The sequence below is a fragment of the Triticum urartu genome, chromosome 6A, assembly GCF_056163025.1.
Source record: "Triticum urartu cultivar PI428250 chromosome 6A, HENAU_Tu73, whole genome shotgun sequence".
Classification (NCBI taxonomy): domain Eukaryota; kingdom Viridiplantae; phylum Streptophyta; class Magnoliopsida; order Poales; family Poaceae; genus Triticum; species Triticum urartu.
In genome coordinates this window covers 478,577,065-478,647,615 of record NC_141878.1, presented here as the reverse complement: position 1 = coordinate 478,647,615, position 70,551 = coordinate 478,577,065, and the positions used below count along the sequence as shown (strand labels likewise).

Here is a 70,551-nt window from a genome sequence, read left to right as displayed (position 1 = left end):
TCATACCCACGGATACTTGAGGTGACATTGGAGTATCTAGGTGACATTAGGGTTTTGGTTGATTTGTGTCTTAAGGTGTTATTCTAGTACGAACTCTAGGGCTGTTTGTGACACTTATAGGAATAGCCCAACAGATTGATTGGAAAGAATAACTTTGAGGTGGTTTCGTACCCTACCATAATCTCTTCGTTCGTTCTCCGCTATTAGTGACTTTGGAGTGACTCTTTGTTGCATGATCAGGGATAGTTATGTGATCCAATTATGTTAGTATTGTTGAGAGGACTTACACTAGCGAAAGTATGAACCCTAGGCCTTGTTTCAACGCATTGCAATATCGTTTACGCTCACTTTTATCATTAGTTACCTTGCTGTTTTTATAATTTCAGATTACGAATACCTTTCTCTACTATCCATATACCACTTGTTTCACCATCTCTTCGCCGAACTAGTGCACCTATACAATTTACCATTGTATTGGGTGTGTTGGGGACACAAGAGACTCTTTGTTATTTGGTTGCAGGGTTGCTTGAGAGAGACCATCTTCATCCTACACCTCCTACGGATTGATAAACCTTAGGTAATCCACTTGAGGGAAATTTGCTACTGTCCTACAAACCTCTGCACTTGGAGGCCCAACAACGTCTACAAGAAGAAGGTTTTGTAGTAGACATCAAGCCATACAGGAAGGACGCTTCGGTCGACGCCCCGAACGCAACGACCGGGGCTACGGCCGCGGAGGAGGACGCGGAGGCGGACGCTAGGACGACCGTGGCCCGCGCCAGGAGTGGCGTGACCGGCCTCGTGAGGACCGCGGGTAGGACCAACCTCGCGAGGGCGCCTGGAGGGACCCGCCTCATGAGGATCGCCCCCAGGGCAACGCCGGTCTTCCCCCGTTTGACGCCACCGAGAAGGAACGACGACCACCGCCAGGACGAGGGGGCTGGGGGCTTCCAGGGGCCGCGTGCGGTCGCTTGCATCTTGGGCGGTGCTCAGGCCCCAGCCTCTCAGCGCATCTTCAAACAGTTCGCTCGCAAGGTGAACGCGGCGCTCCCCAAGCTCGAGGCCACGCGCCCTCTCAGGTGGTCCCAATGCGCCATCACCTTCAACTCGGCCGATCAGCTCAAGTGCGCAGCCACCGCTGGCACACTCCCTACGACAACCTCCAAGTGCCCTATGAGCAGCTCCAGCCAACCAAGCCTTTCTCAGGGGTGACTGACGGTTCCACCACACCGATAGGGCAAGTCCTCCTGCCTGCCACCTTCGGGGAGCGCAAGAACTACCGCACCGAGCTCATTGACTTCGAAGTCGCGCACATCCGCCTGCCGTACAATGCCATCCTCGGGTATCCAGCCCTGGCCAAGTTCATGGCAGTCACTCACCACGTCTACAACGTTCTCAAGATGCCAGGAAGTGGGGGAATCATCACGGTCCCATGTGAAGAAAGGGATGCGGTGTGCTCCCTTGAGCGCGCCTTCCAAGCCGCAGCAATCGACAACCCTGACAGCAGAAGTGAAGGCCTCCGGAGACCATCCCCAAGAAGAAGCTGTCGCGCCGCACAGGACCCCAAGAAAATGGCGTCGTGTCAGGAGCCTCGTCAGGATCAGCGCCCGCTCCAGGGGTGCCTCCCTCCACCGCATAGGAAAACCCGCCCGGTGCCCTCCTTAGGAGGGACTCGGGGGCTCTCTCCTGGAGAGCCTCAAACCTTGCCAACCTCGCGAGGAAGGCGCTTGGGCACCACTTGGAAGCGTGCTTCCCAGCACTTTCCTCAGGAGAGCACAGGGCAAGGAGTGCTCACCACCCAGGAGTTCATCACCAAGACCACCCAAGAGCGACAAGATGCAAGAGCCATGCGTGGCGATAGCCGCTCACGGAGTGTGGCTCGCCATCCAGGCGAGGGTGTTGAGCTGCATGTCTGCATCGACATCCCCGGGCTCAACAGGGCCGCATCTCAGGAATGCTTCTGGCCATCATGTGCGGGCCGCTGTGAGGGTCCACCACACAGCTATGTTTGCATGCCCTTCGGCTTGCCGAGCGTGGCGTCGGCCTATCAGCGCAACGTGCGGCAAGTCCCGGCGGCTCAGGAGGCCGGGTCCCACGCTGTTCTGGAGGAGATGGGGACGGTCTTCAGGGAACCTCCTGAGCCCCCAGAGCCTCCCGAGGCTCAGGTTCTCGGTGGCTCATGAGGAACCATTCCTTTCAACGCGTGGCTTCAGCTGCACCAACTCTACTTCGTCTACAGAACCAGGTGACATCTTCCAAGTTCATTTAAGCTGGGAGCGCCCCTCGGGCTGCACTATTCCCAAGCCACACGGGTCCGTCCCTGTTTCATGTATCCCTTTTACTTATGTCTTTAGCTTACCTTGTTGGGGGCGCCCCTCGGGCCGCATCATCCCCATGCCGCTCGGGCCGGACCAAGTGGCATGTATCTTCCTGCATTTATCCAAGTCGATCTGCTCTTCATGCTTAACCTGCCAACTGCTATCACCTGCTCGATCATCGCCTCCCTCAGGGCCTCTACACAGGTATGGCGCTGGTGCATGGGTCTGTCCCTGCCATGACCGACAAATCTAAGTGGTCGAGCTCTGGCTCGCAGCACGCGCCGTGCACGTCACCTCACCAGGCCCTCGGTGCCTTCACCTCATTCGAACCAACCAGCGGCAGGCAGGCGGCAGTAACGGCAAACCATGCTTCTTCTTGTGCCTGACCACAGGGACCCTACAGGAAAGATAGCAGGCGGCACCGCGAGTCTCCTTTTCTCTCGTGCGATTCGCTTGCGCGTTAAAAGGGGGGCTCCTGAGCATCGCGACTCAGGAGCTCTTACTGGCTCTCTAGCCCTCACCCCCTGGCCTTGACCACGGCATCGCGACCAGGCATACCAGTGGCAGCTGAGCTCGCTCCAGGGCCGGGACCTGAGGACATAGAGCACTAAGAAGAGCTCGGGAGAAGGAAAACTCATACGGACCGGCCTAGCTATGTCGCGAAGGTTGGCGCGCAGCCCTAGCGCACCATGAGGAATCACCACGAAGTCAGCAAGATAAGTCTCGCCCTCGGATCAGCTAAATATTTGGGCCTAGTAGCCGCTCACACCATGCTGCAACCCCGTTGCGGCCAAGTCATCTTCCTTTCTTTCCTTACCATGGCCGCTTGGGCGCTAAGGGGGACCTCCTGAGCATCGCGCCTCAGGGGATCTTACTGGACCTCGGGCCACGCACCTCCTGGCCTTGACCATGGCAACGCGACCTGGCATACCAGCGACAGCTGTAGCCGCCTTGGGACCGGGACCTGTCAGCGTAGAGCAACAAGCTATCGCGAGGAAAGAAAGGGGGCGAGCCTTAAAGAGACACGCGTTCATCAAATCTTCATAACAAGGAAGATAAGTACAAAGGCATTACAGATCCTTACATGCCCCCATGGGGTGATTCATGATTCTTCGCAGGAAACAAAAGCTGATGCTAAGGGGGATCCTATCTACATCCTCCCATGGTGGACGCCATCATCAACAGTGGGCCACAGGAGGCCGGGGCCAACCCCATCCAGATCAGCGGCGGCCGGACGCCACAACCCTGCTTCAAGCACGTCGAGAGCTCGGGGGGACGTAGCTGTCGTCGCTCGTCTCCGGAGTCTCGTAGAGCTCAGGAGAACTTATAGACTCCCAAGGGCTGTTGTTGCTGTAGTGGACGCGAGCGAAGCGCGCATTAGCCTCGCGTTCTTCTCCGGGGCAGCACTCCAGGAGACGGCCCTCGGCGTAGAAGGCCTTGAAGAAAAGTGTGGAGGCGCCGTCGTACTCGAAGTGGATAGCGAGGGTGCCCCTCACACGACAGACCCGTGCGACCTCGCCCTAGCCGCGAGTCATGAAGATCTTGCCAGTGGAGACCGCTTCGATCTTCGCTCCGGTCGCTGGAGCACTGCAGTCGGCGTGCTGCAGCCAGAGCTTGAGAGGCCCCCTCAGCGGCATCACGTCGGAGAAGAACCGCGGGAAGCGGATCCAGGAGCTCGGAGGCATCGGCGCCCATAGCACCAACTCGCGCGAGGAGTCCGCGACATGGACGGCACACGTCGCCGTGGCACGGCGACCCCGGATGCAGCGTGGGCGACGCTGCTCGTCACTTCGTCCTCCCGAGCCCTTGGCTTGGGCGTACAAGGGTAGCGGGTACCCTGGAGGAGGCCGCTCGCACCAGGGCCTCGTCACCACCTGCATTGCCCCTTCATCACGGCAATGGATCGACCTCTTCTTCGGTAGGAGTGGCTCCGGGACATCCCGGGGGACTTTCCCCTTCTCTTCGGCGGAGAACCTTCTAATAGGCGCCATTGGAGCAAGCAATGAAGAAAAGAATAAGCGAGCAAGCGAGGAAAAGATGGGCAACGGGGGCTCCGCCCCCCCCCCTCCCCATTTATAGCAAGAGAAGGCCAACCGGCGTCTCCCACGATCGCAGCTAATGATGGTTTCCCTTGCATGTCGTTGGGACTTGTCAAGTCGTGCAGTCATCAAGACAGCATGGCGAAGCGGAGACGCCCACGTCCAATCAACTGCCACGCATCAACCAAGGCCGTAGGCTTTTGGGGCCCGCGGTGCTCCAAACTTGACCCTTGGCTTCGCCGCAAAGCCAAGCCCATGCGCACCTTGGGCCCGGGGGCTACTGTCGGCGTTCTGGCAACGGGGGTCCCCATACTTGCCTGCCTGTGGCCCGCGACGTGGCGGAGCCAGCAGGCCATACAGCCCATCTTCATCAACAAAGCATCCAAGACCCTCGTGAGGGTCCAAGCCTCGCAAGGCGGACGATGCAAGACCTCCTCCCGAGCGGCCTAGTCAGGCAGGCTCGCGAGGGGCGGAGATATCAAGGCGAGGCGAACCTCACGAGGCTCTCATGACGTGAGCCATGACGATCGACACCAGGCGGGCGCCAGCGCGCGTAGCTTCCTTGTTTCCTCTTTCGTGCAAAGGAGGCAAGCGCAGCCACGGAGTACCGAGGCATCAGGAAAAGGTTGCCATTTCGGTGCAACAAGACCAAGACCATGGACTGCAAGACGGAGGTCATCGTGGAGCCCAAGACGGTGTCACCCCAGAGCCTTTCACAAGCGAAGACCGCTTTTGTCAGGATAGCTTGTACTAGCTGTCCCCCTTCAAATTAGCCCGCCATTGTTGGCTCCCTTCCCGCTCGATATTTGAGAAGAGGACCAGGGCCTCTATAAATAGTACTAGCCACCACAGTGGATGGGGATGATCTCATCTTAGCTTGAGGGAACCTACACACCACAAGTTCATACGCACAAGAAAACCTCAACCTCAGGAGGTTGTTCTTCCCCTTGTATTGTTCATCATTAGCCCAAGAGGCAATCCAGTACCACCACACTGGAGTAGGGTATTACACCACAATGGTGGCCCGAACCAGTATAAACCCCGTGTCTTTCTATGCTGTGAGTTCGTCGAGTTCGTCCGCAAGATCTAGCGAGCTAGAGCGTAGATCGGTAGGAGGGAAAGACTTCGCACGCACCCAAGTGTTCGAACCTTAAGGGTAGCCGAAGCCCCACATCCGACATTTGGCGCCCCAGGTAGGGGTGTTCGGCGTTCTAGGAACGGGGGTCCCCAGACTTGCCTGCCTGCGGCCCGCGACGTGGCGGAGCCAGCAGGTCGTACGGCCCATCTTCATCAACAAAGCATCCAAGACCCTCGCGAGGGTCCAAGCCTCGCGAGTCAAACGATGCAAGACCTCCTCCCGAGCAGCCTAATCAAGCAGGCTCGCGAGTGGCGGAGATATCAAGGCGAGGCGAACCTCACGAGGCTCTCATGACGTGAGCCATGACGATTGACACCAGGAGGGCGCCAGCGCGCGCAGCATCCTTGTTTCCTCTTTGGTGCAAAAGAGGCAAGCGCAGCCGCGGAGTATCGAGGCATCAGGCAAAGGTTGCCATTTCGGTGCAACAAGACCAAGACCATGGACTGCAAGACGGAGGTCAAAATGTCGGATGTGGGGCTCCGGCTAACCCTTAAGGTTCGAACACTGGGGTGCGCGCGAAGTCTTTCCCTCCTACCGATCTACGCTCTAGCTCGTTGGATCTTGCGGACGAAATCGACGAACTCACAGCACAGAAAGTCACGGGGTTTATACTGGTTCGGGCCTCCGTTGTGGTGTAATACCCTACTCCAGTGTGGTGGTGGTGGATTGCCTCTTGGGATGATGATGAACAATACAAGGGGAAGAACAGCCTCCTGAGGTTCAGGTGTTCTTGTGCGTATGAACTTGTGGTGTGTAGGTTCCCTCAAGCTAAAATGAGATCATCCCCATCCACTGTGGTGGCTAGTCCTATTTATAGAGGCCCTGGTCCTCTTCCCAAATATCAAGCGGGAAGGGAGCCAACAATGGCGGGCTAATTTGAAGGGGGGCAGCTAGTACAAGCTATCCTGACAAAAGCGGTCTTCGCCTGTGAAAGGCTCTGGGGTGACGCCGTCTTGGGCTCCATGATGACCTCCGTCTTGCAGTCCATGGTCTTGGTCTTGTTGCACCAAAATGGCAACCTTTGCCTGATGCCTCGGTACTCCGCGGCTGCGCTTGCCTCCTTTGCACCAAAGAGGAAACAAGGACGCTGCGCGCGCTGGTGCCCGCCTGGTGTCGATCGTCATGGCTCACGTCACGAGAGCCTCGTGAGGTTCGCCTCGCCTTGATATCTCCGCCCCTCGCGAGCCTGTCTGACTAGGCCGCTCAGGAGGAGGTCTTGCATCGTCCGCCTGCGAGGGTCTTGGATGCTTTGTTGATGAAGATGGGTCATACAGCCTGTTGCTTGGCCACGCCGTGGGCCGCAGGCAGGCAGGTCTGGGACCCCCGTTCCCAGAACGCCGACAGTAGCCCCCGACCCCAAGGTGCGCTCGGGCTTGGCTTCGCGGCGAAGCCAAGGGTCAAGTTCGGAGCACCGCGGGCCCCAAAAGCCTGCAGCCTCGGCTGACGCATGGCGGTTGATTGGACGTGGGCGTCTCCGCTTCCCCACGCTGCCTTGAATCCGCCTAGTTAAGCGGCCCGCTTCTTGCTCAGTTATTCCGCCCTCTCTGCGCCCGGCTCTTCCAATCTCCCTGTTCCTTCGACGTCCTGCTCCGCCCTCTCAATCCAACTTGCGCCCCGCCCGCTTCACCGCCATGGCGCCAAAATAGGCCGGGAAGGGGAAGAAACCCTTGTCCTCGCCAACTGCGCCTCCATCCTTCGAGCCGACGCTCGACCGGCCTCGGGTGCTCAACGACGAGGCCATGAGCAAGGTGCGCCCCATGATCGCCTCCAACTTCAACGAGTGGGGAGAGACACCGGCCTAGCCTGCGTCTTGCTCTAGCATGGCTCGGGCAGTCACCGAGGTTCCGATCTTCATTGACGCCCTCTGGGCTAGCCTGTTTCCTCCCTTCTCCGCCTTCTTCAACGCGGTGCTCGAGCACTATCAGATCCACATGCTCCATCTCGACCCTTAATCTGTGACCCTTCTTGCCGTCTTTGCTTTTGTGTGTGAGGCCATGGTGGGCATCACCCCCTCCGTGGCACTCCTTCGCCACTTCTTCTCGCTGCATCTCACCGGTGCCCGGCAAAGCTCGGGGTGTGCGGGCTTCCAGGTCATGGCTGCGACAGCAGGCATGGGGATCGACTTCGAGCTCCCTTCATCCGCGAGCGAGTTCTGCACGCGATGGGTGTTTGTTGATGCCGGAGTGCTCAACCCTCTGCTCCAAGCTTCGGTGGGGTCTGACATTCCAAACTCCGGCTGGGGCCATCGAAGCTCACAAGCCCCTGCCTTGCCCCCGTCTGGGCTAGGCTGAGGTGGTTGAAGGACCTTGGCGTGACTGCGCCCACGGTGGTGAGGGAGTTCGTCAGGCGTCGAGTTGCTCTGCTTCAGCGCCATTCTCGCCCGATGTGGGACTTGCTCAGTAGACAGGACAATATGAGGGTGCAGGAGGAGGGGCTCCCTCTCGCTGCGCGGCAAATGGTGCTCACGGTCCTATCTGGTGTCCCTCTGCCGGACGAGATGCCCAAGAAAAGCTGCATGTTGTACCGCTGTGAGAACAAGGTCACCTTTGCCGCGAACATGCCTTCCTTTGATGAGTGGGGGCTGCGCCCAATTGGCTTGGTGGGGCCCCGTGAGAATCCCATCATCATGGTCCCCGTCTTCGCCGCCGGTGCCGAGCTCGCCCTAGGTGACGGTGCGGGGGAGCGAGCGGCGATGGTGGCTGGCTGCTCAGATGTTGAGGGGCACATGCCGAGCGGTGATCCGGGGGCTTCGTCCTCGGGAGCTTGCGACGCCCCTCTTGAGGCGTCGGTCGCTGATGAGATGCGGCATGCGGCTCCCGAGGCCGAGGCTCTAGGAGCCTCGGGAGGTCACAGCGAGAAAGAGCCGGGCTGTTCGCTGCAGCCGGGCTCCCCTGAAGCCATCCCTCTTGGTTCTTCTTCGGCTCCGCCGCGCTCCAGTCGTCACGTCCAGCGCTTCGGTCGCCTTTGTGTGGACTTCGAGGAGCTCCGCAAGAGGAAGGGATCCCCCAGCGGCAGCAACATCTTCGGGTCGTTGAAGCGACGGAAGTATGTCGCTATCGACGAGTAAGTACCTTATCTTGGTGATCTTCTATGTGCCGCCTTACTTTCCTGATGATTGTTCCCTCAGGTCCCCTTCTGCTAAGGCCGCGAAATCTCCAGAGAAGCAGCTCCCTCTCGTCCCATCGCACCGGCCAAGCTCCAGCGCTACAGGCTCGGACGCTACCCGTGGTGTGGGGTCAGCCAGAGGAGTTGGTCCGTCGTCAAGGCGCCCCGAACTTGTGCCTTCGTCGTCCTTTCTTCGCGTCCTTGCTCGGAGCACAGTAGGCGTGCCAATGGCTCCTCCCTTGGTCAAGGTTGGTAGCTGGCTAGCCTCAATCCTGAAGTCTTCTTTAAGCAGCGGGCCTTGTTCGGTTCGGGCCCCTCGCAAGGGTCAGCTAGCGCCTGGGGCCGCGCCAGCCCCCAGCCCCCAACCGGGAGGTGGTGCACCACTTGATGCTCCACCCGCAGCCCCCGAGGTGGAGGTCGAGGTGGGCCGAGCGTTCGAGCTCGAGCTCGAGCACAGCATGGTCTTCCATGAGCACTTCCAGGAGACGATGGGCGCGATGAACCGCCTTCGTGAAGAGCTTGCTGGTGTCGACTCGCGTCTTGAGGCTGAAGGTCTTCGGTTGGTGGAGGATCCGCGCAAGCTGCGAGTGGCCATCAACCTCGGTCGTTATCATCGCGACCTCGAGAACGCGAAGGCCGAGGCGTCCCTCAAGATTGCCAATGAGGCCCGCTCGCGAGCTTTGGAAGAAGCTCACGAGGCCGATCACCACCGCAAGGCTGCGGAGGAGCGCGCGTGGGAGCTCTAGGCCTGGAGCGCGTCCCTTGAGCAGCAGGTCGAGGCGCGCGGGGCCGCCCTTGCGTCGACCAGTGGCGGCCGAGCTCGCTCGAGGGCCAGGAACTGAGGACGTAGAGCACTAAGAAGAGCTCGGGAGAAGGAAAACTCGTACGGACCGGCCTAGCTATGTCGCGAAGGTTGGCGTGCAGCCCTAGCGCAACATCAGGAATCACCACGAAGTCAGCAAGATAAGTCTCGCCCTTGGATCGGCTAAATATTTGGGCCTAGTAGCCGCTCACACCATGCCGCAACCCCGTTGCGGCCAAGTCATCTTCCTTTATTTCCTTACCATGGTCGCTTGGGCACTAAGGGGGGCCTCCTGAGCATCGCGCCTCAGGGGCTCTTACTGGACCTCGGGCCATGCACCTCCTGGCCTTGACCACGGCATCGCGACCTGGCATACCAGCGACGGATGTAGCCGCCTTGGGACCGGGACCTATCAGCATAGAGCAACAAGCTATCGCGAGGAAAGAAAGGGGGGATCAAGCCTTAACGGGACACGCGTTCATCAAATCTTCATAACAAGGAAGATAAGTACAAAGGCATTACAGATCCTTACATGCCCCCATGGGGTGATTCATGATTCTTCGTAGGGAACAAAAGCTGATGCTAAGGGGGATCCTATCTACATCCTCCCATGGCGGACGCCATCATCAACAGTGGGCCACGGGAGGCCGGCGCCAACCCCATCCAGATCAGTGGTGGCGGCCGGACGCCGCAGCCCTGCTTCGAGCACGGCGAGAGCTCGGGGGGACGTAGCTATCGTCGCTCGTCTCCAGAGTCTCGTAGAGCTCAGGAGAACTGCTAGACTCCCAAGGCTGCTGCTGGAGTGGTCGCGAGCGGAGCGTGCATCAGCCTCGCGTTCTTCTCCAGATCAGCAATCCAGGCGACGGCCCTCGGCATCGAAGGCCTTGAAGAAAAGCGTGGAGGCGCCGTCGTACTCGAAGTGGATCGCGAGGGCGCCCCTCACACGACAGACCCATGCGACCTTGATACGTCTCCAACGTATCTATAATTTTTGATTGCTCCATGCTATATTATCTACTGTTTTGGACATTATTGGGCTTTATTATCCACTTTTATATTATTTTTGGGACTAACCTATTAACCGGAGGCCCAGCCCGGAATTCTTGTTTTTGCCTATTTTAGGGTTTCGAAGAAAAGGAATATCAAACGGAGTCCAAACGGAATGAAACCTTCGGGAACGTGATTTTCTCATCGAATACAACTCAGGAGACTTGGACCCTACGGCAAGCCACGTAACAGGAGGCCACGAGGTAGGGGGCGCACCTACCCCCCCCCCCAGGCGCGCCCTCCACACTCGTGGGGCCCCTGTTGCTGCACCGACGTACTTCTTCCTCCTATATATACCCACGTACCCTCAAACGATCAGATACAGAGCCAAAACCCTAATTCCACTGCCGTAACTTTCTGTATCCACGAGATCCCATCTTGGGGCTTGTTCTGGAGCTCCGCTGGAGGGGGCATCGGTCACGGAGGGCTTCTACATCAACACCATAGCCTCTCCGATGAAGTGTGAGTAGTTTACTTCAGACCTACGGGTCCATAGTTAGTAGCTAGATGGCTTCTTCTCTCTTTTTGGATCTCAATACAATGTTCTCCCCCTCTCTTGTGGAGATCTATTCGACGTAATCTTCTTTTTGCGGTGTGTTTGTTGAGACCGATGAATTGTGGGTTTATGATCAAGTCTATCTATGAATAATATTTGAATCTTCTCTGAATTCTTTTATGTATGATTGGTTATCTTTGCAAGTATCTTCGAATTATCAGTTTGGTTTGGCCTACTAGATTGATCTTTCTTGCAATGGGAGAAGTGCTTAGCTTTGGGTTCAATCTTGCAGTGTCCTTTCCCGGTGACAGTAAGGGCAGCAAGGCACGTATTGTATTGTTGCCATCGAGGATAACAAGATGGGGTTTTCTTCATATTGCATGAGTCTATCCCTCTACATGATGTCATCTTGCTTAAGGCGTTACTCTGTTGTTAACTTAATACTCTAGATGCATGCTGGATAGCGGTCGATGAGTGGAGTAATAGTAGTAGATGCAGGCAGGAGTCGGTCTACTTGTCTCGGACGTGATGCCTATATACATGATCATACCTAGATATTCTCATAACTATGCTCAATTCTGTTAATTGCTCAACAGTAATTTGTTCACCCACCGTAGAATACTTATGCTCTCGAGAGAAGCCACTAGTGAAACCTATGGCCCCTGGGTCTATCTTTATCATATCAATCTCCTACTACTTAGTTATTTACTTTTATATTTACTTTGCCTTTATTTTACTTTGCATCTTTATCATAAAAATACCAAAAATATTATCTTATCATATCTATCAGATCTCGCTCTCGTAAGTGGCCCTATAGGGAATGACAACCCCTATTTGCATTGGTTGCGAGGATTTATTTGTTTTCTGTAGGTGCGAGGGACTCGTGCATAGCCTCCTACTGGATTGATACCTTGGTTCTCAAAAACTGAGGGAAATACTTACGCTACTTTGTTGCATCATCCCTTCCTCTTCGGGGAAAACCAACGCAATGCTAAAAGAGGTAGCAAGAAGGATTTCTGGCGCCGTTGCCGGGAAGGTCTACGCAAAAGTCAACATACGAAGTACCCATCACATACCCTTATCTCCCGCACTACATTATTTGCCATTTGCCTCTCGTTTTCCTCTCCCCCCACTTCACCCTTGCCGTTTTATTTGCCCTCTCTCTCTCTATAACACCCCGGATATGACTTTCCCAATTTGTACTCCAACTCTTGCCGTTTTCGGCGTTTAGTTATTTTATTTTCTCGGCTTTGGGTTTTTTGTCTCTGTGTGTTGTTATCGTTGGCATGCATCTCATATCATGTCATCATGTGCATTGCATTTGCATACGTGTTCATCTCATGCATTCGAGCATTTTCCCCGTTGTCCGTTTTGCATTCCGGCGCTTCGTTCTCCTCCGGTGGTCATTTCTAGCTTTCTTTCGTTTGTGGGGATTAAACATTTCCGGATTGGACCGAGACTTGCCAAGCGGCCTTGGTTTACTACTGGTAGACCGCCTTTCAAGTTTCGTATCATTTGGACTTCGTTTGATACTCCAACGGTTAACCGAGGGACCGAAAAGGCCTCGTGTGTGTTGCAGCCCAACACCCCTCCAATTTGGCCCAAACCCACCAAAACCCTCTCCATCATCTAGAGCGTTCGATCACGATCGCGTGGCCAAAAACCGCACCTCATTTGGACACTCCTAGCTCCCTCTATGCCTATATAAAGACCCCTCCGAAATTCTCCTTCTCCTTCCCCCTGAAACCCTAGATCCATTCCATCCGCCGCCGCCGGACAAAAAAACCGCCGACGGACATGTCCAGTTCCACCCCGCCGCCACCACGTGTCACCACCTGATACGCCGCCACCCGGTGCCCACTTCGCCGCCGCGCGGGCCCGCCTGGGCCCGGGGAGAGCCCTCCCGGCCCACATCGTCGCGCCCCGCCGCCCGTTGCCGTCCGCCGCCCGCGCCTGCCTTCCCTGACGCCGGCAGGCCCCGTCGACGCCGCCGCCTCGCCCGGCCACTGCTCCGGCCGCCGCCACCGCGCCGCAGCGCGCCCCCGCCGGCGCCTCTCACCGCCGTCGTCGCCCTAGCGCCGCCCCGGCCCGGATCCGGCGAGATCCGGCTGGCCCCAGCTTCTCCTCCGTGCTCCGGCGAGCTCCGGCACCGACTCCGGCCATCTTCGTTTTGCGTGCTCCGGCGAGATCCGATCTGGATCTGGAAACCCTAGGGTTGACCCCTTGTTTTTTCCCAAGTCTGCAGTTTATATGCCCTTGTTCATCGCATCGTAACTCCGCATCCATAGCTCCGTTTTTGGCATATAGCATATCAAAATGTTCATCTCAGAGAGCACATCATTTCATTCCATTGCATCATTTTCATTTGAGTTCATCTTGATGCCCGAAATGCTGTTAGAAGAGTGCTACTTGAGTTAATTGTCAGATCTGCTACTCCATTTAGAGATTTGTCATTTTTTCCATGATTATTGTGTGCATGCTATGACCATGAGCTCTACATGTGTTTTGTTAAGGGTTTTACCATCTTTCCAGAGGTGCAACCCATGTATTTTTGTGATGTGTGTGGTGACTAGTACAAGCTTGCAAAGTGAGGCACTTGGTAATGCTGATTTCAGGGACTTAGCAATTCCACTAAGTCCTTGACCTGTTTATCTCATGTTTCCATATGTTCATGTTGTTTCCTAGTGATCCGTGGCTCTTTTGAGGATGATCAGTAAGGATGTTTTGTTAATATTGTAGTGCTCTATCCATCCATGTCTTTGTTTGCAATTATGGAGCAACCTAGCTTGAGTCAATCGAGCTCTACTTTTGCTACTTCGTGAATCTGGGCAGATTGTCTACTTGTTAGCGATTTTGCCGAGGATGTTGTAGTTGATCCGTGCATGCTATGCTATTGTTCTTGCCATGTCTAGCTTGAATTTTGTGTATTCTTGATGGTGTATGCTTAGATTATCATGACTTGCTCCGTAGTGAGTGCATCGAGCTCGTAAACATGCCTACTTGATATCTGTTTTAGCATGCTCCAGTTTTTCACTAAGTCTGAGAACTGATTATGTTTTTGCCATGTTCACATGCTTGCAATTGTATTTTTTTCCCCTTTTGGCTCAAGGTCACTAAAGGACTTTTGTTAATCTCTTTGAGTAGCTCGATGCCATGCTTTACTTTGCCATGTTCAGGTCCTGTAGCATGTAGTTTTGCTGCTCCGAAGAGTGCTATCTGATCTGAAATTCCAGACAAGTGTTAATTTCACTAAGTCTGAGATCTGTTTACCATATGCATTTTTGCCATGCTTGTTTGAACCTGTTAATGGATGAATTGGCCGTAGCTCTGTGCTAGACTTTTGTTAAGCATCATGAATGCATCCCTGCCATGTATTTTGTTGCCATGTTTGGGTGCTGTACCATGTTCATCTTGTTGCATTTAGATGGCGACTTGCTGTAAATCGCAGAACGTGGTCATATTTAAATTGCTTGCCATTTCCAAACCGTAACTCCGATTCCGACGTTCTTTATATGCTTTTCAAGCGATTTCATCTCATCTTTCCAGTGGCACACTTGGATTTCCAAGTTGAGGCCAGGTTCATGCATCCCTTGTCAAATCTTGCATATGCATCCCGCATCGCATCCCCCATAGCATACCATCCTTGCATCATATTGTCTGATCCTTGCACGTGGTTGATTGTATCCTTGTTGCTTGTTTGTCTTGTTTGGGTAGAGCCGGGAGACGAGTTCGCTAATGAAGAGCCCGTTGAGTTTGCTTTCGAGGATCCAGTCAACTCTGACAACTTTGCAGGCAAGACGATCATACCCTCGAAATCACTACTATCTTTGCTTTGGTAGATGCCCACTCTTTTGCTATGCCAATGCTACGATGCCTACCACTTGCTTTCAAGCCTCCCAAATTGCCATGTCAAACCTCTAACCCACCATGTCCTAGCAAACTGTTGATTGGCTATGTTACCGCTTTGCTCAGCCCCTTTTATAGCGTTGCTAATTGCAGGTGAAGATTGGAGACCGTTCCTTGTTAGAACATTCATTTACTTGTTGGGATATCATTATTTTATCTTGTTATCTTAATGCATCTATATACTTGGTAAAGGGTGGAAGGCTTGGCCTCTCTCCTAGTGTTTTGTTCCACTCTTGCCGCCCTAGTTTCCGTCATATCGGTGTTATGTTCCCGGATTTTGCGTTCCTTACGCGGTTGGGTTATAATGGGAACCCCTTGATAGTTCGCCTTGATTAAAGCTTTTCCAGCAATGCCCAACCTTGGTTTTACCTTTTGCCACCTAGCCTCTTTTCCCTTGGGTTTCTGGAGCCCGAGGGTCATCTTATTTTAGCCCCCCCTGGGCCAGTGCTCCTCTGAGTGTTGGTCCAAACTAGAGTCCTGTGCAGCGCCCCCTCGGGGAAACTCGAGGTTTGGTTTTAGTTGTATGGAGAGCTCATCTGAGTGTGCCCTGAGAACGAGATATGTGCAGCTCCTATCGGGATTTGTCGGCACATTCGGGCGGTGTTGCTGGTCTTGTTTTAACCTGTCGAAGTGTCTTGAAGAACCGAGGTACCGAGTCTGATCGGAACGTCTCGGGAGGAGGTCTATTCCTTCGTTGACCATGAGAGCTTGTCATGGGCTAAGTTGGGACTCCCCTGCAGGGATTTGAACTTTTGAAAGCCATGCCCGCGGTTATGGGCAGATGGGAATTTGTTAATGTCCGGTTGTAGATAACTTGAACCTTAATTTAATTAAAATGAATCAACTGAGTGTGTTACCGTGATGGCCTCTTCTCGGCGGAGTCCGGGAAGTGGACACGGTGTTGGAGTAATGTTTGCGCAGGTTGTCCTCTAGTTTCTCGCTCGCGCTTTGCCTTCTCTTCTCGCTCTCTTTTGCGAACAGGATAGCCACCATATATGCTAGTCGCTTGCTGCAGCTCCACATATATTTACCTTGCCTTACCTATAAGCTTAAATAGTCTTGATCACGAGGGTGCGAGATTGCTGAGTCCCTGTGGCTCACAGATTACTATTACACCAGATGCAGGGCCTGCTGATTCCGCTCCAGGTGACGCATTTGAGCTCAAGTGGGAGTTCGACGAGGACTCTCAATGATACTATGTTTCCTTTCCTGATGATCAGTAGTGGTGCCCAGTTGGGGGTCATCGGGGCCGTGTCGCATATTGGGTTATCTTTTATTTTGGCGCCGTAGTCGGGCCATGAGGCAAGAGGCCATGAAACACTTGATAACATATGTTCATGTTGAAGCAAGAGGCCGCTCAATTGAGGTGTGATGCTTCCAAGAAGCGAGTCAGAGATGCTGCTCCTTCTTCCTCTACTCAAGTGGCCAAGCAGCAGAAGTATTGGCTTCCTCCTCCTCCGTTCCGTCAGCCGTATCAGCAGAAGAGCAAAGGTGGCAGTGGATCTTCCACCCACCCAACCCTGGCTTTCAGAACAAGACTTCGTCTCAACCTCCAAGATCGAGTGCTCCGTACCACCGTCCGCTTTCAGAGGTCACGTGCAACAAGTGCCAACAGAAGGGTCACTATGCCAACAAGTGTTTCAACCAGAGGCGTCTTCCTCCTCCTCCTCCTGTCAGATCGGCAAGTACAGCTGTGGTCAAGCATAACCCCAAGTACGCCAAGGTCAATATGGTGAATGCAGCTCAGGCAGAGGATTCATCAGATGTCATCATGGGTAACCTTCCTGTTAACGATGTTCCCACAAAAGTTCTTTTTGACACGGGTGCATCGCATTGTTTCATCTCGAGACCGTTTTCATCTAAGCATGGGTGGTTTTCTCAAGTTATGCATAAGCCATTAGCAGTTGTCTCTCCGGGTAGATGTTTGCTCGCTAACTACGAGGTTCCGGATATTTCTATCTCGATGGGTCATTTCAAGTTTCTGGCTTCTCCAATGATCCTTGGTAACTCGGATATTGATCTTATTCTCGGGATGGATTGGCTTTCTAAGCACAAGGCACATCTTGATTGTGCAGCCAGGCAGATTCAATTGACTCATTCGTCTGAGGATGTAATTGTGTTTGCCGCTCATGATGATACCATCCGTCTGTTTTCTCTCAATGAGAAGGGTGAACTCGATGCCATCTCGCAAATTCCAGTCGTTTGCGAATATCAAGACGTCTTTCCAGAAGAGCTTCCAGGAATGCCTTCGCACCAGCCAGTTGAATTCGTTATTGATCTTGAGCCTGGCACGGAACCTGTGTGCAAGCGTCCTTACAAGCTCGGACCTGAAGAGTTGAAGGAGCTGAAGAAGCAACTCGATATTCAAGAGAGAATGGGTCTCATCCGGCCTAGTTCTTCTCCGTGGGGTTGTGGTGTTCTTTTTGTGAAGAAGAAGGATGGAACGGACCGACTTTGTGTTGACTACCGCCCATTGAACAAGAAGACCATAAAGAACAAATACCCACTTCCCAACATCAACGAGCTGTTCGAACAACTCAAAGGTGCCCAAGTATTCTCCAAACTTGATCTCCGTATGGGTTATCATCAGATTCGAATCCGTGAACAAGATATTCCCAAGACGGCTTTCAGGACAAGCTATGGTTCATATGAATACACTGTCATGTCTTTTGGCCTCGTCAACGCTCCTCCGATGTTCTCTCGCATGATGAACTTCATCTTCAACGCCTACACCAATGACTTTGTTTTGGTCTATCTCGACGACATTCTGGTTTTCTCGAAGAACAAGGAAGATCATGCCAAGCACTTGCGTTTGGTACTCGATAAGTTGAGGGAACATCAGTTCTACGCCAAGTTCTCCAAGTGCGAATTTTGGCTCGATGAGGTTCTTTATCTTGGTCATATCATCTCTGCCAAGGGCATTGCGATAAATCCTGAGAAGGTGTCTGCAATTGTGAATTGGGAACCTCCTCAGAACGTGAAGCAACTCCGTAGCTTCCTCGGTCTCGCAAGCTACTGTCGAAGATTCGTTGAAAACTTTTCTAAGATCGCGAAGCCTCTCTCAAATCTTCTCCAGAAGCACGTCAAGTACGTTTGGTCTCCGGAGTGTGACATTGCTTTCAACACTTTGAAAGAGAAATTGATAACTGCTCCAGTTCTGACTCCGCCTGATGAATCCAAACTGTATGAGGTCTTTTGTGATGCCTCTCTCCAAGGTCTTGGCGCAGTATTGATGCAAGAGAAGAAAGTTGTTGCTTATACCTCTCGCCAATTGAAGCCCAATGAGAAGAACTACCCCACTCATGATCTCGAGTTGGCGGCAGTTGTGCACGCTCTTTTGACTTGGAGATATCTCTTATTGGGAAGAAAAGTGGACATTTTCACTGATCACAAGAGTCTCAAGTACATCTTCACTCAGCCTAATCTCAACCTCAGGCAAACTCGATGGGTCGAAATGATTCAAGAGTATAATCCGAGTATCGAGTATACTCCAGGCAAGGCCAATGTGATTGCTGACGCATTGAGCAGAAAGGCTTACTGCAATAGTCTGATTCTCAAGCCTTATCAACCCAAGCTTCGTGAAGCTTTCCGCAAACTTAATCTGCAAGTTATTCCTCAAGGTTTCCTCGCCAACCTTCAAGTCTCTCCTACCTTGTAAGACCAGATTCGCCAAGCTCAGCTTCTTGATGCTATGGTGAAAAAGGTGAAGATTGGGGTTGCCAAGAGTCAACCCAAGTACAAGTGTTACCGCCTTGATAACAAGGACACTCTCTTCTTCGAGGATCGTATTGTTGTACCCAAAGGTGACCTCCGTAAAGTGATCATGAATGAGGCTCACAATTCTCTCCTCTCCATCCACCCTGGGAGCACGAAGATGTATCAGGACCTCAAGCAGGCTTATTGGTGGACTCGAATGAAGCGCGAGATTGCTCAATTCATGAATGAATGTGATGTCTGCAGAAGAGTGAAGGCAGAACACCAAAGGCCAGCTGGTCTCCTCCAACCTCTTGCCATTCCAGAATGGAAGTTTGACCACATTGAGATGAACTTTGTGATTGGGTTTCCAAAGTCCAAGCATGGCAATGATGCTATATTCGTTGTCATCGACAAACTAACCAAAGTGGCTCACTTTCTGCCTATCAAAGAGTCGATCACTGCAGCTCAATTGGCGGAACTCTATACCTCTCGGATTGTCTCTCTGCACGGTATTCCACAAGTGATCTCTTCAGACCGTGGCAGCATCTTTACCTCCAAGTTTTGGGATTCTTTTCAGAAGGCCATGGGCACCAACATCCGCTTCAGCACAGCTTTCCATCCTCAAACTAGCGGTCAAGTCGAGCGTGTCAATCAGATTCTTGAAGATATGCTCAGGGCTTGTGTGATCTCCTTCGGCATGAAGTGGGAGGATTGTCTTCCTTATGCTGAATTCTCCTACAACAACAGTTTTCAAGCAAGTTCGGGCAAGGCCCCATTTAAAATTCTGTATGGCAGGAAGTGCCGTACCCCTCTCAACTGGTCTGAAACCGGTGAACGTCGGCTTTTGGGAAATGACTTAATCACAGAGGCAGAGAAAATGTGCAAAGTCATTCGAGATAACCTCAAAGCAGCCCAATCCCGCCAGAAGAGCTACTATGATAGTAAGCACCGTGATTTGGCTTTCGAGATCGGAGATCATGTTTACCTCCGCGTCTCTCCTATGAAAAGTACTCGTCGCTTCGGTATCAAAGGGAAGCTTGCCCCCAGATACGTGGGACCTTTCAAGATTGTCAGCAAGAGAGGCGACCTCGCCTATGAACTCGAGCTTTCTTCAAACTTTGCAAATGTTCATGATGTGTTCCATGTCTCTCAGCTCCGAAAGTGCTTCAAGACTCCTGACCGCACCGTCAACTTCGAGGACATTGAGCTCCAAGAAGATCTCTCCTATCGTGAGCACCCCGTTGCTATTCTTGAAGAGACTGAACGCAAGACTCGCAACAAGTCAATCAAATTTCTCAAAGTCAAGTGGTCACACCATTCCGACCGTGAAGCTACCTGGGAACGCGAGGATCACCTCCGTTCTGAGTACCCGACGTTCTTTCAGTCCTAGATCTCGGGACGAGATCCTTTCGTAGTGGTGGACTGTTGTAACACCCCGGATATGACTTTCCCAATTTGTACTCCAACTCTTGCCGTTTCCGGCCTTAAGTTATTTTATTTTCTCGGGTTCGGGTTTTTGTCTCAGTGTGTTGTTGTCGTTGTCATGCATCTCATATCATGTCATCATGTGCATTGCATTTGCATACGTGTTCATCTCATGCATTCGAGCATTTTCCCCGTTGTTCGTTTTGCATTCCGGCGCTTCGTTCTCCTCCGGTGGTCATTTCTACCTTTCTTTCGTGTGTGGGGATTAAACATTTCCGGATTGGACCGAGACTTGCCAAGTGGCCTTGGTTTACTACCGGTAGACCGCTTGTCAAGTTTCGTATCATTTGGACTTCGTTTGATACTCCAACGGTTAACCGAGGGACCGAAAAGGCCTCGTATGTGTTGCAGCCCAACACCCCTCCAATTTGGCCCAAAACCCACCAAGACCCTCTTCATCATCTAGAGCGTTCGATCACGAACGCGTGGCCGAAAACCGCACCTCATTTGGACTCTCCTAGCTCCCTCTACCTATAAATATGTGCACTCCTCCAAAAATTCGGGCGAAACCCTAGTCTCCCCCTTCCTCCGCGTGCCGGACACGTCCGCCGCCGTCCCCTCGCCCAATCACTGTGCGCCACGTCACCGGGCCGCGCCCCACTTCACCGCCGCCGCCGCCGCCGAAGCCCGCAGGGCCCGCGGGAGGCCCTCCCGGCCCGGATCGGGCGCCGCCGCCCGTGAGGGACCCCGCCGCCCAGCCGCCAGACCCCACCGCCTTGCTTGCCTCCTCCGCCGCCCAGTTCACCGGACGCCGCCACCCAGCTCGCCGACCGCCGCCCCGTCGTCCCCGGCGTCGCCCCGCGCCCGCCGGCGACCTCCTTCGCCGCCCCGCGCCGGAATTCGGCCGGATCCGGCGAGATCCACCCCGGATCCGTCATCTCCGGCGAGTTCCGCCTCCTTCCCCGCCATCTCCGGCGAGTCTCGCGCCGGCGAGCCTCGGTTTCCGTGCCCCGTTGACTTTTACCTCAAGGTTGTTTTTTTGCAAAAGATACTACAACAACACATTTGTTGCAAAGATGACGGATCACGTGGGTTGATCACACGGCCATCTACAACTTTATCCAGTGGTCAAAGCGGTGGCCAATCTTCTAATTTTATCCGTCGGCAGGCGGACGCGTAGCATCGCCCTTTATTTCTTTGATACAACTCTCCATTATATGGGTATAAGTATCCTGAACGAAAAGGATTCGCCAAAAAGAATGATTCACATACATATACGTACGTAGGACAGCAAGATTCCTGTCAGATTTAAAAAAAAATCAAGATTCCCGTCTTACGTATATCCAGGAATCAGTATACAACTTCAAGTGGCAGCAGCAAATAATGAGGACACGCTACGTCCCAAACAATCCGGACAGAACACGCACAGCCGGGGACGCTCCCCAGCCACCATACCGCGGCGCCCATATAAACACGCGCGCGCGTGCCTCTGCTCTCAAAGCCACCTCCCCTCCCCGGTCCAGGCCACAGCAGAGCACGCGTAGTCCACAGCCAAGCCGCCCGGCCCTGGCCACCATTAAACCACCTCACGCGCAATGGGTGAGATAGCGGCGGACGAGCGGGGCCTCGCCGGCGGGAAGGGGGAGGAGGAGGAGGAGGAGACGTCCCCGATCGAGGAGGTGCGGCTGACCGTCCCGCCCGGCGACGACCCGACGCTGCCGGTGTGGACGTTCCGGATGTGGAGCATCGGGCTGCTCTCCTGCGCGCTCATGAGCTTCCTCAACCAGTTCTTCTCCTACCGGACGGAGCCGCTGATCGTGACCCAGATCACGGTGCAGGTGGCGTCGCTGCCCATGGGCCACTTCCTGGCGCGCGTGCTGCCGCGCCGCAGGTTCCGGGCGCCGGCGGCCCTCGGCGGCGGCGAGTGGAGCCTCAACCCGGGGCCCTTCAACATGAAGGAGCACGTGCTCATCTCCATCTTCGCCAATGCCGGCTACGCCTTCGGCAACGGCAACGCCTACGCCGTCATGATCGTCGACATCATCCGCGCCTTCTACGGCCGCTCCATCTCCTTCATCGCCGCCTGGCTCCTCATCACCACCACCCAGGTACCGCCCTCGCACCGCGACCTCCATTGTTCTCCCGACTAGGAGCATCAATTACTAGCTGCTTCATTGCTACTCTACCCGATTTTCTCACCTGGCATCTCGGAATCAAATGGATCTAGGTGCTCGGGTACGGGTGGGCGGGGCTGATGCGCAAGTACGTGGTGGAGCCGGCGCACATGTGGTGGCCGAGTACGCTCGTGCAGGTCTCGCTCTTCCGGTGAGCACCACTCTACTCTCCTCTACTCCTCTGTCCTCCCCTTCGTCCGGCTGCTTTCTTGCGTTGCTGCATTTTCTTACCGCCCGCATGGCCGCATACATGCATCGATTTGTTCCGATTCTGGTTGGCATGCTACTAGATTTATTCGTCGTTCCGGTGACCCGCGAACAAGGCGTTGCGCTCATAAAATTCCCCTACAATTTCACCCGTTTCTTGGCGCTCCGTCGGGTTGGTTGGTTTGTCCTCGGGTGGTTGCAACTTCCACTTGGCGCCTATCCTACGTGGGGTACAACATACTAACATTTTGTGATATACTGTTCCCCAGTTTCTCGGTGAACCCGATACATAGAACGGCCTAGAAATAAGTTGCGTATGCTGCTGTGTTATCACTCGTCAGCATGCTGCGTATGATTGGCTCCAGATTGCAGAATCTGACCCAACCGGCTGGCATCATCAGTAAAGAAAACAAAAGGCGATTGAGAAAATAACTAAGGAGAAAATCTGACGAGCATGAGTACTAGTACTATTACTACATCTCGCGAGACACTGACATGCATTTCAGTCCGATGTCCCCCCTTCCTTTTCCTCTTGATTATCATTGTCCCTCTCGACACTGACGCAAGATCAGAAAGAAAGACCCCACCATGAACATGGGAGTGCATCCATCCGCTGGATCGGCGGATGGATAAGCTGCTGATGATGATTTAAACCCAAACGACCATTACGTTGTCCAATGCATTCTTGCAGAAAAATAGTGCTTAGTTGCGCCACTTGGATTATGTCTGGCCTTTCCGAGCACCGAGGGTACGTTTTGTTTTGCTTTTTAGACTACGTACTTGTAGTGCATTGCAAATGCAAACACGCTGTTGCTTGTCCATGGAACTTTGTTAGGCGTTATCTAGGCCGACTGAATACTGATTGTGGCGCACGCATGGGTGGAAAGCTATAGCGTGGTAGGTTATGGGTGGAAAGGTTTTACTCTCCTCCACTCCAAGGGTTTATTTGATTAGTAAAACAGAAATATATAGGAAAATTTGATCGTAGTGCCACGTCCTGAGTTCTCGCCCTCCAATTATCGAAGGGTGACTTCGGTTCAAAAGATTTTCAAAGGAATTTTAGAGGAACTTCATCATTAAGAAATTTCCGTACATTAGTTGTCTGATTTGTATGATCGTGATACATACAAATTTTTTGTGGGATTCATTTGTATCAGATTTAATAGGAAAATTTCCATCCTCTCAAACCCTATTTGAATAATCCTACGCTTTTCCTTGCATAACCAAACAGCCTTTCAACCATGTATGGATTATTAAAGATGACATGCCATTCTAATCCCGTGTCTTTTCCTTTTTATGCGCTTTGAGAATACGTGAATCACAAATGGCACTAAGAAAAGGTTGATGTCGAGGTTTGATTTGGACCAATGCAGTGCTTGCATGATACTATGATGACAGATATGATTAACGCACTAGTCAGGCCCTACAGGCCACATCACCTTTGCCTGCCATGATGCACTACAAGAGTATCGTTTTGATACTATCTAGTAGCACAAGGCCCCATCTTACGCCAATTGACACTAGTTTTCTTCCCTAAACCAACCCGCAACCCACCTACCATTCACACCCAGACAGATACCAGAACGGCTGAATCTAGTCGGCGTCTCGTTTAATATGTGGCGCCAGCCTCCTTGCCTCCACCGATATACATGTTTCTTTTCCCACTTAGAGGTTCGGATCAGCCCCAAAATTTCATCAGAACTGAGATACACCAAAACACCAGTCGCTGACAAGTGACAGCCTTGCGCTTCAACGGCATCATTCCAAATTTCCGGCGGCATCCTGCTCTTGGTTCAAGTAGAAATAGTTATTCAGGAACAGTGGGGGGCTGGGTCCGTCGTCAACCTATCGTAGACTAATGATCAGCTGGCCGTGCATGCTGCCAAAACAGCTCGAAGAAACCGAATGAAAACACTAGCGGCAGCAGTAGCAGTAGCTTTCGAGACAGTTGGGAGCACGTCTCAGCGGTCAGCAGATTTAGATTCCGTCCGTCGAGTCGACTGGAGGGCGACGCTTGGGTGCACGGGCGTGTTTTGTCTTCGTCAGCGCCGGACAGACGCATCGCTCTTCTTGCGATGCGCCCGGATTCGGGAGTAGGCCAAGGCGGCCTTCGGAAGTCGTCGTATGATGGATCGGCGGCACGCCGAGGGCGTGATGTGAACGCGCCCCGCGCCGCGCACGGGGAGGGGAGGGTGCGACCACGGCTGAAGGCCTAACTTGCACTGCACAGTATTGACACCTTGATGGAGGTACGACGCGCGTTTGAAATTTGCGTGCAACTGGATGGATTAGTGTTGTATTTTCGTGGTCCAGGTCCAGGTCCAAGTTGCGCCCACAAAAGGCGCGATCCTCCCACATGCCCGCGATCCTTGGTGGCCAACTGGCCACCAAATCAATTGTTATCCGGTCGTACTGTTGTCATGCAACGATGACTTAGTTACTATTACTCTCTCCATCTCAAAATGTAAAACGATAGTACCAAAGAAACGTCTTACATTTTGAGACTATAATAGTGTCGGAAAACGTCTTACATTCCGAGGCAGAGGGGGTAAACAGCCGTGATTGCCTTCAAACTTCGATGAAATGGTAAACAAGGTGCGGTGCTTCCAGTTCTGGCTTATTATCTGACCAGAGATCGCTGGATGTAATCCACACTTTTCATGGGGAAAAAGTATTGTATATCGGCAAACTATATATATCAGGCCGTTTATGTATAGGCTAGTACTGCCATCAATGGTGAACTGATGAATGGTGATTGATGGATCAATCCGTTTTACATGGCAACAATTCGAATCCATAAAACTGTGAAAGTTCTGCACTGCATAGCATCGGCACTAACACCACCCTTGTATTATGTATGTACCAGGGCACTGCACGAGAAGGAGGAGTCTACCAAGGGCTCGCGGCAGATCTCCCGCTCCAAGTTCTTCCTGGTGGCGCTCATCTGCAGCTTCGCGTGGTACGTCGTGCCGGGCTACCTCTTCCCGGCGCTCACCTCCATCTCATGGGTGTGCTGGGTCTTCTCCAAGTCCGTGACCGCGCAGCAGCTCGGCTCCGGCATGAAGGGCCTGGGCCTAGGGGCCTTCACGCTCGACTGGTCCGCCGTCTCCTCCTTCCTCTTCAGCCCGCTCATCTCACCCTTCTTCGCCACCGCCAACATCTTCGTCGGCTACTTCTGCTTCCTTTATGTGCTCGTGCCCACGGCGTACTGGGGGATGAACCTCTACAACGCCAAGACGTTCCCCATATTCTCATCGCACCTGTTCATGTCTAACGGATCGGCATATCAGATCACTGACATTGTGAACCAGCAGTTCCAGCTTGACACGGAGGCGTATGCAAGGCTCGGAAGGATAAACCTCAGCACCTTCTTCGCACTCTCTTATGGGCTCAGCTTCGCCACCATTGCCTCCACCATCACGCACGTCGGCATCTTCTACGGGAAGTAAGTGCTCTCAACTCTGTATGTGAATAAACTGACACAGCTCAGCTTTGAATACATATGTTTTTTGAACTGAAAGATGGAAAATTCACATCTGCAATTGGACACCAATGCACAGGGAGATCTACCACCGGTTCCGTGCTTCGCAGCAGGAGGAGCCTGACATCCACACAAAGCTGATGAGGAAGTACGACGACATACCAGCGTGGTGGTTCTACTCCCTGACGGTATTGTCGATGACAGTGTCCCTCATCCTCTGCACCGTCCTAAAGGACCAGGTTCAGCTCCCATGGTGGGGCCTCCTCTTCGCCTGTGGCATGGCCTTCGTCTTCACGCTCCCCATAAGCATCATTACTGCAACCACTAACCAGGCAAGTTTATTTCAGAATTTTAATTGTTTCTCCATTTGTCCTGCTCTTTCATGATCTCTACAAGAAAAACTGACCAAAAGCCTTTCAAATTTGATGGACAGACTCCTGGCCTGAATGTCATCACTGAATACGCCATGGGGTTAATAATGCCTGGATACCCCATCGCCAATGTCTGCTTCAAGGTGTACGGCTACATGAGCATGTCGCAGGCAGTTGCATTCCTCTCAGATTTCAAGCTCGGACACTACATGAAGATACCTCCAAGATCAATGTTCATTGTTCAGGTAATTAAACCACTAAATCTGCTCAAGTTGTAACTTGTAAACAAAGGAGAGACATGTAGGAAGATAAATTTACTGACATTCGTGCACTGTATTTATCCAGTTTGCCGGTACACTGGTGGCCGGGACTGTCAACCTCAGCGTGGCATGGTGGCTACTTGGCTCTGTCGAGAACATCTGCCAGGACCAACTGCTGCCACCAGACAGCCCATGGACATGCCCTGGTGACCGTGTCTTCTTTGACGCATCGGTCATCTGGGGCCTTGTTGGCCCGAAGCGCATTTTCGGGCCACATGGTAACTACGAAGCCGTCAACTGGTTCTTCCTCATCGGCGCAGCAGGCCCTGTCATCGTGTACATCTTCCACAGGATATTCCCCAGTCAGAGGTGGATACTGATGATAAACCTGCCGGTGCTCATCGGCGCTACAGCCAACATGCCACCAGCGACAGCCGTGAATTACAACTCATGGCTGCTGATAGGCACCATCTTCAACTTCTTCGTGTTCCGGTACCGGAAGAAGTGGTGGCAGAGGTACAACTACATCCTCTCTGCCGCGCTCGATGCAGGCGTCGCGTTCATGGCGGTGCTGCTGTACTTCACACTGACCATGGAGAACCGGACAGTCAACTGGTGGGGCACGGCGGGCGAGCACTGTCCTCTGGCCTCATGCCCCACTGCTAAAGGGGTAGACTTGGGCCCGGATAGTGTGTGCCCTGTGTTCTAAGCTAAATCTCTTTCACCCTCAAGGTACAGCTACAAGATTAGTCATGATCCATTCGAGTTGTGTGAGTGTAATAGTATGATCATACATTTCTATTGTACTCTCCACCAAAAGAGAGAGAGAGAGAGAGAGCAAAGCTTCTAGATGCGTGTAAACTGTGAAGGACGTAGTCATCCACGCAAAAGAGAAAAGACAATAATTATCAGCCGCAATGTGCGACAATCAGTCATTTGGGCAACACAAATGCATACTAGTTCATATAAACTTTGACACTGGTTGCAAAAATACCTTTCAGAGCAGTACTGTTCATCTCAATTGATTGAATTGGAGAACAGTAACACAAACTGTTTCATCAACAGCATTCAGTGGTTGCAAAATTAAACGCACAATTTGGATTCATGGCGACAATTTTCGTTTCTTATCGGCTTCGCAACATATTTATGATTTGCAGTGCATACATAGAGGAACGACTGGGCTGCGGATTGTTTCAATTGAACAAAATGGCACCAGATTAATGCCGTACTACTACATTACAATCGACTCGAGCATAGGCTAAAGTAAACGGGGAAGAGACGAGGTACCCGCGAGGAGGTTAGGGCTAGGCTCGTTCCTTGCTCTCTAGGGGAGGCGGCCGCGGTTGAGGAGGCCGAGGGTGTGGCGCGCGGCGGCGAGGAGGTCCTGGATGTTGTGCAGCGACCTCTCCTCGGCGCCGAAGATGAAGATGGCGCGGCACTCGGCCTTCTTGGCCAGCCGCGCCGCGTGGCCCAGCGGCAGCGCCGGCGAGTTGAGCGCCCGCAGGATCTGCCGGTACATGGACAGCACCACCGGCCGGTTCCGCGCCAGGTCCTCCGCCGTCGCCCAGATCAGGCCCCCGCCGGCCTTCGCCATCCCCCACCGCCGCCTCGCCTCGCCGACCACCCCCGATGTATCGCGCTGGAACGAAACGCCGCGCGCGCTGTCGCGGCTGGAGGAGGATGGAGGCGGAAGGGAGCAGCAGCGAGAGAGAAAGGCTAACTAACTGGGCTTCGTTGGGGCCGTCACTGGGCTTTAAGGCCGGAGAGGCGGGCCACAAAGCCACGTCGCTTCGTCGCCACCCTCCAAGTTTCCGCGTCACCACCCCCTGCTCCGACGAAACCGGCTGCAAAATGCGCGCGGTGGATCCACCCCCGTCGCCTCTTCCCCGCTTTCTCATCCCCGATCCGAGTTCGTCGTCGGAGTCGGGAGCCGAGTGGATCGCACCGGCGGAGGTGAGAACCAGTTCCTCGTCTTCCACTCCCCAGGTCCCTCCATTCTTATGGGCCTGGAGTAATGTGAGCATTTGATCTCATAATGTTCCTTCTCTCAAAATTCATATTGGTATTTAGAAAGTCTTGCTTTATTTCGTTGCGTGATTGCATTACACGCCGTGCTTGCTGCGTCCACAATGCTTCTGGGGTTACTGGAGGATTTGTCTGAATATTTCGGAGGCCATGGGAGAAAATCTGAAACGTCTGAATCCTGGAAATTTCCCTTTGCTTTGCCAGCGGATCAATGTGTATTTCTGCCGATAAATATGATGCACCGTGGCTTGAGCTGCTAAGAATGTGTAGTTTGTTATATGTTCTTCTGGGCTTGCATGCTTCGAAGAGGAAGAATTATTCCGGTTTACATTTCGTTAATTTTGATCCATTTGCGCATCGACTGTTTCGTAGTCTAATGAAAGTTCTTTATTCTGGCAAATGGCCTTTGGAATTATTTTGGTACTACATGGATCCGGATCTTTTGCATTGGTGATCGAACCATGGAAATAGTACTTATCAGGATATGAACCATATATGTAACAGTGGTGTTTGACCTACTTCAAACTTCAAAGTGATGTGTAACATTCAAGCATATGCTCACATGAACAACCATTAGAAAATCGTGCAATTTGTAGAATTGTAAGCATAAAAAGCATCACGTGATGTTTCATGCTTCCATTTTGCTCCGATATATGCCTGTTTACTCCATACTATCATATGCTCACATGACCACTAAACAGAGTGCATTTTAAAACTTACCCTACCCCAGGCTGTAGACTTTGGCTAGCTTGGTGTGCAGTTTCAGTTTCTCTGTTTTGAGCTTTAGTTTCAGTTTTGCCTTTTCCTTTGGCTAGCTTACAACCCTTTGTTTCTTTTATATATTCGGTTCTCCGTTTTTTGCATCAGATCATCTTGATGTGTCTTTTAATACAAAATGACTGCTGCGTGTTGGAGAAACAAAAGAATTGGCTGTGTCTTTTGGCTGTTATGCTTGTTTCTCGTACAAAATTGAATGAGGTCTTGCAACACATGGTTATTTAAAATGCATCTGTATATGATAATAAAACATGTATACTCCTAGATAATTTCTTCTTCTGGATTCCGTTTAGAAAACCCCGGACAATATCTCGCTATTTGTTCTTTATTTGGTCACTGAAGAAAGAAATATATTCGACACCTTTTTGTTTTACTAGTGAAGAGTGTTAAAGCTGAAATATTATCCTAATTAATTCCTTCATGGTCATTCCATTTTTCAAGACAAACATGTTTAGCACAGTAAAGGTCCACAATGTCTCACTTCAAGCATCAGAACGAGTTATCAAGGAGTTCTTTAGCTTTTCTGGTGACATCGTACATGTCGAAATGCAAAGGCTAGTGCCACATGATCTCCATTATATATCTGTTATCATTTAGATTTATATATAACATGCGTTATGTTAACTTAGCGATGCTCTGCAGTGGTGATGGGCGTTCTCAGTTCGCCTACATCACCTTCAGAGATGAGCAAGGAGCGGAGAGGGCAATGCTTTTGACAGTACGAGTTCTCTACCTCTTAACATAATCATTGTAGCTATTTGTTCGCTGTGTGATTTCCATTTTTTGCTGCAGGGTGCGACTATAGTGGATATGGCTGTCATCATCACCCCAGCCACAAATTACCAGCTGCCAGCAGCCGTTTTAGATGATTTAGAGGTAGGATTCTACGACCATGCTAATTCTACATTTATCTATGATTTCTCAACTTCTTTCAGTAGTCTTAGAACTCCTGACACTCTTTGCACTCCCAGTCAAAAAGTCCTAGTAGCATAGAAGCTGCCCTTCGAAAGGCAGAGGATGTTGCTGGTTCCATGTTGGCCAAAGGATTTATTCTTGGCAAGGACGCCGTTGAAAAGGCAAAGACTTTTGATGAAACACATCAGCTCACGTCGACTGCAAGTGCTAAAGTATCTTCCATTGATAAGAGTCTGGGCCTCAGTGAGAAGATCAGCACTGGCACCATAGTGGTGAATGAGAAAATGAAGGAAATGGATGAGAAATACCAGGTTGCAGAGAAGACCAAGTCTGCATTGGTAGCTGCGGAGCAGACTGTTTCTACTGCTGGTTCCAAGTTCATGAGACACAGATATATCCTTACCGGCGCAGCATGGGTAACTGGTGCCTACAGCAAAGTTGCGACGACTGCGACTGAGGCCTACAACAAGGAAAGGGCGATGGCTGAGCAGGAAGATGAACTCGTGAAGAGTTCTGAAGAGGCAGGACAAGAGAGCAAGTGTCAGGAAGGTGATCCAGCTAAGGTGTCTGTTCCAGAAAATACTGAAACGGGCCAAATGGCAGATCAGGAGGGCGAATGTCCAAAGACCAACAAACCAGAAGATACTGAAACGGGTAAAGACGAACAGAAATCTCAAGATGGTGATATCGCAAAGGCCCAAACTCAAGAAAATACTGAAATAACGGCTGAGGAGCATAAGCATCAGGAGGCTGAGTTACCGAAGGCCAGCACACCTGAAAGTCTGCTGATGGCTGAGCAAACTGAGCAGGAACACAAGCAACCGGTCACTGAAGTTGCAAACAGCAATATTCCAAGCAGCCCTGTAACCATCGCCGTCTGCATGGCCACTGATGATGCAAAATCTAGCAATTCCCCAAAGAAGCCCGGACCTGCCTAGGGATGCATTTGATGATTTATTTGATAGTGCAGCTGCAACTGAATTATATTGTCTTCTGTAGTTTGTTTTGTCGATGTGTTGTTGTTTTATTATGGAAGGAAAGTGGTGCCACAAGCTTTATTGTCGGTACAAAGTAACCATGGTGTCTGCTTATTTTCTAGATTCCGACTGCCCGGTGTATTTTCATTTGTTTTTATAGAGCCTTTGCTACAATGGGATTCTGCATCCAAATTCTGGTTTCTCTGAAACCATTTGAATATGCAACATCCGCACCATGCGTTGCGCTTGCGCTGCTAGTTGAAGTGTGGATCAGACCAACAATGTGTTGGGACTTAAGGTCAATGCATAATTGCATCTATTCCACCTTGGGCCACGTCAAATTATCAAGACATTCTGTAAGCAGATGTCCTACTATCATCTCAATTTCGTTGAGAAGCAACTGAAACGACCAAGAATCCTGGAAGCAAGGAGGCAAGGCAAGCATACAATTCAAGATTTCATTACTGATGTTCCACAAGTACAGTATACGTTACATCGCTTTGTTGGATTGAAACTGGCAAAGGAAGGAGCCGCAAAAATTTAAGGTGTGATATGCTAGCTGATACGAGAAGCTTATAGCATCATCAGCCTCCGGTTGCCAGCCTTCCGTCCGCCGGCGCCGGCGCCGCCACCGCCACCGCCGAAGCTCGACATATCTAAGAAAGAAAGACCAAGTCAAAACGCGAATCGTCAGAAGGGAAAGCACGCGACGACTATTTCATTTCGCATGAACTTGTGCATCTGGATCTGTGGCCATGGGCGATGATGCTTACCGGAGGAGGAGGGGGCGTGGGAGCAGAGGAAGAGGAGGAGGAAGCAGAGGAAGGTGAGCAGTGGGATGAGGTGGATGGACCTCTCCGGGCGGCCGCCGGGCGCCTTGTCGGCCTTGGCCTCCGCGGACTGCTCGGGCACCCAAAGGGGGATCGCTTCCACCGCGTCGCCGCCGTCGCCGTCGTCGTGCTGCTGCTGCTTCGGCGCCGGCGAGAGGTTGAGCTGCCGCTGCATCTTGGGAAGGCTGGGGTTGTTGTCGGTGGAGCTCTCGCGTTTGGCCTGGGGTCGGAGGCGGGGCAGGGCAGAGTTGACGGTGTGGGGGTGGACGAGCGGGCGAGACGCGCTTTTAAATGCCACGGGAAAGAAAGCAGCCGCGGCCACCGGCCAGCGGGTGCTTGCTTTGGTTTGGTTTGGTTTGGTTTGCAAGTGAAGGAAGGAAGGAAGGGAGGGAGGGAAATATCTGCAGTTGAATAGTAGTACTAGTAGTAGAAAATAGAGTACTCCCTCCGTTTTTATTTACTTCGCATATTAAAGTTGACTGAAGTCAAATTTCGTAAAGTTTAATCAAATTTATAGAAAATAATATAAACATTTACCATAACAAATTTATACTATGTGAAAGTACATTCAATAATAAATCTAATGATGTTGATTTGTTATCTTATATGTTAATATTTTTGTTTATAAAATTGATCAAAGTTTACAAAGCTTGACTTTGACCAATGCTAATACGCGAACTAAATAAAAACTGAGGAAGTACTAGTGACGTGTTTGATGCTGCTGTGGCGCCTAACTCGGAGGTCGGAGCTGGTGGGAAATGCGGAGCCGCCCACCGCGGGCCGCGGCGCATCATGAGCCGACGACCGCGCCGCGAGAATAACGGACGAACAGGCGATTAGGCCGCTAGCCACTTGGGGGTACTCCTCGGATTCTCGCTGTCTCGCTGCCACACGCGCGCACGGCCATTGCCCCGCAACTTCGCGAGCGTCTGTGGAGAGCGCAATTGTCAAAGGAGCAAACCGTGTGGTTTCTGCGCTCAAGAGAAGTCTGGTCAACATGTTTCCTTCGATCGCTTCTTTGCTTTGTTTAGTGTGGCTTTAATCTTTGGGCATGTTGGTATATAGTGATAAGCAACATAAGAGAGATGGGGTGCACGTTGTTCTTGTTAGGGGTTGTTGACTTCGAAAACACGTCGGTGGACATTGCGCCGGGTGTTTTAGAGGGAAAACGTGGCTAGATTCTTTTAAGGCACCCCGCAAAAAATATATTCTTTTAAGGCAAATGGGAGAGATTTATTGACCTGCAATGTTAACATGGTTGCAAGGACGGCCCCGGCTCAAAATGCATTTGGTAGTCAAGATGCACCACGAAGCTCGAAGTGTTTGCTTGGCTTGTGCTGGCCGATAGAGTCAACGGAAAGAATATGCTCCGCCGAAGACACAAGTCCCTCTGTTCTAAAATATAAGAATGTTTTTAACACTACGCTAATGTCAAAAACATTATTATATTATGAGACGAATGAAGTACAATATAGGTGATCATGATTGCTGCATTTTGTGCAACGGTGGAATGGAAGAAACCGTTGAACATTTGTTTTTCACATGTGCATCAGCGAAACCCTTCCACGACCCCCACGTCGCCTCCCCAGACGGCGGTGGGGGAACCCTAGACACACCGCCGCGGCCCCTTCCCCACCTCCTCGCCTCCACCGGAGGAGCGGCCGACGAAGCCGCGCCGGCTCCCAGGAAGGTGGCAGCGGGGCGCCTAGGCTGGCCTGGCTCCGTGCCACCTCCCCCTTGTCCCGTCGGCTTCCGTCACGCACTACGTGTAAGCCATACATCAAATGTTCTCAAATCCAAAAAGTATTCAATCAGATAATAGTGAAACCTCAAAGATAAAAACTCAATTCATCACAACAAGAAGAGACGGAAAAATATCATATGATCAACTGTATTAACAAAGCCCATGGTTACATCAAGATCGTGTCGGATTAAGAACACGTGAGAGAGAGAGGGGGAGAGAGAGAGGGAGGGAGAGGGAGAGGGAGAGGGAGAGATCAAACACATAGCTACTCTGTATTAACAAAGCCCATGGTTACATCAAGATCGTGTCGGATTAAGAACACTTGAGAGAGAGAGGGGGGAGGGAGAGATCAAACACATAGCTACTGGTACATACCCTCAGCCTCGAGGGGGAACTACTCCTTCCTCATCATGGTGACCGCCTAATAAGATGGTTGTATGCATCTTTCTGATGCAGAGGCCGGGGAATTCCCCCTTTTCGAAAAAAAATCATGGTGACTGCCGGAATGATGAAAATGACCTCCGGTGATGATTTCCCCCTCCGGCAGGATGTCAAAATAGGGCTCCGATGGAGATCGCTTCCGTACAGAGGCTTGCGGCAGCGGAACAACTCATCTTGGTTAAGTTTCGGAGGTTTCTGTATATGTAGGATTTTTCAGCGTCGGTTTCACGTCAAAGGGGTGCTCGAGGGGTCCCACAAGCTCAGGGAGCGCGTCCCCCGGGCTTGTGGCTCCCTGGTCCATCTCCGGTGCTTCATGGGTCTCTTTTGGTTCATAAAAAATCACCGTAAATTTTCAGTCCATTCCGAGAATTTTTATTTCTGCACAAAAAACAACACCACAGTAATCCTGCTGAAAACAGCGTCAGTCCGGATTAGTTCTATTCAAATCATAGCAAAATCATATAAAATTGTTGTAAACATGGCATGAATATTTCATAAATTATAGATACGTTGAAGACGTATGAGGCAACTCTCTTCTACTCCCTCCGTTCACTTTTGTAAGTCATTTCAGACAGCTCAAAATGGGTTGTTTTGTACATTGTCTGAAATGTCTTTAAGGTCTTATAAAAATAAACAGAGAAAGTACCTTTTTTAATGAATCAGGCACTAAGGGGTCGTGTATAAAAAAACCAACTACCTGATGTATTTGTACAACATAAAAGCATCTACAGCTGGGTGCACTTAAAATAAATTTTATGTAAAAGCTATATGTTTTTGGTATCAACATTTATTATTTACGTGCAACATCGACATGTATGATGAATGTGCATGGATTTACGTGAACTTAAGATATGTGGATATCGCATATGGGACACGAGATATAAGAGCCTATCCGGATGCGTCCATGCATGTACCCGGTAGCGTTCGTGGACCTATAGGGTCCGGATTTGCAAGTCTTTTTTTTTTTGAAAGTCGGATTTGCAAGTCCGTAGATGCTTAACACACCATGCGCACGTGTGCGTGTGGCTACTAGTTAGGCTAGCAGCTGCATTTGCATATGCGAGGAGCAATCTGTCCGTCCGTGGTCGCTCACCGTACGGGTGCTGTACGTGTATGTGCAGGCGGCTCGGGATCGCGACGGCTCTCCGAGGCGTGGTGCGCCACGCGACCATGGCGACCACGGCGTCCAACGTGGCCTCGCTCGCGCTCTTCGCCGGCCGCTTCGGGTACATGCCGTTCCAGCGGCCAATGTTCCTCGGGCACCCGATGCACCGGCACCGCGTGCTGCAGCTGACGTCGCCGCTCGCAGCCGTGACCTAGGCCGGCCTGGTGCTCTCCCCGGCCGAGTTCGTCCTAACATATAGTGGTATTCTCGTCCAATCAGGATTAAGTCTTGATGCTCGTATTATCCTAAATTTATTTCAGAATTTTTGATGATGCATGTTTAGTGCAAGACATTTTTTTTCTTCTCAAATGCGCACAAGCATGCTGTGGAAGACGTTTTCGTTAACTACAAGTCCTCGTGGTGACTTCGTCAATTTCAATATGCCGGCTCATTCTTTCAGTGGTGCTTATAGACATAATGTGCGTGTGTGTGCTTATTGGGATAAGTGTAGTGTGTTCTAAAAAATGAAGAAAAAATTAGTGGGGGTCGAATGTAACACGAAAGTGCGTCAATGGGGTATAAATTGAGAAATTCCTAAAAGTGGGTAATATCTATCACAAAGTTCAATCTTAAGGGTAAAAATAAAATTTACTCATTTATATTAAGTACGTATGATAGAAGTGAGGAGATGCATCTGCAGATCTGCTGTCCTGGACACAATTACTAGCCAGTAATCAATCTCTAAACAACCATCGTCGAAACACCTCAGTCATGGATCAAAAGCACGCACACACATCATGCACGTCACGCATCAAGCTCCGATCAAAATAATCCACGCATCAAGCACCCGTTAACTGAAAACTATGGCAATTAATTACTATCTCTGTCTCATATTGTAAGACGTTTTTTAGCCTATTTAGCCTACCAAAAATGTCTTATAATTTGGGACACAGGAAGTAGTATATTATCCATCCTAAGAAAGTATCACACACATGCCTACTCCACCCTTCTGTTCCTTCTAGCCTCTTCATCCAACGATGTCATCCCAGCGAGCTTGAGCTCCGAGCCGTTGCCCTAGAGGAATGCATACATGCCACCACAACTATCACTGTTCCAGCACGTCGCACATACAGAAATAGGCTTTGCTAAAATTCATGAATACATAATCGCATGCACAGAGAGATCGCCTGGGACCACATTAGTTAATTTGCTCACCTCCCAAGGTAGATATCAGCGTCAAGTAGAACCGACTCCAACACCGTGGTCATGACCAGTGAAAGCGAGTTGAACATCGGAGGGTAGATGGGTCCGCTTCGGCGGATCACCCGGCGAGATCAGCAGGAATGCAAGGCCAGTGTTCAATACACCCTGATCATTATCAGAAATTTGATGGTAAAAAGTCTGTTATCAGCGTCCATTCAGCTCTGTCATGGACGATGAAGACACCCACCACCAAGGATTTTATGTTCCCTACTAGGGACATGAGCGTGTCATCCAGTAGATTGACAGGAACACCTTCACAAGCCTTTCCTGATTTTTTAGCCATCAACAATTAATAATGATAAGGAGTAGCACTAGTAGAGCTTAGTGTAGTTCGGGGGAGGGGGAGGGGGAGGGGGGCCTTGGCCCCCAGTCTTGGACAATTCTGCGAAGGCAGTGTCGGCTGTAGGTGCCTGGGAGTTGGAGTATCCCAGCAAGTTGGGGGGCCACAGGTGCAGTGGCCGGCCTTTCAACAGGCTCACCATCATGGCCCCGCCAATGCAGAGCAGCGAGCCAAGCAGCTTCATCTTGCCTGGATAATTTGCTTGTGCCAGCTTCTCAGCCCTGAATGTAGATACATATATGTTAAAGGCGGCCACTTTTGTGTATCTCTGATTGGATCATGAATAACCGATCATGTACCGTAGCACTATGGCAATGATGAAGGTGGCAACGGCGATCAAGTTGAGTAAGATGGAAGAGTATGCTGGTAGCCTGCAGCCCGTAGAAGTACGAGCCCACAACAAGGACGTCTCTGCAATGCAACAAGAGGCAACATTACTATCTAATTAAAACAGATACTAGATATGTATATGCAAATGAAGTCATAACAATTTTGTATAAAAAGGGTTGGAGGTCTCACAATAAATGAAAATATTCATTTGATTATCAACTGTTTATACTTGAAACTAAAACTAAGAGAGGCAGTGCATCCTTGTAATGCACGAGTTAAATCTAAAATCAGGTAATAATGAAACCGATTCGTTATTGAAGATGGTATAATGTATGGAAGATAACAGAGAATACAATCGTATGGATTAACAAGCCAAGGGTTACATGTATATAAGCCTATACTAGATTTGGATAGCAAGCAAGCCGAGAAAAATCACCTTCTCAGCCAGCACTCAAATGAGCTTGGGTGAATAGTAAAATAAAAAAAATTGGTGACAAATGTTCTAGGGATTGCAAAATTATATCATGGAATCACATGTGTGAAAGCGTGGCAAAAAAATTAGTGCTCCAAAATGTTTCCGAAAGTAGCATTTTCAGTATCGATTTTTTTGCCATGCCTTCCAGGAATGTGATTCCATAATGAAATTTTGCAAGATCTTAGAACATTTTTCAATATTTGTCACAAAAAAAATCAGATTTTCTTGATTTTACTGTTCACCTGAACTCACTTGACTTCATGCTGAGAAATTCCATTTCCGCAAGTCGAGTCCTAATCTAATAATTGATGGGCTTGCAACGGCAATTATCTAGTACTCCCTCTGTAAACTTATAAGATATTTTAGGTCACTATTTTGGGAGTACTTGGGAGCACGCCCCCCTTTCGGCCATTGTTTTACTACGGGGAAGACAGGACAAGATAGGACGGGATCTGGCGGTGGATGAACCATAGAGGTGGAGGGTGAACGACGCTAGGGAGGGCGGAGCAGGAGTACTGTAGTCAAGCCGGTGAAGGAGCACTGGAGTAGTCTAGGCGGCGTGCATGTGTCTTTATGGACGAACGGGTCCGGGAGCCCCTGTGTGGGTTCTTTTTGGTTTTCCAAGGGCCATTTCATCCTTTTTTTTACAGGAAAGGGCCATTTCATCCCTCCCATCTCTAATTGACATAGTAATCACTATTTCTATATCTATGTATAGTACTCCCTCTATGATTTAAACGATATATTAGTTTACAGAGGTAGTACTATATAGAGAGTCCAGATACATAGAGCATCTAATGAAAAATCAGATATTTTGTATGTGTGTGTCCATATACTTATTTATAGGAGGGGGGGAGAGAGAGAGAGAGACGACCGGGCAAACACACCTATTGATTGGCTCCTCAATTTCTCTAGCGGGCCCAACAGAAGTCACTATTGTAATTAATTTTTTGTTTTTTAATATTTACTGTCCAATCTTCACGTGCCTATGTTGCAATGCAGCCCCACCTTTTATGTACAAAAAAAATTGTGATTTCATTGATAAACCAATAAGCCTTTACTTGAGTAAGTGATTTTTATTTAGATGGATAAATCATTGACAGACTTTAACAATCCCATTAATATGGGCAACTAATCTCGGGCTAATGTACCAGAATATTTATATCGAGTTGCAACGCTCTGTCAACTATTTAGTAATTGATTAAAGAGTGATGGTTATTGTGGGGGACCCCCTATATGGTCGAAGCCACCGATCGTACATGCAACAATGATTCCATAATTAGTGTGTCACTGCGCACAACTGATAGTTTAAAAGTTTACATCCATTACATAATGGCTTTCACAAATAGGACCATCATGGCCAAGTCTTGCATAAATAAAGCCATGGGGGCTAGTCTCCAACAAAACATAAGCAGCGGAAATCATCTTGATGCCCTCTGTGCAAAACCTGATCCAGAAGACCGCGGACATATGCCATTTCTATGTGACCGGGCAACGGAGGTGTGGAGCGCCCTTGGCCTGGGAGAAATGGTGGCGTCCGTTGCCACTTTTGCACCTTTCTGGCACGGCTGTGTTGGAGGAGCTTCTGTGCTCCGATAGAGCTTTGCTACACCTACGTGAGATTACGGGGTCAAGGGGGTTACGGCGGTGGTTTGATTAGTGGGAAAGGTAATTACGTAGGTTTATATATAAATAAACCTTTCGTAAGCCTAGCATTTTTGGCTCAGATATAGCTGAAGGAATTCCACTCCCGAGAGGAACCAATTGAGCGTCTAGCATTTTTGGCTCGGATATAGCTGAAGGAATTCCACTCCCGAGAGAGGACCCAATTGAGCTTGTAATGGTTGCAGCACATGGTTCATTTGGTACTCCATTCGTCCCATAATATAATATAAGTGCGTTTTTTACACTATTAATATCAAAAACGCTCTTATATTATGAGATGAAGGGAGTAGGAAGGTCACACATGCGGATTACCTGAGCGTGCCACAATCAGCATCAGGGCCATGGTAACCAATAGTTTGGCCAGAAGATTACAACCGTCAGTTAGAGAGCAAGCATGGTCATATGGCTAGTGTCATATAAAAATGTATAAAAAACTTTGGGCCGTACGTCTAGTGTCATAAAAATCCAATATTATTTATCACCGGATCACTTTTTATTTTCCTTCTGTATCGACATGTGTGTGATCAATGAAACAGGGAGTTGAAGCGGCCCAATTCCAACGCACAGAGAACAACACTGCTATCCTATGTATACAAGACAATCGCTACTGTCTACAGATCAACAAATTGCAGGCCAAATTGCTTCAGTGTAAATCATAACTGGTTGTATGATGCTGCTATCATATGTCTGGTCCAAATTGCTGCTGTCTGTGCTGATTGGATCTATGTTTGATCAGATACAGTACACCAAAAAATTGGATTTGGTATCCTGAGTTCAGAAAATGCTGCACCACAATTGCTCACAGCTACAGAAAAATCTGCAAAGCTCGCCCTAAAATAGTCTAACGAATGAATCAGTCTGCCCGCGCGTTCCTTCAATCAAGCAATGTATGTACAGGGGACCATACCGCTGGTCAGCAAATCTTTGGTCATTCAGTATTATGCACATGGGTTGTCACGGATGAATGATCCTATCTGGTGTTCGAGAGTTGCTTGGATGCAAGGCTGAACATCTCCTTTAGGCGAGCAGATGAGCTGGAAAGAACATTCTTCTCGATTCTCTTCTGATGCCTGGTGGTCTTTGACCATTCAATTCCAAGATAGACTTGGACACTGCACGCCTTTTGTTTAGGAGCAAGGTCTTCGATTTGATACTTTATATGAAGCTGCACATGCAAGTTAGGTGAACAGGTCATTACAGTGATTATTCTGATTTTATTCAGAAAGTTAGCAAGAACACAACTGATTTCTTTGAAATATCCAAAGGAGGAACTTGGTGCAATTGGCTGCATTAAGATGGAGGGTGCTTGTTGCAACGGAAGAAGGATGACAAAGGTGTCCTTCTTTTGTTTGGGGGGGGGGGCTAATATGTTTCTTATCTCTAGTACAATCCTGCTGTTTTAGCTTGTATGTATGGCCTCTGCAAATTCTCTTCTCCGGATGGAAGAGATGTCGTGCCTGGTTCCATCTTTAATCAGGAAAATGGACAAAGGGACAAGCTAATAAAGATTGCTCACGAAATTATGCAATGCATGTCACATATACCTCATGGTAAACCTATACTCACATTGTTTAAAGTAATACTAAAGTTGGATCATTCACTGAAGCCGTTTCGTCTTTCGAACCAGCAGATGATATTTTTTATATTAAAAGCTGCCTGTAGTTTAGTACTAACCTTTTGAATCAAACAAATCCTCCATACAGGGATTTCAACAACAACAGAGCGTTTAGTCCCAAACAAGTTGGGGTAGGCTCATACAGGGATTTCAACAAACCCACTTAAAATTTAAGAAAATAAAATGATGCAACTTTAGTACAATAACCCACTTAAAATTTAAAAACAAATGGCAAGCGAGGGATGCAACTAGTTTTCAATGGCAAGCGAGGGGCTAATATGTTTCTTATCTCTAGTACAATCCTGCTGTTTTAGCTTGTATGTATGGCCTCTGCAAATTCTCTTCTCCGGATGGAAGAGATGTCGTGCCTGGTTCCATCTTTAATCAGGAAAATGGACAAAGGGACAAGCTAATAAAGATTGCTCACGAAATTATGCAATGCATGTCACATATACCTCATGGTAAACCTATACTCACATTGTTTAAAGTAATACTAAAGTTGGATCATTCACTGAAGCCGTTTCGTCTTTCGAACCAGCAGATGATATTTTTTATATTAAAAGCTGCCTGTAGTTTAGTACTAACCTTTTGAATCAAACAAATCCTCCATACAGGGATTTCAACAACAACAGAGCGTTTAGTCCCAAACAAGTTGGGGTAGGCTCATACAGGGATTTCAACAAACCCACTTAAAATTTAAGAAAATAAAATGATGCAACTTTAGTACAATAACCCACTTAAAATTTAAAAACAAATGGCAAGCGAGGGATGCAACTAGTTTTCAATGGCAGATGTTTCTTGAAGTGGTATCCCATTTAGATAGGTGTACTCTAAAGTCAAACTGGCTCACTAGTAAACACATGGTTTTATTTTTCTGAGATGTGAGCAGAAGTTTCAAGTATATTGACATACCGTGAAGAAGTCACCAAGAAGGACGCCTTGAAGTTCCATCACCTCTTCAATAATCCACCCTTTCTTATTGGGCATAGGAGATTTCAGCTGGGTCCCAGTCACTTCTCCTCCAACAGGAGACAACTTCCTGCTAAACTTGTAATGAATTTGTCTTTGATATTCGTCGGGTTTATCTGATTCCCATTGTGTAGCCGAGTATTTGAGGCATCCAACTTTCTCCATGACTTTCATCTCCAATGAACCTCCTTCGAACACCTCCAGAAGTGAATTCATCTGGCAAAAGACACATATACTTCAGTTAACCATCTGGCGATTAAAGTTCATCATAAGCAGTTCCAAAAATTGCAGCTGCAAATTTTACTGAACTTACATTAGCAGAAATGGTTGACGAGAAAACTTCACTCATCTGAAGGCTCTTGGAATCGTCAACACCAACAAAAATCCCACTGTCCTCACTCTGAAGTGTATTATTTTGAGATTGTTCCTCAGCAATCTGTACTTTAGACTCGGAGCTCAATGATCTTGCTTTCCATAACGCCATTATTGTCCTGTAAAGCACCAAAAAATAAGGGCAAGGGTAAAATAACAAGAACAATAATGTCATACGAATAGTCCAAGGTGCTATGTGTATCAATGCAGATATGTATTGATGGTCTAGGCTGGCGGTTGCTATAGGTAAACCTTTGAGTATTTTGGTGTTAGTGGAGCTAAAGCACTTCATTATTTAAGGAAGGTAGAGATTACCTATTGGCCACACTAAATGATGCGAAAGATTGCAGAGAAAACTTCAGCTTTCCACTCTCTACGCTCTTCGCACCATGCTTTGCATCCATGCCTCTACCTCTGTGAAGAGTTATTGCAAGGGATGGACTCCATGTCGATAGTGATGGGGGAATTGCCTGTATGTCCTCAATATCCTCCCATAGAAAGAAAAACTTTGTTTTCCGGCCAAACATGCTTGAATAAAATCCAATTATTCTTGGAGACAAGAAAAGATGGCCCTGAAATGAATATTGACTGAACCCTTAGCAAGCTATTTATTTGATATTCGTGTACTATTTGAAATTGCACATGTAATAACATGAAAATAATCTGAACTTTTATTTTCAATCCACATGTTAGAACTTGACAATCTGAGATGTTCATAGTTGATAAAAGGTCCCACATGCACAAGTTAGCAGCATGCAAACCAATGAATCACATATCAGGCCAGCATCCTTTTAAGAGTTTTTTTTTCAAAAGGCATTTATGAGAGTAACTGAATAAGGAGTTCAAAATTAGCAACTCTGCAAGTTAAGCTTATGTGTTTCGTGCTTCCTGGGTAAGATATGAATCAGAGAAGTTCAAGCCTTAGGGCCTTACGGGACAGTCGTGTCAGGCCTATATATACGTTGTGCGCTCAAGCAAAAAAGAATCAATATAGTCTCCCCATGATACTCTATATATGTTCCACTTCCAACTCCACCTTCCAAAACCCCAATTTCCCTTCAAGTCATGCCGTTTGGCCTTCCTCTACACTATAGTAATCTACTTGTGAACTAAGTTCAAAACAGTGTTAGGTCGCAATTCGAGAAGTACCTGTGTAGGCAATTTCCGCTTCAAGTAGCAGGTAAAACTGCTGATTAGAAATTCTTCTGCAGGCAGAGAGAAGAGCTCCTGGAATGCAGTATTAGTTCGAGGAGACCGCAACGTCATCTGGCAGCAGTAACCCAGATCAGACAAGGGGAAAATCACAAATTAACAGTATGCTTCGGCAATATGGGAAGGAAAGCACTCACCTTCTTACCAACTTCTTTCTCCATTTTGCTCAGATACTCAGTGACCATACCAGTGCCCTTTGAGTTGTTCAAGAAGATTCTTAGGTGTAACTTAGACTGCCTGGACTTAGCCAAGTTACCTTGAAGAGGAATCCATACATCCGCTAGCTCTGACAGATTTGATTTCACAAAGTTGATTTCAGCATGTCCAAGAGAGGTAACTTCGTCAAATGGTCCATCAAAATCATATACATGCACATTCATAACTGATGGAGGATCATCCATGGCATCAAACTCAAAGATATCTGCAACATTTATGAAAAATTATTTAGTTTCCAGATGCAGGTATATCACATGGCTCCATCTTTTCTACTAAAATGAGGAGTTCCCAAGTTAATCTTCCTCAGTGATATGTTTCGGAAGAAAAATCAGAAACTCTTCAACAGAACACATACCGTTCCACTGAGGTTCAAGTGTTTGGAACTTGATTGAGCTTGTTTTGGTTTTACCATTGCAAGTAAATACCACATAAGGATCAGAGAAACCAGTAGCATCGACTGGTGCCAAATTAGTTCCCTCAATTAAGGCAACAGTTAGCAACCATCCATCGCCTTGTGCTTTCACACCATGATCACCAACTGCGTGAGGGAAACTATTAGCCTAGCATAATCACATTCATGTCTACAAGATTCAATAGTGTACATAAAAAATAGTCAAATTACTATGGTATTTACCCATAAGTTTCCTTGAGGAAAAAAAAATGTCAGAAGTTCCATATTTCTTTTGCATCAAGAAAAATAAAAGATCCAAAAAAATGTGTATAACATGTTAGATATAGCCATGGTTTGTTAATAATGAGAATCTTGTATTTCCAAAGAGGTTCAGGTACATGCTTGCTGGAGATGCAAAATGATGAGAAGATAAAAACGGGGAAAATACCTTTTTGTTCTCTTGCCTGAAAAAAACACATGATTTTCTTAAATATGTGTTGCACCTGAAGAAACAATAGCCCGCCCATGACAATCTCACTGACAGAATCTGGCAAATCTAATCCAGGAAACTCAAGTCCCTGAACTGCACCTGAATTCACTAGTGAAACATGAACACCAATGTACAAGGCAACAAAAAGAGAGGACAAGACACCAAAGTTACAGAAGTATAAGAATGCTATCTTCCAATCAGACTCCTGCCCCCCTTGCAATGAAGCTAAGACCTGCTCCTTATCTGATCCAGCATCATCTACATCAATAGGCTTGATCTTCTCTGACAGTAGATCAGAGAACTGTGAATAATTTTGCTCCAAGCCTTGTCTTGCTCCATTTTCTATAATACTTTTCATCATAGTACTCTGAAGAAAATTCATGCGCCAAGAAATTACCAAATGTGAAGTCTGTTGCTCAGAATCAAGTTCAGGGCCTGGCATAATACGGAAAAGAACCTCTGTCCGAAAATAAGTACCACAAGGAACATCAGGAGTGCTAGCACTTAATAAAACTGAATACTCTTTTCCATCAGCCTTCAAATAAGATTGTTCCTCTGTTGCCTTTACAGCTTTAACCAATTTGGATGGTGCAGTTGTATAACTTATCACTCTCTTCAGGGACTCCCCATCATTATCAATTCTCCAGGGTTCAGTTTTGAAATCAGTACAACCCTGAAGCTGAACCAATGTTTGCCGAAAATCTGAATCTGGTGAGAAGAGAAGGTTATTCAAATCACTAGGTGACGTAAAATATGACTGGTTAACAAGAATTCCTTGTAAATTCACAGGCATTTCGACTTCTTCGTGCCTCGATTCAAAAGATCTCAATAGTTCAGCAAATGTAATCTCTGAAGAAATGTCACTATTTTGGCTTAAAGGAGCCTCAAATACTGCTGGTGCTTGCTGAACTTCTTCTAAATCCTCGGTCTTTGTCAATGATGTTGACGAAATATCATCATTTTTCTTGGCAAACATTTGATAGACACGATCAACAAGCGAGGGCTTGTCAAGCTTTTCTGTTTTAGAAGTTTCGGCTTCATTAGAAATTTCAGTAGGAATCCCATTAAACCTGTCCTCTGGATCTCTCACTTCGCCACATTTGTCATCTTCAGGGATTTCAGTTCCATCAGAAAAATACTCATTAACATTATCTTCTTTAGAAGCTTCATTTTCTTCATAAGCTAATGCCGCTGATGATGATCCTGCGCTTTGACTTGATTGCAATGAATCCTCTTTCTGTGTACCAGTTAGTTCAGTTGCAAGATCATCGGACCATGATCGTGTGGCCCCAGCTGTTTCTAAAGATATTGCAAGACAAATCTCCCCTGCAGGATGCAACGAAATAACAAAAAAAACAGCTAAGTGCCCAGCATATTTCGCACAATTACATAGTAAGTAGAATTCATGCCCTTGTAGATCTTACAGTTAGCAATAGATAAATGACTACATGCTGTAATTTCACGAAGTCAAATACTGAATCCATATGCAAAAAGACAAAGAAAAACATTACTTAACATTACAAACGTCCATGAGCAAATAGAGAAAAACTGGAAGTCGAAACAATTACCACAATTAATTGCCTTGTCACTCTTGGTCTTGGGAAGAAGCTGGTACCAGCGCGTACCGAGCGAGAAGTTCTCCGCGGCCAGAAGATCCTCCAGTGTCACCCTCACCTGGCCCAGGAAGTCATCGGTCCCGATCATGTCTTCATCATAGACATCTAACTTGAGCACCTCCCGGACATCGGCGACGACGAAGCTGAACTCCTGATCCCACTCCGGGTTCAGGTTCATCTTGACCACCTTGGTCTTGAACCGCTGCTTCCCAACCTGCAGTTTCACATACGGGTCGCTGAACCCGTTGAAATCCATGGCGCGCAGGTTGCGCGCTCCGATCACACGCACAGTCAGCCTCATCTTCGCCGGCGAACTTGCCTCAGGCCGCGCGAATCCCCCGACGAGAACCGCCCGGAAATGGCTTGCTCCTCTCCCGATCCCAAACAAACTCCGCCCCAAAAGAACCAAGAAACGGGCCAACTACCGCCGCCTCCCAAGAACCAATCCCAAGATCAAAGTGGCAAATCAAACTCCCATCAATTCTTTCTCGCCCGCCCGCCCGTTACCAATCCCGGCAAAGCAACAAGGCTGACAGGCACATCGGCCACTTTCCAGGTGCCAATCTCCGTCTCCAAATCCAGGACCCCCCCTGGATGTGGACGGACGCAGGAGGAGAACCAGATCAGACTTTGCACGCTCCGGGACGGACAGGGGAGGGGGGCGAGAAGAAGAAGAAGCAAGCAGACGAGAAATGGCAAGAAGATGAGGAAACCAAGTGATGGGAGCAACCAGCAGACCGCCAATATACTAGCTTCGCACGGCTCGAAGTCCTCTTCCTGGTTGGATTAAGTCAAAGGAAAACAACCCCGGGCACATGGACGCGAGATCTCGTCAACGACACACAAGCGAAATGGGGAGGAAGCGAGGGGTGGGATGGGGGAAAAAGGCATCGTGTTCTTGATGGTGCGCACTGTTAAATTATTGGCGGCGCATCTCCGTTTTTGGTGTGCTCCCGAGTCGGCGGTTCGGGGTCTCTTCGCCTTGTCTGTTTCTCCGGCTCTCGTCTCCCCGCGTTTGTAGTCGGTCGCCGTCGCGGCGTCGCTGTTGAGGAACTCGGGATTCCGGTGTGAAGTGGTGAGATTTCCCGTGATGGGTTTTCATGGGCAGGCCTCGAGTACAGGCACAGCTGCAGCTATCTTGATTGAATATGGTAAGAGACATGTCAGACAATCGATTCGCAACGGGTGGTCATGATTGAGTTATCCAGGCTTTGCCCCCTCCTGCAATTTAGGCAACAGAGTCCTTTTATGTCTAGAAATGGAAACCTTTCCCCTCTTGTTATGTTGTAGGCTGTGGTTTTCACTCTCTCCGAGATTTCAATGAAATTCACTGAATTTCGGTAATTTCAGTAGACATTGAAATATTTACATTTCGATCAAAATATTTCAGCAATTTCAGTAGTACACGGGCATTCACATGTTTTGAAATATTTAATTGAATTCAAATGAATATTTCTGCCCTTTGACCGAAATGCAAACCAAAATCAATGTAATCCACTGAATTTTGGTGAGGTCGGTTGGTGCTAAATTTTTTTCTGAAACTAAAAGTAAAAAAACAATAGTCGTACAACATTTGCCTTATACATTTGTGCATGCATATCGTGATGCCATTTCCTTGCATTTTACCCCCAAAATGGAAATCCCTACCTTGCTACATTGGTCCCCTGATCTTCACTTACAGGATGGCCACCGGTTTGGGTCATACAAATTTGATAGGAATTGAGTCTTGTAAAAACTTTGGGGTATTCGAACTTTATGATTCTAAAACGCGGTACATGAAAAATACATGATTGTGGTATCATATCCACTTGAATTTCATAGGATTTTGCCCGCGTCATGTTTGTTTGGTTAGGGCATCTCCAACGCTATCCCCTAAAACAAACACACTATCTATCTGTGTGCCACATACGGATGCGTCCGTGAACACGACACGGAAACCAGTCATCCAACTATAGTCATTAAATTTTCCCTATTTGTTCAACCCTGCCCATATACGCATTTCATCAAACACTTTAATATTCCGAGTTCCTCAATGGAGCATGATGTGCACTTGAGCATGGACGCACGGACACATGCCGCCAATGACAATGACGACCATGATGACACAAGCAACAACTTGTGATTGAGAGATTTGTTCCTAATGATTCAGAGAGTTTTTGCTTACTCTTTTGAATCATTTTTCTCTTTGTGAGTTGTTCATTGTGATTTTTTTTTGACAAAGGGTGGATTTTATTGACTCAGAATGAAGCATCAAGAAGATACAAACACAAGAGCACACATCCGACCTCTGCATAGCTAAGATGCACACAAAACACGCCGGCAAATAGCAAAATCATATACGACCAAAGCTATGCGTGTGCGTGGAAAAAAAGGAAAAAAGCGCCAAAGCGATCAAATTCGCGGCCAGTAAACTATAACAACGACCATATTCACATGATGCACTAACTAACTCATGACCCACACAGACGACGAGGTACTTCACCAACAACGCTTTCAGGAAGGGAGCAACGCTTAAGCGTCGTCATCCCCGGATCTGATCATCCGAGGCCAGGATCTAGGTTTTCACCCAAAAGAATTAGTTTGAGCATATTCGAATAATGCCTTCAACAAGGTAACGAGGTAAAACATCGCCATTGCCAAGTATACCCAACTCGGATTAGACTTAGGCTTTCACCCTGGAGCTCGAGACCAGGTGCTCGAGTAGCACCACTGTCAAAATCACTAATGTGTTGTCGCCACCACTTTTCCTCAATCCCAGCAGCTATATGTGACAGAGCTGCACAATCATCCCTTTGCGTCAAGTCGTCGTCCATAATTTACATCTCTTAGTCGAAGTCAACCACCAGATTTGTAGAGATGGAACTCTCTTGAAGACATTTCGATGGTCATTGTAACGAGGCCGACGTTGCTAGCCGGAGTGATGACCATAATATAGCCATACTGGCAAAACAATGCGGCACTCTGCCACCACCTCAACCTCGCGGCCACGGGAGGAGACCCCGGCACCCTGGACGACCGGCCGGTGCCGCAATCGCACTCCTAGGCACCACCACCAATGGATTTTAGAAGCAGGCTCCAGATCCACGGAGATGAGGGAGGAGTAGAATGATGCCACCAGCATGCCCGGGGTTGTCGGCTTGCCATGCCTTTGCCAGTGAGATGTAGCCGCGTCAAGGGAGGCCATATCCGGGCAGATCCAAGCCCCACGGCCCAAGCAACAGTTGTTGTCGCGAGATCAGCTGCCGATGCGACCTAGCCACGAAGCCTTCGTGTGTCTTGATCGAGAAGAATCGCGGCGCTCAGTGCATAACTCCCACGCCACCTTTGGAGGTGAGGCCCGCCACCACCCCGGTGAGGCCGGCGAGAGGAGGGCACCAAGGGGTGGAACTGGCAGCGGCGGGGTTGCGTTCCCCCATGACGCCCAAGACGAGCGACGCGGTGGTCATTTCAGTGTCCAGTATTTTCCTCGTGTTCCTTGTGATTCTAAGAGTTGTTCCCTGTGATTGAAAGATTTGTTATTGGTGATTGTGAGAGTTGTTCCCAATGAGTTACCATCCCCACGGGTCAGACGCTACATCCGAGAAGGGCAAGCTCTGAGATTTTTTTCATCCACGCACCCCGTGGCCAGGAGAACTCCATGGATCCTTGTGTGTGGATTTCGGTTTTTGCATTCATGGTTGCTGCCGAGGACTAGCTTGGGCCACGCGTGGTGCCCTCCATTTATCGTGCTTGTAGGAGAGAGAGGAGAAGAGGAGCACATGGTTGCTTTTGGTTGGACATGCGTGAAGGAAATATGCCCTAGAGGCAATAATAAAATTGTTATTTATATTTTCTTATATCATGATAAATGTTTATTATTCATGCTAAAATTGTATTAATCGGAAACTTAAGTACATATATGAATACATAGACAAACAGAGTGTCCCTAGTATGCCTCTAATTGACTAGCTCGTTAATCAAAGATGGTTAAGTTTCCTGACCATAGACATGTGTTGTCATTTGATGGACGAGATCACATCATTAGAGAATGATGTGATGGACAAGACCCATCCGTTAGCTTAGCATAATGATCATTTAGTTTTTCTGCTATTACTTTCTTCATGACTTATACATGTTCCTCAGACTATGAGATTATGCAACTCCCGAATACCGGAGGAACACCTTGTGTGCTATCAAACGTCATAACGTAACTGGGTGATTATAAAGATGCTCTACAGGTGTCTCCGACGGTGTTTGTTGAGTTGTCATAGATCGATATTAGGATTTGTCACTTCGTGTATCAGAGAGGTATCTCTGGGCCCTCTCGGTAATGCACATCACTATGAGCCTTACAAGCAATGTGACTAATAAGTTAGTCATGGGATGATGCATCACGGAACGAGTAAAGAGACTTGCCGGTGATGAGATTGAACTAGGTATGATGATACCAACGATCGAATCTCGCGCAAGTTACATACCGATGACAAAGGGAACAACATATGTTGTTATGCGGTTTGACCGATAAAGATCTTCATAGAATATATAGGAGCCAATATGAGCATCCAGGTTCCGCTATTGGTTATTGACCAGATATATGTCTCGGTCATGTCTACATAGTTCTCGAACCCATAGGGTCCGCACGCTTAACGTTTGATGACGATTTGTATTATGAGTTTCGTGTTTTGATGAACCAAAGTTTGTTCGATGTCTTGGATGAGATCACAGACATGACGAGGAGTCTCGAAATGGTCGAGACATAAAGATTCATATATTGGAAGGCTACATTCGGACACCAGAATGGTTCGGGTCGTTTCGGATAAGTTTCGGAGTACCGGGGGTTACCGGACCCCCCCCCCCCCGAGGTTAATGGGCCACCATGGGCCTTAATGGAGAAGAGAGAGGGCTGGCCAGGAGGTTGCGCCCCCCCTTGCCTAGTCCGAGTTGGACAAGGGGAGGGGGTGGCGCCCCCTCCTTCCTTCTCTCCTCTTCCTCCTTCCCTTCTTCTCCTACTTGTAATAGGAAAGGGGGGGACCGAATCCTACTTGGACCGGGAGTACAAGTAGGACTCCCCCCATGGCGCACCCCCCTAGGGCCGGCCACCTCTCCTCCCCCTTTGTATACGTGGGAGGGGTCATCCCAAAGGCACATCAAGTCTTCTCTTAGCCGTGTGCGGTGCCCCCCTCCACAGTTACACACCTCGTTCATATCGTCGTAGTGCTTAGGCAAAACCCCGCGCTAGTAACATCATCATCACCGTCATCACGCCGTCGTGCTGATGGAACTCTTCCTCATCCTCAACTGGATCAAAAGATCAAGGGACGTCATCGAGCTGAACATGTGCTGAACGCGGAGGTGCCGTACATTCGGTGCTTGGATCGGTTGGATCGCGAAGACATCCGACTACATCAACCGCGTTACTAAACGCTTCCGCTTTCGGTCTACGAGGGTACATGGACACACTCTCCCCTCTCGTTGCTATGCATCTCCTAGATAGATCTTGCGTGATCATAGGATTTTTTTTGAAATACTGCGTTCCCCATCAGTGGCATCCGAGCCAGGTCTATGTGTAAATGTTATATACACGAGTAGAACACAATGAGTTGTGGGCGATAATAGTCATACTGCTTGCCGGCAACGTCTTACTTTAATTCGGCAGTATTGTTGGATGAAGCGGCCCGAACCGACATTACATGACCGCGTTCATGAGACTGGTTCTACCGACGTGCTTCGCACACAGGTGGCTAGCGGGTGTCTATTTCTCTAGCTTTAGTTGAATCGAGTTCGACTACGCCCGGTCCTTGTTGAAGGTTAAAACAGCACACTTGACGAAAAATAGTTGTGGTTTTGATGCGTAGGTAAGAACGGTTCTTGCTAGAAGCCCGTAGCAGCCACGTAAAACATTGCAACAACAAAGTAGAGGACGTCTAACTTGTTTTTGCAGGGCATCTTGTGATGTGATATGGTCAAGACGTGATGATATAAATTGTTGTATGAGATGATCATGTTTTGTAACAGTTATCAGCAACTGGTAGGAGCCATATGGTTGTCGCTTTATTGTATAAAATGCAATCACCATGTAATTGCTTTACTTTATCACTAAGCGGTAGCGATAGTCGTAGAAGCAATAGTTGGCGAGACGACAATGATGCTACGATGGAGATCAAGGTGTCAAGCTGGTGACGATGGTGATCATGACAGTGCTTTGGAGATGGAGATCAAAGGCACAAGATGATGATGGCCATATCATATCACTTATTTTGATTGCATGTGATGTTTTTCTTTTGTGCATCTTATTTTGCTTAGTACGGCGGTAGCATTATAAGATGATCTCTCACTAAATTTCAAGGTACAGGTGTTCTCCATGAGTATGCACCATTGCTACAGTTCGTCGTGCCGAGACACCACGTGATGATCGGGTGTGATAAGCTCTACGTTCACATGCAACGGGTGCAAGCCAGTTTTGCACAAGCAGAATACTCAGGTTAAACTTGACGAGCCTAGCATATGCAGATATGACCTCGGAACGCTGAGACCGAAAGGTCAAGCGTGAATCATATAGTAGATATGATCAACATAGTGATGTTCACAATTGAAAACTTCTCCATCTCATGTGATGATCGGACATGGTTTAGTTGATATGGATCACGTGATCATTTGGATGACTAGAGGGATGTCTATCTAAGTGGGAGTTCTTAAGTAATATGATTAATTGAACTTTAATTTATCATGAACTTAGTACCTGATAGTATTTGCATGTCTATGTTGTTGTAGATAAATGGCCCGTGCTACTGTTCCTTTGAATTTTAATGTGTTCCTAGAGAAAGCTAAGTTGAAAGATGATGGTAGCAACTACACAGACTGGGTCCGTAACTTGAGGATTATCCTCATTGCTGCACAGAAGAATTACGTCCTGGAAGCACCGCTAGGTGCAAAGCCCGCTGCAGGAGCGACACCAGATGTTATGAACGTCTGGCAGAGCAAAGCTGATGACTACTCGATAGTTCAGTGTGCCATGCTTTACGACTTAGAATCGGGACTTCAACGAAGTTTTGAACGTCATGGAGCATCTGAGATGTTCCAGGAGTTGAAGTTAATATTTCAAGCAAATGCCCGATTGGGAGATATGAAGTCTCCAATAAGTTCTACAGCTGCAAAATGGAGGAGAATAGTTCCGTCAGTGAACATACACTCAGAATGTCTGGGTACCACAACCACTTGACTCAACCAGGAGTTAATCTTCCTGATGATAGTGTCATTGATAGAGTTCTTCAATCACTGCCACCAAGCTACAAAAGCTTTGTGATGAACTATAATATGCAAGGGATGGATAGGACAATTCCCGAGCTCTTCGCAATGCTAAAGGCTGCGGAGGTAGAAATCAAGAAGGAGCATCAAGTGTTGATGGTCAACAAGACCACTAGTTTCAAGAAGGGCAAGGGGAAGAAGGGTAACTTCAAGAAGAATGGCAAGCAAGTTGCTGCTCAAGTGAAGAAGCCCAAGTTTGGACCCAAGCGGATAAGAAGGATGGCAAAGTGAAAGATATATTTTATATACATGTTATTGATGTGTACCTTACTAATGCTCGTAGTAGCGCCTGGGTATTTGATACTGGTTCTGTTGCTCATATTTGCAACTCGAAACAGGGGCTACGGATTAAACAAAGATTGGCTAAGGATGAGGTGACGATGCGCGTGGGAAATGGTTCCAAAGTCGATGTGATTGCCGTCGGCACGCTACCTCTACATCTACCTTTGGGATTAGTTTTAGACCTGAATAATTGTTATTTGGTGCCAGCGTTAAGCATGAACATTATATCTGGATCTTGTTTGATGTGAGACGGTTATTAATTTAAATCAGAGAATAATGGTTGTTCTATTTATATGAGTAATATCTTCTATGGTCATGCACCCTTGATGAATGGTTTATTTTTGTTGAATCTCGATAGTAGTGATACACATATTCATAGTATTGAAGCTAAAAGATACAAATTTAATAATGATAGTGCAACTTATTATGGCACTGCCATTTAGGTCATATTGGTGTAAAGCGCATGAAGAAACTCCATGCTGATGGGCTTTTGGAATCACTTGATTATGAATCAGTTGATGCTTGCGAACCATGCCTCATGGGCAAGATGACTAAGACTCCATTCTCCGGAACAATGGAGCGAGCAACAGACTTATTGGAAATAATACATAATGATGTATGCGGTCCGATGAGTGTTGATGCTCGCGGCGGGTATCATTATTTTCTGACCTTCACAGATGATTTGAGCAGATATGGGTATATCTACTTAATGAAACATAAGTCTGAAACATTTGAAAAGTTCAAAGAGTTTCATAGTGAATTGGAAAATCATCGTAACAAGAAAACAAAGTTTCTACGATCTTATCATGGAGGTGAATATTTGAGTTATGAGTTTGGTCTTCATTTGAAACAATATGGAATAGTTTCGCACTCATGCCACCTGGAACACCACAGCGTAATGGTGTGTCCGAACGTCGTGACCGCACATTATTACATATGGTGCGATCTATGCCGTCTCTCACTAATTTACTGCTATGGTTTTGGGGTTATGCTTTAGAGATGGTTGCATTCATGTTAAATAGGGCACCATCGAAATCCATTGAGACGACACCATATGAACTGTGGTATGGCAAGAAACCCAAGTTGTCATTTTTTAAAGTTTGGGGCTGCGATGCTTATGTGAAAAAGTTTCAACTTGATAAGCTCGAACCCAAATCGGAGAAATGTGTTTTCATAGGATACCCAAAGGAGACTGTTGGGTACACCTTCTATCACAGATCCGAAGGCTAGATGTTCATTGCTAAGAATGGATCCTTTCTAGAGAAGGAGTTTCTCTCGAAAGAAGTGAGTGGGAGGAAAGTAGAACTTGATGAGGTAATTGTACCTTCTCCCTTATTGGAAAGTAGTTCGTCATAGAAATCAGTTACACTGATTCCTACAACAATTAGTGAGGAAGCTAATGATGATGACCATGAAACTTCTGATCAAGTTACTATCGAACCTCGTAGGTCAACCAGAGTAAGATCCGCACCAGAGTGGTACGGTAATCCTGTTCTGGAGGTCATGTTACCTGACCATGACGAACCTACGAACTATGAGGAAGCGATGATGAGCCTAGATTCCGCGAAATGGCTTGAGGCCATGAAATCTGAGATGGAATCCATGTATGAGAACAAAGTATGGACTTTGGTTGACTTGCCCGATGATCGGCAAGCAATAGAGAATAAATGGATCTTCAAGAAAAAGACGGACGCTGACAGTAATGTTACTATCTACAAAGCTCGACTTGTTGTGAAAGGTTTTCGACAAGTTCAAGGAGTTGACTACGATGATACCTTCTCACCCGTAGCGATGCTTAAGTCTGTCCGAATAATGTTAGCAATTGCCGCATTTTATGATTACGATATTTGGCAAATGGATGTCAAAACTGCATTCCTTAATGGATATCTTAAAGAAGAGTTATATATGATGCAATCAGAAGGTTTTGTCGATCCAAAAGGTGCTAGCAAAGTGTGCAAGCTCCAGCGATCCATTTATGGACTGGTGCAAGCCTCTCGGAGTTGGAATATACGCTTTGATAGTGTGATAAAAGCATATGGTTTTATACAGACTTTTGGAGAAGCCTGTATTTACAAGAAAGTGAGTGGAAGCTCTTTAGCATTTCTGATATTATATGTGGACGACATATTGTTGCTCGGAAATGATACTGAATTTCTGAATGGCATAAAAGGGTACTTGAATAAGAATTTTTCAATGAAAGACCTCGGTGAAGCTGCTTATATATTGGGCATCAAGATCTATAGAGATAGATCAAGACGCTTAATTGGACTTTCACAAAGCACATACCTTGATAAAGTTTTGAAGAAGTTCAAAATGGACCAGTCAAAGAAAGGGTTCTTGCCTGTGTTACAAGGTGTGAAGTTGAGTCAGACTCAATGCCCGACCACTGCAGAAGATAGAGAGAAAATGAAAGTCATTCCCTATGCCTCAGCCATAGGTTCTATCATGTATGCAATGCTGTGTACTAGACCTGATGTGTGCCTTGCTATTAGTTTAGTAGGGAGGTACCAAAGTAATCCAGGAGTGGATCACTGGACAAAGGTCAAGAACATCCTGAAATACCTGAAAAGGACTAAGGATATGTTTCTCATTTATGGAGGTGACAAAGAGCTCGTCGTAAACGGTTACGTCGATGCAAGCTTTGACACTGATCTGGATGACTCTAAGTCGCAAACCGGATACGTATTTGTATTGAATGGTGGAGCTGTCAGTTGGTGCAGTTCCAAGCAGAGCGTCGTGGCGGGATCTACGTGTGAAGCGGAGTACATAGCTGCTTCGGAAGCAGCAAATGAAGGAGTCTGGATGAAGGAGTTCATATCCAACCTATGTGTAATACCTAGTGCATCGGGTCCAATGAAAATCCTTTGTGACAATACTGGTGCAATTTCCTTGGCAAAGGAATCCAGATTTCACAAGAGAACCAAGCACATCAAGAGACGCTTCAATTCCATTCGCGATCAAGTCAAGGAGGGAGACATAGAGATTTGCAAGATACTGATGACCCACAAGTATAGGGGATCTATCGTAGTCCTTTCGATAAGTAAGAGTGTCGAACCCAACGAGGAGCAGAAGAAAATGATAAGCGGTTTTCAGCAAGGTATTCTCTGCAAGCACTGAAATTATCGGTAACAGATAGTTTTGTGATAAGATAAATTGTAATGACCAACAAGTAATAAAAGTAAATAAGGTGAAGCAAGATGGCCCAATCCTTTTTGTAGCAAAGGACAGGCCTGGACAAACTCTTATATGAAGGAAAGCGCTCCCGAGGACACATGGGAATTATCGTTAAGCTAGTTTTCGTCACGCTCATATGATTCACGTTTGGTACTTTGATAATTTGATATGTGGGTGGACCGGTGCTTGGGTACTGTCCTTACTTGGACAAGCATCCCACTTATGATTAACCCCTATTGCAAGCATCCGCAACTACAATAGAAATATTAAAGTAAACCTAACCATAGCATGAAACATATGGATCCAAATCAGCCCCTTACGAAGCAACGCATAAACTAGGGTTTAAGATTCTGTCACTCTAGCAACCCATCATCTACTTATTACTTCCCAATGCCTCCCTCTAGGCCCAAACAATGGTGAAGTGTCATGTAGTCGACGTTCACATGACACCACTAGAGGGATGACAACATACATCTCATCAAAATATCGAACGAATACCAAATTCACATGACTACATATAGCAAGACTTCTCCCATGTCCTCAGGAACAAACGTAACTACTCACAAAGCATATTCATGTTCATAATCAGAGGGGTATGATCTTCCACCAAATAAACCAACTAGCATCAACTACAAGGAGTAATCAACACTACTAGCAACCCACATGTACCAATCTGAGGCTTTGGGACAAAGATTGGATACAAGAGATGAACTAGGGTTTGAGAGGAGATGGTGCTGGTGAAGATGTTGATGGAGATTGGCCCCCTCCCGATGAGAGGATCGTTGGTGATGACGATGGCGATGATTTCCCCCTCCCGTAGGGAAGTTTCCCCGGCAGAACAGCTCTGCCGGAGCCCTAGATTGGTTCCGCCAAGGTTCCGCCTCGTGGCGGCGGAGTTTCGTCCCGTGAGCTAGCTTATGATTTTTCCTCGGACGAAAGACTCCATATAGCAGAAGATGGGCATCGGAGAGCCACCAGGGGGGCCACGAGGCAGGGGGCACGCCCAGGGGTGTAGGGCGCACGCCCCACCCTCGTGGCCAGGGTGTGGGCCCCCTCTGGAACTTTCTTTGCTCAGTATTTTTCATATATTCCAAAAAATGACTTTCGTGAAGTTTCAAGACTTTTGGAGTTGTGCAGAATAGGTCTCTAATATTTGCTCCCTTTTCAGCCCAGAATTCCAGCTGCCGGCATTCCCCCTCTTCATGTAAACCTTATAAAATAAGAGAGAATGGGCATAAGTATTGAGACATAATGTGTAATAACAGCCCATAATGCAATAAATATCGATATAAAAGCATGATGCAAAATGGATGTATCAACTCCCCCAAGCTTAGACCTCGCTTGTCCTCACGCGAAAGCCAAAATCGAAAAATATGTCCACATGTTTGGAGGTAGTGGCGTCGATAAAAATTAAATACGGACATGAGGGCATCATGATCATTCTTAGAACATCAATATATATATATTGTCATATGATCTCTTATGCTAAAGTAACAATTCAGTCACAATTTCAAGTATGAATCATAAACTTCATTGAAAACTAACAAACTATAATCTCAGTCATTGAAGCAATTGCAATTTATCATAACATAGGAAAGAGTCAATATAAGAGCTTTTCAGCAAGTCCACATACTCAACTATCATTTAGTCTTTCACAATTGCTAACACTCACGCAATACTTATGGGTATGGAGTTTTAATCGGACACAGAGAAAGATAGGGGCTTATAGTGTTGCCTCCCAACTTTTTACCTCAAGGGTAATGTCAACAATAATAATTCATGCAAACCCACATCCAATTAGCCATATATATCAGGATCTTTCCAACACATTGTGCTTGCCAAAGGATAAAATGTAAAAAGGAAAGGTGAAGATCACCATGACTCTTATATAAGGTAGAAGATAAAAGTAAAAGATAGGACCTTCACACAGGGAAGTAGAGGTTGCCATGCGCTTTTATGGTTGGATGCACAAAACCTTAATGCAAAAGAACGTTACTTTATATTGCCACTTGTGATATGGACCTTTATTATGCAGTCCATCGCTTTTATTTCTTCCATATCACAAGATCGTATAGATCTTATTTTCTCCACATTAATAAGTCATATATATTTAGAAGGAAATTTTTATTGCATGCACCGATGACAACTTACTTGAAGGATCTTACTCAATCCATAGGTAGGTATGGTGGACTCTCATGGCAAAACTGGGTGTAGGGATATTTGGAAGCACAAGTAGTATTTCTACTTGGTGCAAAGAACTTGGCTAGCATGAGAGGGAAAGGCAAGCTCAACATGTTGGATGATCCACGAGAATATAATTTATCTCAGATGCAAGAAAACATAACCCATTATGTTGTCTTCCTTGTCCAACGTCAACTCTTTAGCATATCATACATTAATGAGTGCTCACAATCATAAAAGATGTCCAAGATAGTATATTTATATGTGAAGACCTCTCTTTCTTTATTACTTCCTATTAATTGCAACGATGACCAAAACTATGTTTGTCAACTTTCAACAACTTTATTCATCATACTCTTTATATGTGAAGCCATTACTCTCCATAAGACCCATATGATCTCTTTATTTATTTTTATTCTTTCTCTTTTATTTTATTCCCTTAAGATTATAGCAAAATAATCAAGCCCTTGACTCAACACTAATCTTTATTATATAGCTCACGGACTCGATTACATAGAAGGATCATAAAGCAAAACTCACAACTAGATCATACTAAAACTTTATTCTACTAGATCAAGATATTATCAAAAGGATCGAACTAAGGAAAACGGTAAAGATAAAAGTTGTGATGGTGATACGATACCGGGGCACTCCCCCAAGCTTGGCAGTTGCCAAGGGGAGTGCCCATACCCGATGCTCAGTTCTTCTTTGTTGGTGAAGAAGGTGTTGACGATGATGGATAGTCGCACATCGAGTGTAGGAGATCCTCCAATTTGTGGATAATGCCCTTGAGTGCGATGATATGCTCCTTCAAAAAAATATTTGCACTTGTGAGATACTTGTTTTGAATGCGAGCTAACTCAATCGTCTTGAAAGCTTCAATCTCTGTTGGGATAAAGAGATTCTGGTGAGGTTGAAGGATGTTTTCTTCTGCTACTGCCGGGACTTGATCCCTCATGGCCTTCTTGATCCCATCATCCTTGTTGATCTTTCCGGGTTCTTCTCTCTTCAGCTCTATCTTCATTAGCCAAGCATCGTTTCCCTCATTGTTGGAGGAGGAGGGAGACGACATGATGCATGGCCTTGACAACCCTGGTAGAAGACAGCTCAAAACAAAAACATGAGATATGTGCGTGATATGGTGGTCAAAACCTTCAGGAGATCATATAATGAATTTTTACCGACCAAAAGAAGTATCGTGCAAGAAAATGGAGTCCGGAGAGCGCACGAGGTGCCCATGAGGCAGGGGTGCGCCCAGGGGGTAGGGCGCGCCCTCCACCCTCGTGGAAGCCTCGTGTCCTTTCCGGTCTGCTTCTTATTTTCCTATTTTCTTAAATATTCCAAAACGGAGAAAAATTTCCATTAGAAATGCTTTGGAGTCGGTTTACTTACCGTACCACATACCTATTCCTTTTCGGAGTCTGAAACATTCTGGAAAGTGTTCCTTATGTATTCCTCCGGGGTTACGGTTTCAATAACATTAGTTTCAACATTTATAGGATTACCTGAGATATAAGGTTTGATTCTTTGGCCGTTCACCACTCTCGGATTTGTGCCTTCAAAGTTGTTGATTTTTATGGCACCGGAATGGTAGACCTCCTCGATAACGTGAGGACCTTCCCATTTAGAGAGAAGTTTGCCTACAAAAAATCTTAAACGAGAGTTGTATAATAATACATAATCACCTACATTAAACTCACGTTTTTGTATCCTTTTATCATGCCATCTTTTAACTTTTTCTTTAAACAGCTTGGCATTTTCATAGGCCTGGGTTCTCCATTCATCAAGTGAGCTAATGTCAAAAAGCCTCTTCTCACCGGCAAGTTTGAAATCATAGTTGAGCTCTTTAATAGCCCAATATGCCTTATGTTCTAATTCAAGAGGTAAGTGACATTCTTTACCATAAACCATTTTATACGGAGACATACCCATAGGATTTTTATATGCAGTTCTATATGCCCATAATGCATCATCAAGTTTCTTGGTTCAATAACAAGTGAATAATTAATAGGCATTTCTTGATGTCTACTAATATTACCAATTATTTGACATTCATCACAAGACAAGACAAACTTACGGGCATCCTTGAAGAGAGTGGGCCAATAAAAACCGGATTGTAATACCTTATGTGTAGTTCTATCTCAGCATGGTGTCCTCCATAAGCTTCAGAGTGACACTGGGTAGGATCTGTTCCCGTTTTTGCTCAGGTACACATCGTCTAATAACACCATCTACTCCTTCTTTATAAAGATGTGGGTCATCCCAGAAGTAATGTCTTAAATCATAGAACAACTTTTTCTTTTGCTGGTATGTGAAACTAGGTGGTACAAATTTAACAACAATATAATTAGCATAATCAGCATACCATGGAGCAGTTCGAGAAGCATTTATGACATTTAATTGTTCATTAGTAAAGCTATCATCAATAGGTAGTGGGTCATCAAGAACATTCTCTAACCTAGACAAGTTGTCTGCAACGGGGTTCTCAGCTCCCTTTCTATCAATAATATGCAAATCAAATTCTTGTAGCAGGAGAACCCATCTAATAAGTCTAGGTTTAGCATCTTTCTTTTCCATAAGATATTTAATAGCAGCATGATCAGCGTGGATAGTTACTTTAGAATCAACAATATAAGGTCAGAACTTATCACAAGCAAATATAACTGCTAAAAATTCTTTTTCAGTAGTAGCATAATTTCTCTGGGCATTGTCTAGAGTTTTACTAGCATATTGAATAACATTTAATTTCTTATCAACTCTTTGCCCTAGAACAACACCTACAACATAGTCGCTAGCATCACACATGATTTCAAAGGGTAAATTCCAATCAGGTGGCTGAACAATAGGTGCAAAAATCAAAGCTTTCTTAAGTACCTCGAATGCTTCTACACAATCATCATCAAAGACAAAAGGAATATCTTTTTTTGTAATAGATTAGTCAGAGGCCGAGAAATTTTAGAAAAGTCCTTAATGAACCTCCTATAAAAACCGACATGACCTAGAAAACTTCTTATACCTTTGGTGTCCTTGGGACACGACATCTTTTCAATAGCATCAACTTTAGCTTTGTCAACTTCAATACCTCTTTCAGAAATTTTATGCCCCAAGACAATACCTTCATTAACCATAAAGTGGCACTTCTCCCAATTCAAGACAAGATAAGTTTCTTCACATCTCTGCAAAACTCAATCAAGGTTGCTCAAGCAATCATCAAAAGAGGATCCATAAACGGAGAAATCATCCATGAAAACCTCACAAATCTTTTCACAAAAGTCAGAGAATATAGCCATCATGCATCTTTGAAAGGTAGCAGGTGCATTACATAAACCGAAAGGCATATGTCTATAAGAAAAAGTACCGAAAGGGCAAGTAAAGGTGGTCTTTTCTTGATCCTCAACTGACATAGGTATTTGAGAGAAACCAGAGTAACCATCTAGAAAGCAAAAGTGTGTATGTTTGGATAATCTTTCTAGCATTTGATCAATAAAAGGCAAAGGGTAATGATCTTTTTAGTAGCTTTATTTAATTTGCGGAAATCAATTACCATCCTATAACCTGTAATAATTCTTTGCGGGATCAATTCATCTTTATCATTAGGAATGACAGTAATACCTCCCTTCTTAGGGACACAATGGACAGGACATACCCACTGACTATCAGCAACGGGATAAATTATACCTGCCTCAAGGAGCTTTAATATTTCCTTTCTTACCACTTCTTTCATCTTAGGATTTAGCCGTCGTTGGTGATCAATAACTGGTTTGGCGTCTTTCTCCAAATTTATTTTGTGTTGACATAGAGTGGGACTAATGCCCTTAAGATCATCAAGAGTATATCCAATAGCAGCACGGTGCTTCTTCAGAGTTTTCAATAATTTCTCTTCCTCCTTGTCTGAAAGGTTAGCACTAATAATAACAGGATATATCTTCTTTTCATCGAGATAAGCATATTTAAGAGTATCAGGTAACGGTTTAAGCTCAAACACGGGATCACCCTTGGGTGGAGGAGGATCCCCTAGGATTTCAACAGGCAAGTTGTGTTTTAGAATAGGTCCCTGTTTAAAGAATACTTCATCTATTTCCCTTCTTTCATTCATAAACATATCATTTTCATGGTCTAGCAAATATTGTTCTAAAGGATCAGTAGGAGGCACGGCAATAGAAGCAAGACCAATAATTTCATCTTTACTAGGCAATTATTTATCATGGGGTTGTCTATGAAATTTAGCAAAATTAAACTCATGAGACATATCCCCTAAATCAACAGAAACAATATCCTTATTGCAGTCTATCTTAGCATTAACAGTATTCAAGAAGGGTCTACCAAATATAATGGGACAAAAGCTATCTTGTGGGGAACCAAGAACAAGAAAATCAGCAGGATATTTAACCTTCCCACACAAGACTTCAACATCTCTAACAATCCCAACGGGTGAAATAGTATCTCTATTGGCAAGCTTAATTGTAACATCAATCACTTCAATCTCAGCACGTGTAATGTCATGCATAATTTCTTTTATATAAGGAATGAGGTATTGCACTAGCACTAGCACCCATATCACATAAGCCATGATAACAATGATCTCCTATTTTAACAGAAATAACAGGCATGCCTACAACCGGCCTATGTTTATTTTAGTATCAGGTCTAGCAATTCTAGCAGCTTCATCACAAAAGTAAATAACATGCCCATCAATATTATCAGCCTATAGATCCTTAACCATAGCAATATTAGGTTCAACTTTAATTTGTTCAGGAGGTTTGGGTGTCTTAATATTACTCTTGTTGACTACAGTTGAAGCTTTAGCATGATCCTTTATTCTAACAGGGAAATGTGGTTTCTCAATATAAGTAGTAGGAACAACAGGATCATCATAAGTGATAGTCTTTTCTTCAACTTTAATAGGTGCAACTACTTTTACTTCAATGGGAAGATTATATTTAAACCACCTCTCCTTAGGGAGATCAACATGAGTAGCAAATGATTCACAGAAAGAAGCTACTATCTCAAAGTCAAGTGCATATTTAGTGCTAAATTCACGGAAAGCATCGGTATCCATAAAAGATTTAACACAATCAAACTTAGGTGTTATACCTGACCCCTTACCTTCGCCGAGATCCCAATCTTCAGCGTTGCGTTTAATTCTTTCCAATAAATCCCATTTGAATTCAATAGTCTTCATCATAAAAGATCCAGTACAAGAAGTATCGAGCATGGAGTGATTACTGAGAGAAAGCCGAGCATAATTTTTTTGAATAATCATTTCTCTTGAGAGCTCATGATTGGGGCATGAATATAACATTGACTTAAGCCTCCCCCAAGCTTGAGCGATGCTTTCTCCTTCGCGAGGCCAAAAATTATAACAAGTGGATAATTCATAGGCATTTCTTGACGTCTACTAATATTACCAATTATTTGACATTCATCACAAGACAAGACAAACTTACGGGCATCCTTGAAGAGAGTGGGCCAACAAAAACCGGATTGCAATACCTTATGTGTAGTTCTATCTCCAGCATGGTGTCCTCCATAAGCTTCAGAGTGACACTTGCGTAGGATATGTTCCTGTTCATAATCGGAGGGGTATTAATATGCATAATGGATCTGAAGATATGATCTTCCACCAAATAAACCAACTAGCATCAACTACAAGGAGTAATCAACACTACTAGCAACCCACATGTACCAATCTGAGGCTTTGGGACAAAGACTGGATACAAGAGATGAACTAGGGTTTGAGAGGAGATGGTGCTGGTGAATATGTTGATGGAGATTGACCCCCTCCCGATGAGAGGATCGTTGGTGATGACGATGGCGATGATTTCCCCCTCTCGGAGGGAAGTTTCCCCGGCAGAACAGCTTTGCCAGAGCCCTAGTTTGGTTCCGCCAAGGTTCCGCCTCGTGGCGGTGGAGTTTCGTCCCGTGAGCTAGCTTATGATTTTTCCTCAGACGAAAGACTCCATATAGCAGAAGATGGGCATCGGAGGTCCACCAGGGGGCCCACGAGGCAGAGGGGCCCACCCAGGGGGGTAGGGCGCGCCCCCACCCTCGTGGCTAGGGTGTGGGCCCCCTCTGGAACTTTCTTCGCTCAGTATTTTTCATATATTCCAAAAATGACTTCCATGAAGTTTCAGGACTTTTGGAGTTCTGAAGAATAGGTCTCTAATATTTGTTCCTTTTCTAGCCCAGAATTCCAGCTATTGGCATTCCCCCTCTTCATGTAAACCTTGTAAAATAAGAGATAATGGGCATAAGTATTGAGACATAATGTGTAATAACAACTCATAATGCAATAAATATCGATATAAAACATGATGCAAAATGGATGTATCAGATACATACGGATCTGAATGTTGCAGACCCATTGATTAAGCCTCTCTCACGAGCAAAACATGATCAGCACCAAGACTCCATGGGTGTTAGAATCATTACTATGTAATCTAGATTGTTGACTCTAGTGCAAGTGGGAGACTGAAGGAAATATGCCCTAGAGGCAATAATAAAGTTGTTATTTATATTTCCTTATATCATGATAAATGTTTATTATTCATGCTAGAATTGTATTAACCGGAAACTTAAGTACATGTGTGAATACATTGACAAACGGAGTGTCCCTAGTATGCCTCTACTTGAATAGCTTGTTAATCAAAGATGGTTACGTTTTCTGACCATATACATGTGTTGTCATTTGATGAATAGGATCAATCATTAGAGAATGATGTGATAGACAAGACCCATCAGTTAGCTTAGCATAATGATCGTTTAGTTTTTCTGCTATTGCTTTCTTCATGACTTATACATGTTCCTCAAACTATGAGATTATGCAACTCCCGAATACCGAAGGAACACCTTGTGTGCTATCTTACGTCACAACGTAACTGGGTGATTATAAAGATGCTCTAAATGTGTCTCCGATGGTGTTTGTTGAGTTGGCATAGATCGAGATTAGGATTTGTCAGTCCGTGTATCGGAGAGGTATCTCTTGGCCCTCTAGGTAATGCACATCACTATGAGCCTTGCAAGTATTGTGACTAATGAGTTAGTCACGGGATGATGCATTACGAAACAAGTAAAGAGACTTGCCAGTGACGAGATTGAACTAGGTATGATGATACCGACGACCGAATCTCGGGCAAGTAACATACCGATGGCAAAGGGAACAACGTATGTTGTTATGTGGTTTGACCGATAAAGATCTTCATAGAATATGTAGGAGCCAATATGAGCATCCAGGTTCCGCTATTGGTTATTGACCGGAGATATGTCTCGGTCATGTCTACATAGTTCTCGAACCCGTAGGGCCCGCACGCTTAACGTTCGATGATGATTTGTATTATGAGTTTTGTGTTTTGATGAACCGAAGTTTGTTCGGAGTCCCGGATGAGATCACAGACATGACGAGGAGTCTCGAAATGGCCGAGACATAAATATTTATATATTGTAAGGCTACATTCAGACACCGGAATGGTTCGGGTCGTTTCGGATAAGTTTTGAACTATCGGGGGTTACCGGAACCCCCCGGAGGTTAATGGGCCATCATGGGACTTAGTGGAGAAGAGAGAGGACAGGCCAGGAGGTGGCGCGCACACCCCTTCCCAGTTCGAATTGGACAAGGGGAGGGGGCGGCACCCACTCCTTCCTTCTCTCCTCTTCCTCCTTCCCTTCTTGTCCTACTTGGAATAGGAAAGGGGGGGGGACCGAATCCTACTTGGACTGGGAGTCCAAGTAAGACTCCCCCCATGGTGCCCCCTAGGGCCGGCCACCTCTCATCCCCCCTTTATATATGTGGGAGGGGGCACCCCAAAGGCACATCAAGTCTTCTCTTAGCCATGTGCGGTGCCCCCCTCCATAGTTACACACCTCGGTCATATCGTATTAGTGCTTAGGCGAAGCCCTGCGCCGGTAACTTCATCATCACCGCTATCACGCCGTCATGCTGACGGAACTCTCCCCATCCTCAATTGGATCAATAGGTCGAGGGACGTCATCAAGCTGAATGTGTGCTGAACGCGGAGGTGTCGTACGTTCGGTGCTTGAATCGGTTGGATCGCGATGACGTTCGACTAGATCAACCGCGTTACTAAACGCTTCCACTTTCGGTCTACGAGGGTACGTGGACACACTCTCCCCTCTCGTTGCTATGCATCTCCTAGATAGATCTTGCGTGATCGTAGGATTTTTTTTGAAATACTGCATTCCCCAACAATGCGGATGTCTGGACGCCCGCAAAACATCCTCAAGTTTGTGGCCAGTATACCCAGATTCAGACATGCAGATTGGTCAGTGGACAATTAAGGAACCTTGTTGGATGGCAAAAACTATCGGAACACTGCGATCCGAACATATACTGGGCGCTTTGTGGGTCTTCCTTTGAGATACCCTTACACCATATATTTATCTCTTTTCTTCTATGTATAGGAGTGTCTATTCACCATGTTATACACCATATATCCCTAAATATAAGACATTTTGGAAGTTCAATTTAAACTGCCAAAACCTTTTATTTTTAGATGCAGAGGTAGTACAATCCCTTTCGGGGACACTATGGTATACAATGGACTTCCAAAAGTCATATGACCGCCTGGATTGGTCCTTCCTGTGGCTGGTGCTCCAGCGAAGGGGTTTTGACGAGAGATGGTGCTCGTGGATTATGCAGTTGGTTAGGACTGGGAACACTACCATTAATATCAATGGCGAGGTGGGCTCGTTTCTCAAGTCCTCTAGTGGAGTGAAGCGGGGATCCCATTTCCCCTCTTCTCGTCAACCTAGTCATCGATGCCCTAGCTGGCATCCTAGACAAAGCTAGGTTGGCCGGCCACCTCAAGGGGATTGTGGGTCACCTGATCCCCAGGGGTTGTGTCACCCATTTGTAGTACAAGGATGACACCATGATTATGCTGGAGTGAAGGAAATATGCCCTAGAGGCAATAATAAAGTTGTTATTTATATTTCCTTATATCATGATAAATGTTTATTATTCATGCTAGAATTGTATTAACCGGAAACTTAGTACATGTGTGAATACATAGACAAAACAGAGTGTCCCTAGTATGCCTCTACTTGACTATCTCGTTAATCAAAGATGGTTAAGTTTCCTGACCATAGACATGTGTTGTCATTTGATGAACGGGATCACATCATTAGAGAATGATGTGATGGACAAGACCCATCTGTTAGCTTAGCATAATGATCGTTAAGTTTTATTGCTATTGCTTTCTTCATGACTTATATATATTCGTCTGACTATGAGATTATGCAACTCCCGAATACCGGAGGGACACCTTGTGTGCTATCAAACGTCACAACATAACTGGGTGATTATAAAGATGCTCTACAGGTGTCTCCGAAGGTGTTTGTTGGGTTGGCATAGATCAAGATTAGGATTTGTCACTCTAAGTATCGGAGAGGTATCTCTGGGCCCTCTCAGTAATGCACATCACTATAAGCCTTGCAAGCAATGTGACTAATGAGTTAGTTGCGGGATGATGTATTACGAAACGAGTAAAGAGAATTTCCGGTAATGAGATTGAACTAGGTATAATGATACCGACGATTGAATCTCGGGCAAGTAACATACCGATGACAAAGGGAATAATGTATGTTGCCGGTAAAGATCTTCGTAGAATATGTAGGAACCAATATGAGCATCCAGGTTCCGATATTTGTTATTGACCGGAGATGTGTCTCGGTCATGTCTACATAGTTCTTGAACCCGTAGGGTCCGCACGCTTAACGTTCGATGATGATTTGTATTATGAGTTATGTGTTTTGATGACCGAAGTTTGTTCGGAGTCCTGGATGAGATCACGAACATGACGAGGAGTCTCAAAATGGTTGAGAGGTAAAGATTCATATATTGGAAGGTTATGTACGGACACCGGAATGGTTTTGAAGAGGTTCGGTTTTTTCGGAGTACTGGGAGGTTACCTGAACCCCCCGGGAAAGTTAATGGGCCTCATGGGCCATAGTGGAGAGGAGGAGGCAGGCCACAAGACACTAGTAGAAAAAGGCCCATTTGTCCCGGTTCGGGAACCGGGACTAAAGGGTTGGTACTAAAGCCCAATTCCTCTAGTCCTGGTTCTTATACGAACCGGGATAGATGGGACTCCACGTAGCCGATGTGGCTTGCCCAGGCAGGGGGGCCTTTTTTCCCGGCTGGTAGCACCAACCGGGACCAAAAGGCATACACGCGTCAGCAATTCAGGGGCTGGGTTTTTTGTTTTTTTTGAAGGGGGGGGGGGTTGGGGGTTTTGCTGGTTTTGTAGGGTTAATGTAGGGGTTTCATATATTAATTGTGTTAGCTAGCTAATAGAGAGAAGTGTCCTCTCTTATCTCCGTGCTTGGTCGACGCTACGTACTATACGTATAGAGAGGACTCGACACGCTAGCTAGTAAGCAAATGAAGGAAACCATTAAGTACAGAAGATCGTCATGAACATATACAGAGAGAAGTGATCGACCTCTCCTTCTCCGAGATATTGGCCGAACAACAAGTTTTCGTATATCTATTTGACGCTACCGGCTACATATATACAATATTAAGATCTCTTACATTCCCCTAATTCTGAACTCAAGTTTCACATGGTATTCTCCGGCTTTACTGATGATGTGGTCAAGAAAGAATCCCGCCAATTCCTCTTGAATTGCTCGTATGAGATCTTGTGGTAGGAGTTCATCCTGCATCTGCCATGTCTAATTTGAAGAAGGGGGTCAATACATATATATGAATGAAACTCAACACAAATGATGGTATAATAAAATGAAATTGTGAATATTGTTGCTTACGCACTTCAAATTGTCTTTTAGAGTAGCCCCGATTATTTTTGCAAGTCGCGTTGTAGATGAACTCGCAAACGTAGTATCCAAAGTAATTATTCCCGGGTTCCTGCCACAAGCACTTTACGAGAAATAGAGGTCAATCAAACTAATAATGAAGCATTATAAATGGTATTGATGAAATCTAGAATCAACGGGAGATGCGCGGAACTAGCTAGCTCGTAGTACTTACTTTCGGGCATGTAAACCGCAGCTCCCCCGGCAGTCTCGGAGCTTGTGCAGTGAATACTTTCCAAACCCTGCGGGACAAAGAAAACAATTACTTGATATTAGGAAATGAACAAAGTTGCGGATATGGTGCGATAATGATCGATTGAACTTACTTCTCGAGCATTTTAGTCATGTCCGCATAGTCCTCGGGATTTTTTCGTCTCGAGTCTAAGACGGTTACTAGTCCCTGGTCAAGCTTAATCTCTAGGAGAATAAAGTGGAAGCTGCGCACGCATGCATAACTCATCAATTACATTACTATAACCTCGAGTAATACTCGAAACCGAACATGCACAAGACAGTAACACTCACTTGAAGTTGTAAGGAAACATTATTTTATCTTTGTTTTGA

At 47.0% G+C, this 70,551-nt stretch overlaps 5 protein-coding genes and 1 pseudogene across 6 annotated transcripts; 2 read left to right on the top strand and 4 right to left on the bottom strand.

Moving 5' to 3' along the window:
- Nucleotides 1-21,460: 21,460 nt before the first annotated feature.
- On the top strand, nucleotides 21,461-27,396 carry LOC125514246 (oligopeptide transporter 4). Its single transcript, XM_048679539.2, has 6 exons — nucleotides 21,461-22,080; nucleotides 22,200-22,297; nucleotides 25,220-25,798; nucleotides 25,914-26,166; nucleotides 26,268-26,450; nucleotides 26,551-27,396. Exons 1-6 carry the CDS (start codon nucleotides 21,568-21,570, stop codon nucleotides 27,172-27,174), a joined length of 2,250 nt encoding a protein of 749 aa, XP_048535496.1. The 5' UTR covers nucleotides 21,461-21,567; the 3' UTR covers nucleotides 27,175-27,396.
- A 174-nt stretch (nucleotides 27,397-27,570) lies between these two features.
- LOC125514249 (COMPLEX 1 LYR-like protein) lies at nucleotides 27,571-28,059 on the bottom strand. The gene has a single exon (XM_048679542.2). It carries the CDS (start codon nucleotides 28,057-28,059, stop codon nucleotides 27,790-27,792), a length of 270 nt encoding a protein of 89 aa, XP_048535499.1. The 3' UTR covers nucleotides 27,571-27,789.
- Nucleotides 28,060-28,094: 35 nt separating this feature from the next.
- LOC125514247 (uncharacterized) lies at nucleotides 28,095-31,446 on the top strand. Of its 2 annotated transcripts, none has more exons than XM_048679540.2 (5): nucleotides 28,095-28,418; nucleotides 29,709-29,821; nucleotides 29,910-29,985; nucleotides 30,060-30,143; nucleotides 30,239-31,446. In XM_048679540.2, the coding sequence occupies exons 1-5, from the start codon at nucleotides 28,095-28,097 to the stop codon at nucleotides 31,118-31,120; spliced, it is 1,479 nt and encodes a 492-aa protein (XP_048535497.1). In that variant the 3' UTR covers nucleotides 31,121-31,446. The 2 variants fall into 2 exon arrangements, with proteins under 2 accessions (XP_048535497.1, XP_087384516.1); XM_087528390.1 differs by having other exon boundaries at nucleotides 28,095-28,481.
- A 153-nt stretch (nucleotides 31,447-31,599) lies between these two features.
- On the bottom strand, nucleotides 31,600-32,319 carry LOC125514248 (uncharacterized). The gene is made up of 2 exons (XM_048679541.2): nucleotides 31,933-32,319; nucleotides 31,600-31,815 (listed from the first exon to the last, which is right to left on the bottom strand). The coding sequence occupies exons 1-2, from the start codon at nucleotides 32,162-32,164 to the stop codon at nucleotides 31,733-31,735; spliced, it is 315 nt and encodes a 104-aa protein (XP_048535498.1). The 5' UTR covers nucleotides 32,165-32,319; the 3' UTR covers nucleotides 31,600-31,732.
- Nucleotides 32,320-36,490: 4,171 nt separating this feature from the next.
- LOC147965780 (WAT1-related protein At1g09380-like) lies at nucleotides 36,491-37,964 on the bottom strand (annotated as a pseudogene).
- A 1,838-nt stretch (nucleotides 37,965-39,802) lies between these two features.
- LOC125514245 (C2 and GRAM domain-containing protein At1g03370) lies at nucleotides 39,803-47,352 on the bottom strand. The gene is made up of 9 exons (XM_048679537.2): nucleotides 46,186-47,352; nucleotides 44,576-45,943; nucleotides 44,092-44,274; nucleotides 43,658-43,941; nucleotides 43,458-43,574; nucleotides 42,624-42,880; nucleotides 42,250-42,427; nucleotides 41,880-42,152; nucleotides 39,803-40,517 (listed from the first exon to the last, which is right to left on the bottom strand). The coding sequence occupies exons 1-9, from the start codon at nucleotides 46,532-46,534 to the stop codon at nucleotides 40,323-40,325; spliced, it is 3,204 nt and encodes a 1,067-aa protein (XP_048535494.1). The 5' UTR covers nucleotides 46,535-47,352; the 3' UTR covers nucleotides 39,803-40,322.
- Between the last annotated feature and the right edge of the window lie 23,199 nt (nucleotides 47,353-70,551).

Coding starts and splice junctions, on each gene's coding strand:
- LOC125514245 (XM_048679537.2), bottom strand. CDS start 46,534: ATGAGGCTGACTGTGCGTGTGATCGGAGCGCGCAACCTGCGCGCCATG. Junction 45,944..46,185: donor TGACAAGGCAATTAATTGTG/GTAATTGTTTCG, acceptor TGCATCCTGCAG/GGGAGATTTGTCTTGCAATA. Junction 42,881..43,457: donor AGCGGAAATTGCCTACACAG/GTACTTCTCGAA, acceptor TATTCATTTCAG/GGCCATCTTTTCTTGTCTCC.
- LOC125514248 (XM_048679541.2), bottom strand. CDS start 32,164: ATGCAGCGGCAGCTCAACCTCTCGCCGGCGCCGAAGCAGCAGCAGCAC. Junction 31,816..31,932: donor CCACGCCCCCTCCTCCTCCG/GTAAGCATCATC, acceptor TTTCTTTCTTAG/ATATGTCGAGCTTCGGCGGT.
- LOC125514247 (XM_087528390.1), top strand. CDS start 28,095: ATGTATCGCGCTGGAACGAAACGCCGCGCGCGCTGTCGCGGCTGGAGG. Junction 28,482..29,708: donor TCTTATGGGCCTGGAGTAAT/GTGAGCATTTGA, acceptor CCATTTTTCAAG/ACAAACATGTTTAGCACAGT. Junction 30,144..30,238: donor CCGTTTTAGATGATTTAGAG/GTAGGATTCTAC, acceptor TTGCACTCCCAG/TCAAAAAGTCCTAGTAGCAT.
- LOC125514246 (XM_048679539.2), top strand. CDS start 21,568: ATGGGTGAGATAGCGGCGGACGAGCGGGGCCTCGCCGGCGGGAAGGGG. Junction 26,167..26,267: donor TTACTGCAACCACTAACCAG/GCAAGTTTATTT, acceptor TTTGATGGACAG/ACTCCTGGCCTGAATGTCAT. Junction 26,451..26,550: donor GATCAATGTTCATTGTTCAG/GTAATTAAACCA, acceptor GTATTTATCCAG/TTTGCCGGTACACTGGTGGC.
- LOC125514249 (XM_048679542.2), bottom strand. CDS start 28,059: ATGGCGAAGGCCGGCGGGGGCCTGATCTGGGCGACGGCGGAGGACCTG.